We start from the raw sequence: 57,366 nt of genomic DNA, 5'->3' as shown, positions 1-57,366 counted from the left end.
AATTATAAGATATTATCAAGAAAGGTTGTAAGATATCAACTGGAGTAGTTCTCAAAACCTTTATTTCTGGGAAAGAAACATACCTCCTTTAGTAAATACAGTGAACATGCGTGTAACACACACACACACACAATGGGCAAGCATTTTGAGCATTAATAGGGACTGTCTTGAATTCTGATATAAAACATTTGGATCACATTAACATAAGTCGTTGACACAAACTCATCTTCTTTAGTATCTACTCATACTAAGTATAACGTTTTTTATATTTTTACTGAATATATATATATATATATATATATATATAAAGGAATATTACTTGGCTACAAAAAGAATGAAATCTTGCAACAACATGGATGGATCTAGACAGCATAATGTTAAGAGAAATAAGTCAGTCAGAGAAAGATAAATACTGTATGAATTCACTCCTATGTGGAATTTAAGAAATAAAACAAAGAAAAAAGAGATACACCAAAAAGCAGACTCTTAACTATAGAGAACAAACTGATGGTTACCAGAGGGGAGGTGGGTGGGGGGATGGGTAAAATAGGTGAAGGGGATTAAGAGTTCACTTGCTATGATAAGCACTGAGTAATGTCTAGAACTGTTGAATTGCTATATTATACACCTGAAACTAATATAGCACTGTATGTTAACTGTGTTAGAATTTTAAAAATAATAACAAAATAAAAAGATTAAAACTTACCAATCACACATATCTCCTGTTGGGTCTCTCCTTCGGCCACCTTGTTTTTACTCGGGCCCTCTACCCCATCCCCTCCAGTACATATACACACTCATGCACAAAGCTAACCTTGCAAACTGTGGTGACTTCTAAGCCTTTCTCAGAGCAGTTTGGCTCATTCTACTCTTCTAAACTTGCAAATTTAAACCCAGAGCACCGATCAGCCAACAAAACACCCTCCAAGGAAGTGGGGGTGGAGGGACTATAAATGACCCCAAATGCTTTTTAGTTATACTGAAACCTATTTAAAAACCACAGAGCACAAAAATCCAGCCTTGACTTGAACAGTTCTGATTTAATTCTGCACCAACGCACCCTTTTATTTCACATAGTCCTAGTCTCCCTCCTCTTATTTGAAATTTTCCCTAATGGCTCAGTGAATATTTATTGAATGATTACCATGGACCAAGCATTGAGGGATATAAGGTCCCTGTTCACAACAGGAACTCAGAATCTCCCAGGAACACAGGACAATGACAGTCCTGTAGGGAAGAAGTAGACTGTACCACAGGCTCTTGAGTCAGACTTTCTGGGCTGAAATACTGCCCAGCCACCTGAGTCCATATTGACATTACTGAGCTCCCAAACCAGCCTGAGGCTTCCTTCCCCTGGACATTCAGTTTAGTAAACAATAAATGCTTTGTGGTCTAAGTCACTACTAGTTAGGCTGTGTGTTCCTTGCAGCCCAAAGCATCCTGATAGTATTCTCATAAAGTAATCTGAGGGTATGATATTTCATTTTATTGGTACAAATGTACTCAAGTGTCACAAGTGGAAACAGTCAAGTGAGCAAAAAGTCAGTGAAAAATGAAGTATGGGAATTATTTACAAAGGACTGATTGAGTGGAATAATTAAATAAAGTAGCAAAAATATGGAACTTTCTGTCATTTGAATTATAATATATATCTAGGATATTAACATTTTTCTACATTATATTTTATTTCTTAATTAGGCCAGAAAAATTATAACATATTGATAAATATAACTTTTTACAAAATTTTTTGTTATTCTGAAAATTTTAGGCCACACTATGTTTTTTTTTTTTTTTTTCCTAGTACTTGCTTTATGTTACAGATATTTTCCAGGAAAAGTCGTATGTAAATAATGTATTTAGAAATCAAATTTTATTCTAAAGCTCCTAGTGAAACTAGGTGTTTCAAAGAAAATTATGATAAATCTTTTTGTATGGTAAATGACATCTTTGTAGAACAAATAATCTCTTTATCACTTATCCATTCTATAAGATAGTATTTTAAATATGCTGGATATCCTTAAAAGGGTTTTACCTATCATCATTTTAAACCCAGACTTTTATATAACTATTTTATTTATTTATTTATTTATTTATCCATTTATTTTAAATGTTTATTTATTTTGAGAGAGAGAATGATCAGGGGAGGGACAGAGAGAGGGAGAGAGAATCCCAGTCAGGCTCCACACTGTCAGTGCAGAGCCCAACTGAGGGCTCAATCTCACGGACAATGAGATAATGGCCTGAGCTGAAACCAAAAGGTGGATCCTTAACCAACTGAGGCACGAAGGCTCCCCTCTGTAACTATTTTAATGAAGAGTTTTCTCTAATATGAATCGGGTTACAGAAGGCTGAGGTGTTGAAATGAACAGTTCATATCCTTTTATTCTGCAACTAGCATTTCAATTTTACGTTACTTTTAAATTTCCTTTTGATTTCATTATTTATATTTTGCCAGACAAAGTTTCTTTTCCTGCATTGTTAGCGAGGAAGAAATCTGGAGGCTTGCCTCCTGATTTTATTTCTCGCTTTATAAACCTCTATCAATGATGTCATCACATAAGTGCTCAAGTTGAAATATAATGGAATAGAATCTTCTATATGCTGGGTACACTGCCCACATAAAATTTCAGATTTCAAAAACGTTGATATCGATTAAAGTATGGTATTGACTTAAAGTAACAGCTTAAGACTGAAAATCATATGTGAATCTGCCTGTCCCTTTAAAAAGAAAAGCAATTGCATTTTGGTTGCTGAGCTCTCTTGGATTTATTTTATCTTAACAGCTGTTCCTGAAGTCGATGTTATTCAAATGAGGGGTTTCAAGCTCTTTGTTATGTTTTGCAACTTATGGTGTATGCTATCAAACATAAAACCCAAATTTAGAATGGGGTGATGGGGGAGGCAATTAGCAATACTAGAGAAATAAAATAATATTGAAAAAAACCCTCTAATTTTTATTTAACAAAGATACAACTGATGAACATGATCTGCCTGAGGCCCCGGTAACAGTAGCAAGGCAAAACCCCCAAACCTCTAGGACCGAAAGTTGGATGATATATTTAGTAATAAGTATATGTGTAGTGGGGAGGGGTGGCGTTCTAGATGGAAATAATGGAAATTTTCTGTGGTTATAGAAGATGAGAAGAGAACATATCAAACACTTTTCAGTCCTGGAAATATATGCTGGAAATAAGCATATTATAAACTTTGCCTAACATAGGCCATTCTTTGATCTAGGAAGAATAACTTTACAACTCATACACTCTCTATTTCATTTATTTTTGGTGCACTTGTGTTTCAAAAGGCAGCATAGTCTGAATGTTAAGACTATGCAAACCTGAGCAAAAATATATGCTTTGCTCTGTCACATACTTGCTGTGGAAACTTCAGTTTTTGTTTAATTTACAAATTAAAGCAGTTCACTTCAGTCATAGCAAAGTATATATCAAGTTTTTAACTTACTTAGGAGTTATCATCTTTATGCGTATGTAAGATTTAATAATTTCCTAGTATTAATGTTAATGATTTATTGAATGATTAAGCATTGTTCTCAGAGCCTTAAATATGAATGTATTTCATCCTCACAACAACCCTATAAGGTAGATATCATTATTGCCTTTATTTCCAGATTAGGAATTAAGCAGGGAGAGGTTAAATAATTTGCCCAGGATCACACAGCAAGTAAATTTCAGAGCTAGGGTTCACAGGGCTCTTTTCTTAACCACCATGTCATTACCAACCTATTTAGGACTGCCCTTATCTCTGTTGCTCTCCAATCATTTTTGTTCAAAAGGCTGCTAATTAGTGAAGAGTAGTTTTTTTAATTAAAAAAAATTTTTTTAACGTTTATTTTTGAGAGAGAGAGAGAGAATGGGGAGAGCATGAATGGGGGAGGGGCAGAGAGAGAGGGAGACACAGAATCTGAAACAGGCTGCAGGCTCTGAGCTGTCAGCACAGAGCCTGACGCAGGGCTCGAACCCAGGGACTGTGAGATCATGACCTGAGCTGAAGTCAGATGCTTAACCGACTGAGCCACCCAGGCACCCCAGGGGTAATTTTTAAACTGAGGTAACCACCCTCTGCCTATAGGCACAAAGACTCTCCATGTGGTACAGAACATGGATAGTTTGAAAGGAATCAATTCCACACCCTCCATTTCCACACTTTTCTTCAAATGTATCTGCCTGAGAACTGGCTTGTAGTCTCTCTTCCACCCCCTTCCCACAATTAATTGCCATTTTTCCACTTAACAAAAGAAAATCATTCTCACACACCCCACTTCTTCCTATGGTGCACTAACCCCAGGTTCGCAAAACACAGGAAATCTGAAGACCGTGTTAGTGTTGAGAAAGAGGGAATGTGACGAACAGAACTGTTGCCTGATAGAGCATTACAAGTAATTCAAACGATAAATCATCACGTGACTCTTGGCATATAATTGAGAATTCGAAGAACTGAGTAACACTGCTACAGCAAATTCCTCCCATTTCCATCTACTCATTTCTGTGGATAAAGTACTTCAGCGTTTCTATCTATACAGTGTCAAATGCATTGAATAGAATTGAAGCAGAACCCAATCATACAAGCAGAATATAAATATATTCATCCACAAATCCACAGGATTTGAAATCCCTTTCATTAACACATGCATTTTCAATAAAATCTCATTTTGTAATGTTTCAAGGTAGTTATCAATTTGTAATATAGCCACTGTTTGATCAGTTGTGTACTACTAATAATTTTAATGATAACTCCATCCAGAGACATTTTTAACACCTAGAACCTAGAGAGTCACTGGAAGTAAAATTATGTCAATATATAGTTAAAATGTCTGTTATAAAGAATGATGTAATGGTCAAGAAAAATTTTTCATGCATGAAAATACACAATAAGATACCATTCTGTGGGGAAAATGGAGTGAAAATATGAATTCAAGGATAAAAAGCAAAAATTTAAATTTTCTAACTGTTAAAGGAGTGCTAGTGTATATACATTGAAATAATAATGTTGGGTAACAAATTACTGTGGGCTTTAAATTCTTTGGGACACCTTCATTTATTTATTTATTTATTTTTATTTTTTATTTTTTGAAATTTATTGTCAAATTGGTTTCCATACAACACCCAGTGCTCATCCCAAAAGGTGCCCTCCTCAATATCCATCACCCACCCTCCCCTCCCTCCCACCCCCCATCAACCCTCAGTTTGTTCTCACTTTTTAAGAGTCTCTTATGCTTGGCTCTCTCCCACTCTAACCTCTTTTTTTTTTTTCCTTCCCCTCCTCCATGGGTTTCTGTTAAGTTTCTCTGAATCCACATAAGAGTGAAAACATATGGTATCTGTCTTTCTTTGTATGGCTTATTTCACTTAGCATCACACTCTCCAGTTCCATCCACGTTGCTACAAAGGGCCATATTTCATTCTTTCTCATTGCCACATAGTACTCCATTGTGTATATAAACCACAATTTCTTTATCTATTCATCAGTTGATGGACATTTAGGCTCTTTCCATAATTTGGCTATTGTTGAGAGTGCTGCTATAAACATTGGGGTACAAGTGCCCCCATGCATCAGCACTCCTGTATCCCTTGGGTAAATTCCTAGCAGTGCTATTGCTGGGTCATAGGGTAGGTCTATTTTTAATTTTTTGAGGAACCTCCACACTGTTTTCCAGAGTGGCTGCACCAATTTGCATTCCCACCAACAATGCAAGAGGCTTCCCGTTTCTCCACATCCTCGCCAGCATCTATAGTCTCCTGATTTGTTCATTTTGGCCACTCTGACTGGCGTGAGGTGATATCTGAGTGTGGTTTTGATTTGTATTTCCCTGATGAGGAGCGACGTTGAGCATCTTTTCATGTGCCTGTTGGCCATCCGGATGTCTTCGTTAGAGAAGTGTCTATTCATGTTTTCTGCCCATTTCTTCACTGGATTATTTGTTTTTCGGGTGTGGAGTTTGGTGAGCTCTTTACAGATTTTGGATACTAGCCCTTTGTCCGATATGTCATTTGCAAATATCTTTTCCCATTCCATTGGTTGCCTTTTAGTTTTGTTGGTTGTTTCCTTTGCTGTGCAGAAGCTTTTTATCTTCATGATGTCCCAGTAGTTCATTTTTGCTTTTAATTCCCTTGCCTTTGGGGATGTGTCAAGTAAGAAATTGCTACGGCTGAGGTCAGAGAGGTCTTTTCCTGCTTTCTCCTCTAGGGTTTTGATGGTTTTCTGTCTCACATTCAGGTCCTTTATCCATTTTGAGTTTATTTTTGTGAATGGTGTGAGAAAGTGGTCTAGTTTCAACCTTCTGCATGTTGCTGTTTGGGACACCTTTAAAAACACCTCACAACTTTATGTTAAAACATCATGAATTGCATTATGCTGGAAACCACACCCTTTACAAGTTTATGATAAAAAATTATAAGTGGCAACATAAAAATGTCGGAGGGAAGGTGCCTGGGTGGCTCAGTCAGTTAAGTGTCCAGCTCTTAATTTCAGCTCAGGTCATGCGGCAGTTGGTGAGTTCGATCCCTGCATCAGGCTCTACACTGATAGTGCAGAGCCTGCTTGGGATTCTCTCTCTCTCTCTCTCTCTCTCTCTCTCTCTCTCACACACACACACACACACACACACACACACACACACTCAAGATAAATAAACTTTATTCAAATATGTGGGAGGGATACAAGTTTTTCAAAATTCTTTCAGGGAAGTATATGAGCAAAAAGTTTGAAGACCACTGATCTGGAAGCCCGAGAAGATCTCCCTAGGGTACTTAATATCTGGTCCAGGTAGTCATTAACAATACCATTTTACACATAAAAACATGACTGCTATGTAAAATAAAATGCCCTTGGTCACTGCTCTTATGCCCTGGACATTCAGCAAATAAATGTTAACAAATGAGAACTGAATATACCATTTTGAGTTGACGCGGGCACTTTTTTCTATGCCCTTCTTTCGTCTTTAAGGACACTGTGTACAGCTCTGCCTACCACACTATGTGTTTGAAGAAAACATAACATAAAACACAACTTTTAAGAGCACATTTAAGATAAAGAAATGTACTACAAAATTCTCCTGTGAACTTTCTGTTAATATAAGCCAGGCCTATGAACTACTTGGATTATATGATTTCTTTTTTTTTTCTTTTTTTCTTTTTAAATGTTTATTTTTATTTATTAAACAAATTTTTTTAATGTTTATTTTTGAGAGAGAGAGAGTGCGAGCAGGGGAGGAGCTGAGAGAGAGGAAGACACAGAATCTGAAGCAGGTTCCAGGCTCTGAGCTGCCAGCACAGAGCCCAACGTGGGGCTCGAATCCACAAACCTAAAGATTATTACCTTAGCCAAAGTCGGAAGCCTAACCGACTGAGCCACCCAGGTGCCCAGGTTACATGATTTCTAAAACCAAATTTAAGACCAAAGTGTCCTTTGGAGATTAAACCGGTAGTTTACTGAAAATCAGAAATTTCCTGAAAATCCAGGGCCTCAGGTCAAATTAGATACAGTTCACACCATGTTCACTATCTTAAAGAGAAAATCTTATAATTTATTCTAGGGCCAAAATTAGACCCCAGAAAGCTTGGATTCTCATTTTATTCTGCTACCAATCCTTAATAAGTAACTTCTCTAGGCCTCATTTCATCATTTATAAAATGATCAGGATTATTTCCATATCTTTGGTTTCCCTTCTACACAGAAGAAGTTCTATGCACTCATAAATTTAACAAACATTTACTGAGCACCTGCTATGTACCAGAGCTGTGGAAGGTGCCAGAGATTCAAAAGAGAGTAAGACCAAGTCCCTTTCTTCCAGGAGCTTCTAGGTTCTGAGAGTATTATGACTGCTTAATTGTTTGCAGATAATTACAATACAGAATGATAAATGCTATGCTAGAGGATTATGGAAAGCACAGTGATAGCTCAATGCAGGAAGTGTGAAGTTAGGGAAGACTTCACAGAGGAGGAAACACTTACATGTATCTTTTATTTGGTCTATTGATGCTTTAACTGTTTGTTTGTTTTTTTAATTTGCGTTACTTTTAAAGATGAGGCAATGCATTCATATAGTATAAAATCCAAAATGTACAAAAGGGAATGCTAGGAAAGGTTTCCCTTCTACCCTCCTCCCCCACCCTACCAGGCTGCCCAGTTTCCCTTCTCAGAACAGCCAGGATTGCCATTTTTTCTTGTACATTCTTTCAAAGATTTGAATTCTCTCTGAGAAGAATGAATATAAGATAATCAAATGAAAATGGGGGACTGAGCATTGCAGACAAAGGGAACAGCCTGAGCCTGTGGGAGAATTGGGGCCCATGAGGCCACAGGACAGAATGAGGGTCAGCTCCTTGAGGGGCATCCCCATGCTAAGAAGTTTGGATCTTATCTTGAAGCATTTAGAAGAGCCCTCAGTGCATTTAGAGCAGAGAAGGTACCTGATTAAATGGGTGACTTAGAGGGGATCCTGGGTGGCTTGGTCAGTTAAGCGTCTGACTCTTGGTTTGGGCTCAGGTCATGATCTCACTGTTGGTAAGATCGAGCTGCCAGTGCAGAGCCTTCTTGGGATTCTCTCTCTCCCTCTCTCTCTCTGCCCACCCCCCACAATAAATAAACAAACTTAAAAAAAATAAATGAATGACTTAGAAATAAATGAGTGACTTCTGGCAGAAATATGGATAATGAATTAGAGAGAAGCAAGATCAGTGAGAGCAACCCATTAGGGGGCAACTGTAATAACCCAGGGAAGGAGTATTGAAGACCTAAGTCAGTACAGAATCAGTGAGGATTGGAAGAGGGCCAACTTGAGCTATTAAGGAAAAAGGATGAACAGCATTATAGAGTCAATTGGATTCCAATGAATTGAATTCTTATTCCCTCCTCATCTAAGAATTGGCTGAGTCAAGTTCCAAGAATAATTAGAATTAATTATCCCCTCCCTTTAAGCTGCCACCAGGGCACCCCGTCTTGTCTAGATGTTTATCTCAGTGAACTCAAGATGCCTAAGCTTCCCAGGTCAAATTCATCACTCAAATTCGAATCCCCATATGGCTCTGTCACCAGAAAGTCCCCTATACCCACATTCTTCTCTGACCAGTCTCTTCACCTTCTGGCTCTGGGGGAAACCCGGCTTTTCTCTGAGGACACTGAATTCCCTGCAGCACTCATGAGTGGCAGCCATTTTCTCTCACACTCCATGTACCACCAGGCCAGAAGGTGGTACAGGCAGACTTCTTGCTTCTCCCTGCCACTTCCAAACCATTGTCCCTTTCTTGCTGTCCCCCATCAACTGCTTTGAAACTGATGCCATCAGAATGCACCTCTCTCCAGACCCCCTTGCTCTATGGCCCTCTCCTGTCCTCCAGATCACTCCCACACAGTTCTTGGAGATTTCAATAGCGGGTTCACTGTCTTTCTCTCTGCCATTCTCCTACAGTGAATGGTCTATCTAATCTCATGGCCTCTTCCTTCCCCAATCTCTTTATTTGCAGTGATCTTTTCTTCTGCCACATCACTTCAGCCACCAAGCCAGTTATCTTTACACCTTGTCATTTATAACTGTCCCCCTCAGTCATCTCAGTTTCAAGCATATTACTTCTACACTTCAGTGCATGCCTCTTCATACCTCAGCTCAAAAAATTCTTCTACTCCACTAGGCACTTTGTTCATTTGACCCTACTGCTCTTTCACTCTGTTTATCTCCATTCCCCAGACCTTCTTTTCCTCCTTACCTAGCTTAGAGTCCACGGTCTTGCACTATAATTAATTCTTTAAATATATGCTCACCTCTCTTGACCCATTATTGTTTCCATTATATTGTCCTGAAAAGATATTTGTCTTCATTCCTTGTCTTCTTCTCTCACCTCTTCCTCCTTCAGTACCTTTGACTTCATTCTATCCTACTGCAGACAAAATTTCTCCATCAAGCAGGGAACATGGATGCATGTAGTTCTTGGGTGACATCTGATTGCTTCTCACCAAAGAGAGATGAGAATGGTATCTACTCGAGAAAGTGCTGGGAAGAGGTTTTGATTGTTTCAGCTTAGATGATGTGCCCACCTTGGACCAATTACTGTGTTCTAAGGAATGTGGTCAACTAGCCTAGCCTGGATCACCTACTAAAATCCTCAGCAAGGCAGCATTACCACAATCAGCAGTCCCACCAGATCCACGTGGAGTAGAGGAGGAGCAGTGAAAAAGCTGGTGTTTTACTAAAGAAAAAGAGATGAAGGATAAATGAAAACAACGGATACCTGTAATATAGTTCTTCAGGTGGTATTGGAACCTGGAAAAGTGGGTGGCAGGCAAATCATAGAAGACATGATTGCAGCATATTTAGATTACAAATGTATTTCATAACAAAAGTAGAGTCTGTGAAATAAATTTCAATGCCTCATCCAATAAGATATAAATAATGAAAAAGAAAATATGAAGAAATAATATTAAGCAAGGCCCTTAAAGTAAAATTTAGAAAATGATAAGAGGGATCTAATTTATATGTTGCAAATCAGCAGCACATGAAATGCATATCCAAATCAGAGCAATACCCAGAAAAAAGTACTTCAAAAATATACAATTAATAGCCTTCACTTTTCATTTGCATGAGAAATAACACTTTAAATTTAACTCACTTTCTGCAAAACTAGGGTAGGCAACCAAAAAACATGAATACATTCTGAAATATTCAAACGAACATAGTCTTAAGGAACAAAAATAAGCAAGGGTGTCTGGCTGGTTCAGTCAGTAGAGCGTGCAACTCTTGATCTTGGGGTTGTGAGTTGGAGACCCATGTTGGGTGTAGAGATTACTTTAAAAAAAAAAAAAAGAAACAAACAAAAATAAGCATTTGGAGTTTTATTTGTACAGAAAGTCTTGCTATATGGTTTGTTTAGTATAAGAGTAATTTTTTTTTAAATGAAACATCCTCTTTTTTAAACTATACAAAACAAACAAAATAAAACAGGAAAACCCATAAACCCTGCTGGAGGTTTTGAGATGCTAAAGTTCTCAGAACTGCTGTTTGCAATTATAAGAGATGATGAACTATTTATAATCCCAGCATTTTCAGAATTCAGCATATTTAAATGTTGCTACCTGATTTACAAGCCAAGGGATTTAAGCTAGAACTGCAAGCAATATGGATAGAATAGTCAAACCCAGACCAGATGGCTCTTTAATGCTTTTTAAGTAGGTTGGTGGTAGCATGGTGTTATCTGAGGACCCAAAAAAAGCACTTTAAAAATATCTCCCTTATTCAAGTCTTGGTGGCTGAAACTCCACCTTTAGCAATTGGGGAAGGTAGAGGACATATGTTGCTTTTGCCTGCCCAGCATTGATTTCTTTTTCTGGTAACAACATCCTGTTTTTCTTAGGAAAGCACTTCTCCTTAGGTCTCCTTGAAGCAGTTAAGGGGCATTGATTCTGACCCTAAATTTGGAGGTGAGCATGAGACCTGATCTTGACTAAGCAGAGTACCCCACCCTCTGGCCATAGCAGTTGGTTAAGGGACAGGTAGAGAACCCAATGATATCCATTCATGGGATTTCGTATGGAAGGACAGAGAAAGAGAAAGTACTCTTTCCCCTGGGAAGCTAGCAGTAGAGAGTGCTATATGCCTGGGGCCATTCCCCCTTCTTTTCTGCACTCCCCCCCACCCCCCACCTCTCACTTAGGTCAACCACTATGGTGCTGAGATTGGGGAATGCCTGTGTAGACTCCTGCCCAGACCTTCAGGGCCAAGCAACACTTCCACTTGTTAACATTTTCTAGCTTTGGGAGATATCCTAGGACAATTCATTGGCATCTATAAACCGCCGACTCCCATATTCCCCAGACAAATGCCAGAAGACATGTTCTAGAAGAGCCATGTTACCCTATGTAAACGCATGATATTAATATTTCTGTTAATACTCTCACAAGGGAGTTTGGAAAAAAGAGAAATCTCTATTTGTAAGGAATCACTTGATTTTTTTTTTTATTTGGCCTCTTGGAAAGGAGCTAAATGGACATTCAAGTTTTCTAATTATAAATGTAAAATATAAATACTGAATTTGCTCTGTATACAGTAAAGATGACCTATGTACTGTACAGATCTTAGAGTGTCGTAGTCAACGAGGACCTCTAAAATGAATCCTAGTCCTTTTCCCTTCTTGGAAGTCTTCCATGGCGACTAACAAAATGCCAACCATGAAGACAAAGGCATGGTGAGATTTTTTTTTCTGAATGTGTTTCACTTCTCCCTCATTTCCAAATTTGGCAAGTTTCAAGAAGAAATCATCTACAGTGAGAGGAGGTGGCTTAAAAATAGTTCCATCTTATAAATATTTAGAAGTGAACTGACCTGAGTTTATGTACATGCTCCATTACTTCTGTTGCTAACTCTCCTCCAAAATCACTTACTGTCTCCCTCTCGTAGGACAGAGGGACACTGTGTGACAATGTCCTAGACATCAGGGATATACCAACAAATAAAGCCAGATAAAGACACTTCTCTCATGGGGCTTATATCTGCTGTTGGGTGAGACAAAATGAAAACAAATTAGTTAAGACAATAACACCAAGTATGTGACAGAGAGTGCCATGCAGGCAGGATGCCTTAGGTGGGGTGGTCATTCTAAAATCTTAGGGCAGAGGACTCCAGGCAGAGGGAACAAATGCAAAAGCCCTAAAGCCAGAACAAGCTTGATGTGTATGTATGTATTAGTATATAAAGTATGTATTAGTTTCCTATTGCTGCTATAACAAATTACTAGAATCTTAGTGACTTAAAACAACAAACATTTATTATCTTATAGTTGTGGAGGTCAGAAATCCAACATGGGTTCAGGGGGCTGAAAGCAAAGTATCAGAAGGGCCACACTTCCTCCATAAGGTTTAGTGAGAACCTGTTTCCTTGCCTTTTCTAGCTTCTAGAAGTTGCCGGCATTTCTTAGCTTGTGACTCCCTCTTCTACATTCAAAGCCAGCAGCCTAGCATCTTCAAATCCCTCCATGACCTCTCCCTGTCTCCCACCCCATCCCTGCCACCTTCTTTTCCTCATAAGGACCCTTGTGACTACATTGGGCCCACTCAGATAATCCAGGGTAAGCCAAAAGGCCATTCTCCACCTCAAGTTCATTAACTTAATCCAACCTGTAAAGTCCCTTTTGCCATGTAACAATTTCACAGGCTCCAGGATTTAGAACATAGACATCTTTGGGGGGCCATTATTCTAAATACCAGAGAGTATAGAGGAGGAAAGTGGTTGAGAGTTTGAACTCTGGATGGCTAAGCAGGATGGGAAGCCATCAGGGCAGGAACCTGATCTGGTTAAAGTTTTAACAAGATTATTGTGAGTGTTGTGTGGAAAATGGAAGTAGTGATGCCAAAGTGGAAACCAGAAGACCAATTAAAAGGCTATCACAAAAGGGGTGCCTGGGTGGCTCAGTTGGTTAAGCATCCAACTCTTGATTTTAGCTCAGGTCATAATCTCACAGTTGGTGAGTTTGAGCCCCACAGTGGGCTCTGTGCTGACCGCATGGAGCCTGCTTGGGATTCTCTGTCTCCCTCTCTTTGCCCCTCCCTCCCCCAGTTCAAAATAAATAAATAAATAAGCATTAAAAAAAAAAAGAGGCTATTTCAATGGTACAGGAGAGAGATGATGGGGTGTTTAGACTTTGGGAGAGCTACTTAGCTTCTCTGTGGCTTAGAAGCCTACCATAAAATATAGTTAATATCGCAGAGCTGTCCTGGGTTAGCAACAATTCCTGTAAGAGATTAAGTGCAGTACCTAATTCCAAATAGTGCTCAAGAAATGGTAGCTATTATTTACATTTGCTTTAAGCTTTAAGTTTTAATTAAAAAAAAAAAAAATAGAGGAGAGCCTGTGTGGCTCAGTTGGTTAAGCATCCAACTTTGGCTCAGGTCCTGATTTCACAGTTTGTGAGTTTGAGCCCCATATCGGGCTCTGTGCTCACAGCACAGCTTCACAGCACAGCCTCTGTCCCCCTCTCTCTCAAGTAGACGAAATCTTAAGGATTAAGGAAGTGAGGCCCAGTGAGGAGAAACGACTTGGCCAAGCATGCCTTGCTAAATCAACAGATTGATAATAAGCTGTATTTCAAGAGAAAGTAAGGACAGAAGCCACTTCCTGTCATCTTTACAGAAACCAGGAAAGGCAGCTCACAGCTCACTGGGAAGCAATGGGAAGGGCACGGGGCAGAGCCCCATGAGGCAAAGGCCTTGGCTTTGTAGTGTAGGGACATGCAGATGGTATCTGAAGACCTACTTTCAAATGCTGCCACTTACTGACTTTGATTTTGAGCAGGTCATTTACTCTCCCTTTACCTCATTTACTTTTCTTAAAAGTGGGCACAGTATCACACTCCACAAGGTGGTCATGAAGTTCAAATACGAAAATGTAAGACAGAGCATTTTGTAAACCACCACGCCTGTAAAGTTAAGAATTCTTCCCCTCCTCCCAAGCAGCATCCTTCCCATTCCACTCCAATCTTTAAAGGCATTTTCACAATGGTTTTAGATGGACTAACAACCTTCTGATAGCCCTCCTAGCTGGTGGATCCAGCAATGTTTACCAGTTTCTGCTTCTGAGTGCACCAACATTTTCCTTCAAAAGTTAACATTCAATCACAAAATGTGCTTTCTCCAGGCACATGGTTCTGGGTCTTCATTTCTCTAAGCTTTTTTCTGCTTGCAAATTCGCTTGTTATAAACCAGAACTCAGATGCAATAAAAATTACTGTACTCTCCAAAAAGATAACATAGATTTGAAGCTATATGCAACTGGGGATTATTTATAACAAAGCCAGTTTAAGGACGTATTTAGCCAACTAGCACATATATGCCTTACATAACAGTTCATTTAGGCTTTGAAGAGCATTAGCGATAATAGAGCTTCGAGGCCAAATGAGTGGATAGAAGTCAATGCTGCTGTCACCCACAAGGTCAAAGCTAAAATAATAATAGTACCTTACAGCGTTCACACATGTGAACTACAATACATCAGCTTGTGGACAGCTTATCTGATTACTACACTGCAACTACCTGCTCTGAATCAAACACAACACCCTCCCTCCCTCTGGCTTTGTTCTCAAGAGTTCTCAGCTGTGAGTATATCAAATGCTGTCTAGAACCAGCCCCACCTTCTCCCAAGGGAGAGCCTGCTGTCTGTCTTCCCCACGGAGACCAGAATGGAAATAAATCAGCCATTCAATATGTCTAATCAGATGAAAGCCTGTTCCCTGAGGGATGACCTCAATCCCACGGTGAATGGGGAACAGATTAGCATATCGAAGATCCCAGGGCACCAGACATTGTCTGGTAAACAAAATGAAATTAGAAACACAGGAGTAGGACACAAAAGCCAAGACAAATTAATGCTTTGCGGGTGTGTTAATGGTTATCTGTGTTTAAATGTAGATTTTTGAGACAAGTGGTGAGTCATCTGCAAATAAATGTCTGGTTAGACAACAGTGTTGGGTGAAAGTGGGGAATTCTCATTCAGTAAAACACATGAGATTTAGACTTCACAGGTGAAAGCTCTAGAATCATTGAAAATAAAGATGACTTCCTCCCACCATCAAACCTTGATTACAGATTGGTTTTGGTTTTAGTCAGGGCTCTATTATATTGTAGGTATATGCAAAGCTGGAAGGAAGGAGTGAAGGGACAGAAGAATGAGACTGAAGATGAGCAATAACTCAGGAATCAACGGTGGTCATGGGAATATGCTAAATGAATAGGTGGAGATCCGCAAAACCCACAATGTGGAAAAATATGCAAGACGGGTAACATGGACTTTCCCCCACCCCCTGAAAAGAAAAAAAGAAAAAAGAAAAAAATACAATAGGAAAGGGAAACTTAAAGAATAAAAGAGACATAAGGGACCTATCAACCAAATGCCATGTGTGGGCTTTGTTTGGATCTTGACTTCAACAATGTTTAAAAAAAGTTTTGAGACAATTGAGGATATTTGAACACTGGATATTTCACGAAGTGAAGCCTCATGTTTTAGAGACACATACCGAATATAAACATAGATAAAATGATATGATTTCTAAGATTTGGTTCAAAATACAAAACGTGATTGGTCATGCTTAATAATTATTAAACTTGGGAGATGGGTACATGGGGTTTTGCATATTATCTTCTCTACTTTTGTATGTGTTAGAATTTATCTATAATAAAATTCTTTGTTTTAAATGAGCCAGCTCCAAATAATAAAATGGAAATTGTTCTTGTTAGAAATACAGTATAGTGGGGCCCCTGGCTGGCTCAATTGGTAGAGTATGTGACTCTTGATCTCAGGGTCATGACTTCCAGCTCCACATTGGGTGTGGAGCTTACAAAAAAATAAAAGTAGGGGCGCCTGGGTGGCGCAGTCGGTTAAGCGTCCGACTTCAGCCAGGTCACGATCTCGCGGTCCGTGAGTTCGAGCCCCGCGTCAGGCTCTGGGCTGATGGCTCGGAGCCTGGAGCCTGTTTCCGATTCTGTGTCTCCCTCTCTCTCTGCCCCTCCCCCGTTCATGCTCGGTCTCTCTCTGTCCCAAAAATAAGTTAAAAAAAAAAACAAAAAACAAAAAACGTTGAAAAAAAAAAATAAAAGTAAAAATAAAATAAAATAAAAAGAAATACACTATAGTATTTTAAAGTTTTCTTATATAAGAACATTATAAAAGTCAAATCAAAGTTCACAAAGAAGCTCTCTTGTAAACCAGTTAACCCACATACAGCCCTTAAAATGATGCCCAGTACACTACATGACAAGTGGTTCAATAAGTGTTAACCAATTCTTATTTTCTTAAATGTATTGGTTCTAAATCTTAGCCTACAAATACAAGTGTATAAGAAACAGAGCTTTATTTAAAAAAAAATTTTTGGTAACATTTATTCATTTTTGAGAGAGACAGAGAGACAGAGAGACAGAGCGTGAGATGGGGAGGGGCAGAGAGAGAGGGAGACACAGAATCCGAAGCAGGCTGCAGGCCCTGAGCTGTCAACATACAGCCTGACGTGGAGCTCGAACCCACGAACCGTGTGATCATGACCTGAGCCGAAATCGGATGCTTAACCAACTGAACCAGCCACGCACCCCCAGAGCTTTATTTTTGTACAACTGAACATGTCTCTTTTAATCCCACTTTCTATCAAGGCAATCAAGAAAAGAACCTCAGGCAGTCCTAAGATACTCTCAACATGTTCCCTGTAGTTGTATCTAAGTTGCAGAGTGTCTAGAGATCCAAGTGTTGGAGGCAGGCAGTGTGGGATGGGGGCAGCTATCTGACCCTCAGGTCTTCTGTTTGCACTTCCCATCTGCTGAGACATCCATCATCCCATTTAACCCATTCACCTTTGTGTCCTCTCTTTTCCCCATCTTCAGATTGGGTGGGTCACTAGCCTACTTCTAAGTCAATCTCAGGCCCTTGGAACTCATACTGCTTCTCCCACCACAGTGAGCCATCTGTGAGTTTCTCCAAGACCATTTCTTCCCTGGGATTTTCCTACTTTCTGAGGTTCTCCCTGGGAGAGGAGACACCAATCTCTTCTTCTGAACCTTAAAAACTTAGTTGGAGTTTTGTCCAGCTTCATCTCCCTCCACTGCCCCCCCAGTCCAGGCCGAGGCCAGGAGCTGATGCAGGGCCTCATTTCTTCAAGACCTAGGAAGACAGTTTCCCACAGATCTATCATTTTCGACACTGCCTCCTCTTGCAACCTCGGGAGCCCTTGCTCTTACTCAACCATATTCCCTCACATATTTTTCTGTGCCCTTTTAAAACTCAAATACTGAAAAAAGTTACCCTCTTCTCCGCTTCTTCCAGTCATATTCTTTCTCTGAGGCAATAGAGAAAGAGTAGCTAACTAAATGGGGGAAGGGAAATGATGGGGGAAGATGTCCATAAGTATTTCAATTATTTTTCCTTCCATTCCAACAATGTATGAATGGAAAAAAAAAAAACCACATAGCTGAGTTACTTAGCCTTTTCAAATTCTCATAATTAGTTAAGACAGCCTTGGCCGTGTTTCAGAACGTGCAGAACGAGGATCATATTGGGTGTCTGCCTTCAGCTCAGCCCTCAAAAGAATGATGAACTCGTCAGTGTGGGCTTGTAGGTACAAAGGAGATTCCTGCCTCAATATTTTCCAAAAAGACATAAAACCTGTTCCAACGAAACTAGTAAGAGCAGACCAGAGAAATGTAACCACATAGCATTCGCCAATTGCTACACTTCTAATTTTGGGTGGAGGTGCATGTTTTGAGGAAGGCCTTGTTTGGGAAGACAAAATAGAAGCTTAGTAAAAGTAAATTTTGTTCTTTTGGTTCTGAGCCATCTCACCTTGCTTTACATTTAGCAATCATGTCATGCTGGCGGTTGCATGGATTTACCCTTTCGTGCATGCGGTAAATAAATATTTGCGAGTGTCCGGGTGCCAGGCACTGTGCTATGAGCTCAGGCACAACCAAGAGTGAGGAATATATGGCTGTGCTTTGTCTTCTAATCCAACCTGACCCGTCTATGGGTATGAGTTTGGGAAACCATTAAACCAGGGTTCTGGCCAGAAACATTAGTTATCATGGGCTAAAGAATGTGTAGTTAGGAGATGTGTGACTAAGAAAAAAACGGTGGCTTTCAGCTAACAGGCAAAGAATAGAGTGAAAAGGCCCTTTATTGGTGTGTAACTGTGTGAACAGAGCACGGTGGGGAGAGTGCATTGTGCTATCTGAGTATCAGGTTAAATGCCAATGCGTTATTACTGGTCTAATGAATTTTAAAAGTATCATTCTAACGCAAATCCGGTGACCTACAAAGATAAAGAAATTCTGCTGCCATAGCTGAAAACATTGCCACTACCAAGGCACTGTCTAAACAGGCATACACTCAGGCTGGGTTACACGTTGGACCCATTAGAAACTCCCTCCTCACAACAAACATCTCCTTGAACTTATAGTTCTTAACCCAAGTTAAAGACCAAGAGAAAAAGAATTCATTGTATTCTAACAGTTAAGGGACCAAAAGGTCATGCATTTACCTTACTTCACAATCTCACGTATTCCCAGAATTTCTAGCTCACCGAAGGTAAAGAATATTATTTTTCCCTTTAAAGATCACTCATTTTCTCCATCAAAATGAAAAGCTGAAACGTTCTTTGTTACATTTCTGTTAATTAGTGATAATTACGGGGTTTATAGCCAGTTGAATCAGGTCGCTGGTTAAAAAGAAAGATTCTCTTACAGAAATTACTGGGAGTTTTTTCTTGCTATGGCATAATGTTTCAACAGTTAAGGGTCAAAACTATTTCCACGTGAAACTTAAACAAAGTGGGTATTCAGGTGAGCTTTCTTCTGGGGATTAGTGATCTTGAAAATTCAATATATGAAACAAAAACAAGAAGAAATACCTTTTCTCATATACTTAAAGTGTAGTATAAGGATTACCCCTTTTTACGGACACACTCTACTCAAACCTCTTAGGAGATGAAAACTATGTCCATGCAAATTTACGCAAGAAAAAGTATAAATGAGGGAAAAAGCAGCTGCTTTGACTAAGAGCCATAAAGCACCTCCCTATGGTGTTTGTAAGTAATTGGGGAACCATGTCCCAGTCTGCACAAGTGGAACCACAGAATGTCTGGTAGGGGGAGATGGTTTGCTGACTCAGGGTCTTCCTCTCTCCCCCAGATTAGGTACCTTGCCACAAAGTCAGGGCTCCCTTGCAGGTCAAACTGGGTCACTCTTAGGTGACTCTATACAGTGTCGGTAACACACATTATGATACCATCATAGCCTTTAATACAATGACTAAATTGCAATCGATTATTTTGTTTCCCATTTTCTCCACTAGGCCACTGCCCAGATTTATGGCTTTCCTCCATTTTTGGCAGTTGGTTCTTCCTTCCCTGAAAAGGCAACAAATCTGCCTCCAGTTTTACCCTCTTCATATTTTTGACTAGCAAATATGAAAATCTAATGAAAGCGATCTTACAGAGTGTTTTTTTCAATATATGAAGTTTATTGTCAAATTGGTTTCCATACAACACCCAGTGCTCATCCCAACAGGTGCCCTCCTCAATACCCATCACCCACCCTCCCCTCCCTCCCACCCCCCATCAACCCTCAGTTTGTTCTCACTTTTTAAGAGTCTCTTATGCTTTGGCTCTCTCCCAATCTAACCTCTTTTTTTTTTTTTTTCCTTCCCCTCCCCCATGGGTTTCTGTTAAGTTTCTCAGGATCCACATAAGAGTGAAACCATATGGTATCTGTCTTTCTCTGTGTGGCTTATTTCACTTAGCATAACACTCTCCAGTTCCCTCCATGTTGCTACAAAGGGCCATATTTCATTCTTTCTCATTGCCACGTAGTACTCCATTGTGTATATAAACCACAATTTCTTTATCCATTCATCAGTTGATGGACATTTAGGTTGTTTCCATAATTTGTCTATTGTTGAGAGTGCTGCTATAAGCATTGGGGTACAAGTGCCCCTATGCATCAGTACTCCTGTATCCCTTGGGTAAATTCCTAGCAGTGCTATTGCTGGGTCATAGGGTAGGTCTATTTTTAATTTTTTGAGGAACCTCCACACTGTTTTCCAGGGTGGCTGCACCAATTTGCATCCCCACCAACAGTGCAAGAAGCTTCCCGTTTCTCCACATCCTCGCCAGCATCTATAGTCTCCTGATTTGTTCATTTTGGCCACTCTGACTGGCGTGAGGTGATATCTGAGTGTGGTTTTGATTTGTATTTCCCTGATGAGGAGCGATATTGAGCATCTTTTCATGTGCCTGTTGGCCATCCGGATGTCTTCTTTAGAGAAATGTCTATTCATGTTTTCTTCCCATTTCTTCACTGGATTATTTGTTTTTTGGGTGTGGAGTTTGGTGAGCTCTTTATAGATTTTGGATACTACCCCTTTGTCCGATATGTCATTTGCAAATATCTTTTCCCATTCCATTGGTTGCCTTTTAGTTTTGTTGGTTGTTTCCTTTGCTGTGCAGAAGCTTTTTATCTTCATGATGTCCCAGTAGTTCATTTTTGCTTTTAATTCCCTTGCCTTTGGGGATGTGTCAAGTAAGAGATTGCTACGGCTAAGGCCAGAGAGGTCTTTTCCTGCTTTCTCCTCTAGGGTTTTGATGGTTTCCTGTCTCACAGTCAGGTCCTTTATCCATTTTGAGTTTATTTTTGTGAATGGTGTGAGAAAGTGGTCTAGTTTCAATCTTCTGCATGTTGCTGTCCAGTTCTCCCAGCACCATTTGTTAAAGAGAGTGTCTTTTTTCCATTGGATGTTCTTTCCTGCTTTGCCAAAGATTAGTTGGCCATACGTTTGTGGGTCTAGTTCTGGGGTTTCTATTCTATTCCATTGGTCTATGTGTTTGTTTTTGTGCCAATACCATGCTGTCTTAATGATTACAGCTTTGTAGTAGAGGCTAAAGTCTGGGATTGTGATGCCTCCCGCTTTGGTCTTCTTCTTCAAAATTACTTTGGCTCTTTGGGGCCTTTTGTGGTTCCATATGAATTTTAGGATTGCTTGTTCTAGTTTCGAGAAGAATGCTGGTGCAATTTTGACTGGGATTGCATTGAATGTGTAGATAGCTTTGGGTAGTATTGACATTTTAACAATATTTATTCTTCCAATCCATGAGCATGGAATGTTTTTCCATTTCTTTATATCTTCTTCAATTTCCTTCATAAGCTTTCTATAGTTTTCAGCATACAGATCTTTTACATCTTTGGTTAGATTTATTCCTAGGTATTTTATGCTTCTTGGTGCAACTGTGAATGGGATCAGTTTCTTTATTTGTCTTTCTGTTGCTTTGTTATTAGTGTATAAGAATGTAACTGATTTCTGTACATTGATTTTGTATCCTGCAACTTTGCTATATTCATGTATCAGTTCTAGCAGACTTCTGGTGGAGTCTATCGGGTTTTCCATGTATAATATCATGTCATCTGCAAAAAGTGAAAGCTTAACTTCATCTTTGCCAATTTTGATGCCTTTGAGTTCCTTTTGTTGTCTGATTGCTGATGCTAGCACTTCCAACACTATGTTAAACAACAGCGGTGAGAGTGGACATCCCTGTCGTGTTCCTGATCTCAGGGGAAAAGCTCTCAGTTTTTCCCTATTGAGGATGATGTTAGCTGTGGGCTTTTCATAAATGGCTTTTATGATCTTTAGGTATGTTCCTTCTATCCCGACTTTCTCGAGGGTTTTTATTAAGAAAGGTTGCTGAATTTTGTCAAAGGCCTTTTCTGCATCGATTGACAGGATCATATGGTTCTTATCTTTTCTTTTATTAATGTGATGCATCACATTGATTGATTTCTGACTGTTGAACCAGCCCTGCATCCCAGGAATGAACCCCACTTGATCATGGTGAATAATTCTTTTTATATGCCGTTGAATTCGATTTGCTAGTATCTTATTGAGAATTTTTGCATCCATATTCATCAGGGATATTGGCCTGTAGTTCTCTTTTTTTACTGGGTCTCTGTCTGGTTTAGGAATCAAAGTCATACTGGCTTCATAGAATGAGTCTGGAAGTTTTCCTTCCCTTTCTATTTTTTGGAATAGCTTGAGAAGGATAGGTATTATCTCTGCTTTAAACGTCTGGTAGAACTCTGCTGGGAAGCCATCTGGTCCCGGACTCTTATTTGTTGGGAGATTTTTGATGACTGATTCAATTTCTTCGCTGGTTATGGGTCTGTTCAAGCTTTCTATTTCCTCCTGATTGAGTTTTGGAAGTGTGTGGGTGTTTAGGAATTTGTCCATTTCTTCCAGGTTGTCCAGTTTGTTGGCATATAATTTTTCATAGTATTCCCTGATAATTGCTTGTATCTCTGAGGGATTGGTTGTAATAGCTCCATTTTCTTTCATGATTTTATCTATTTGGGTCATCTCCCTTTTCTTTTTGAGAAGCCTGGCTAGAGGTTTATCAATTTTGTTTATTTTTTCAAAAAACCAACTCTTGGTTTCGTTGATCTGCTCTACAGTTTTTTTAGATTCTGTATTGTTTATTTCTGCTCTGATCTTTATTATTTCTCTTCTGCTGGATTTAGGCTGTCTTTGCTGTTCTGCTTCTATTTCCTTTAGGTGTGCTATTAGATTTTGTATCTGGGATTTTTCTTGTTTCTTGAGATAGGCCTGGATTGCAATGTATTTTCCTCTCAGGACTGCCTTCACTGCATCCCAAAGCATTTGGATTGTTGTATTTTCATTTTCATTTGTTTCCATATATTTTTAAATTTCTTCTCTAATTGCCTGGTTGACCCCTTCACTCTTTAGTAGGGTGTTCTTTAACCTCCATGCTTTTGGAGGTTTTCCAGACTTTTTCCTGTGGTTGATTTCAAGCTTCATAGCATTGTGGTCTGAAAGTATGCATGGTATGATTTCAATTCTTGTATACTTATGAAGGGCTGTTTTGTGACCCAGTATGTGATCTATCTTGGAGAATGTTCCATGTGCACTTGAGAATTGGGTTGCAGATTCTGTTGCTTTGGGATGCAGAGTTCTAAATAGATCTGTAAAGTCCATCTGATCCAATGTATCATTCAGGGCCCTTGTTTCTTTATTGACTGTGTGTCTAGATGATCTATCCATTTCTGTAAGTGGGGTGTTAAAGTCCCCTGCAATTACCACATTCTTATCAATAAGGTTGCTTATGTTTGTGAGTAATTGTTTTATATATTTGGAGGCTCCCGTATTCGGCGCATAGACATGTATAATTGTTAGCTCTTCCTGATGGATAGACCCTGTGATTATTATATAATGCCCTTCTTCATCTCTTGTTACAGCCTTTAATTTAAAGTCTAATTTGTCTGATATAAGTATGGCTACTCCAGCTTTCTTTTGACTTCCAGTGGCATGATAAATAGTTCTCCATCCCCTCACTCTCAATCTGAAGGTGTCCTCGGGTCTAAAATGAGTCTCTTGTAGACAGCAAATAGATGGGTCTTGTTTTTTTATCCATTCTGATACCCTATGTCTTTTGGTTGGCGCATTTAGTCCATTTACATTCAGTGTTATTATAGAAAGATATGGGTTTAGAGTCATTGTGATGTCCGTAGGTTTCATGCTTGTAGCGATGAGTCTGGTATTTTGTCTCACAGGATCCCCCTTAGGATCTCTTGTAGGGCTGGTTTAGTGGTGACGAATTCCTTCAGTTTTTGTTTGGGAAGTCCTTTATCTCTCCTTCTATTCTAAATGACAGACTTGCTGGATAAAGGATTCTCGGCTGCATATTTTTCTGTTCATCACATTGAAGATCTCCTGCCATTCCTTTCTGGCCTGCCAAGTTTCAGTAGAGAGATTGGTCACGAGTCCTATAGGTGTCCCTTTATATGTTAGAGCACATTTATCTTTAGCTGCTTTCAGAATTTTCTCTTTATCCTTGTGTTTTGCCAGTTTCACTATGATATGTCGTGCAGAAGATCGATTCAAGTTACGTCTGAAGGGAGTTCTCTGTGCCTCTTGGATTTCAATGCCTTTTTCCTTCCCCAGATCTGGGAAGTTCTCAGCTATTATTTCTTCAAGTACACTTTCAGCACCTTTCCCTCTCTCTTCCTCCTCTGGAATACCAATCACGCGTAGATTATTTCTCTTTAGTGCATCACTTAGTTCTCTAATTTTCCCCTCATACTCCTGGATTTTTTTAATCTCTCTTTTTCTCAGCTTCTTCTTTTTCCATAATTTTATCTTCTAGTTCACCTATTCTCTCCTCTGCCTCTTCAATCCGAGCCGTAGTTATCTCCGTTTTATTTTGCAGTTCATTGATAGCATTTTTTAGCTCCTCCTGGCTGTTCCTTAGTCCCTTGATCTCTGTAGCAAGAGATTCTCTGCTGTCCCTTATACTGTTTTCAAGCCCAGCGATTAATTTTATGACTATTATCCTAAACTCACTTTCTGTTACATTGTTTAAATCATTTTTGATCAGTTCGTTAGCTGTTGTTATTTCCTGGACGTTTTTTTGAGGGGTATTCTTCCGTTTGGTCATTTTGGATAGTCCCTGGAGTGGTGCGGACCTGCAGGGCACTTCCCCTGTGCTGTGGTGTATAACTGGAGTTGGTGGGCGGGGCCGCAGTCAGACCTGATATCTGCCCCCAGCCCACCGCTGGGGCCACAGTCAGACTGGTGTGTGCCTTCTCCTCCCCTCTCCTAGGGGCGGGATTCACTGTGGGGTGGCATGGCCCTTCTGGGCTACTTGCACACTGCCAGGCTTGTGGTGCTGGGGATCTGGCGTATTAGCTGGGGTGGATCAGCAAGGTGCACAGGGGCAGGAGGGGCAGGCTCAGCTAGCTTTTCCTTTGGAGATCCGCTTCGGGAGGGGCCCTGCAGCACCGGGAGGGAGTCAGACCTGCTGGAGGGATGGATCCACAGAAGCACAACGCTGGGTGTTTGCCGCTGCAAGCAAGTTCCCTGGCAGGAGCTGGTTCCCTTTGGGATTTTGGCTGGGGGATGGGCGAGGGAGATGGCGCTGGCGAGTGCCTTTTTTCCCCGCCAAACTGAGCTCTGTCGTCAGGGGCTCAACTCTCCCTCCCATTGTCCTCCAGCCCTCCTGTTCTCTGAGCAGAGCTGTTAGCTTATAACCTTCCAGATGTCAAGTCCCGCTTGCTGTCAGAACACACTCTGTCCAGCCCCTCCGCTTTTGCCAGCCAGACTTGGGGGCTCTGCTTGGCCGGCGGGCCGCCCCTCCGCCCCGGCTCCCTCCTGCCAGTCCTGGAGCGTGCACCGCCTCACCGCCCTTCCTACCCTCTTCCGTGTGCCTCTCATCTGCCCTTGGCTCCGGAGACTCCGTTCTGCTAGTCTTCTGGTGGTTTTCTGGGTTATATAGGCAGGTGTAGGTGGAATCTAAGTGATCACCAGGACGCGCAGTGAGACCAGCGTCCTCCTACGCCGCCATCTTCCCAGGATTCTGATCTTGCAGAGTTTAAATTCATAGTTGGGAATTTCTCTTTTGATTTTTCCAGCTTAATTGGAGAAGGATTAGACTTCATGTCTTTCTTCTTTCTACTGAATCTATTTATAGGGCCAGAAAAGACTTAGCATTCTGGTTTCCTACATATGCACTGTGGACATCTTTCCCTGTCTTTTCAAATCTCTGTAAACTGATAGACCACCAAAAGCCATGTTTATATTATATCTGATGATGAGTATGGCCTTAAATAGTTGTCTTCATCACCTGCAGTTCATGGATCTTCTCAGTGCAGTTGGTTGGGATTTTTCTCATTCTGCTTTAGTTCTGATGATACACAGGAAGCCATGTTCTGTGACTGGAATTAGAAATTCTGGCCACTGGAAGGTTAACATTAGACTCCTTTCTCATCATCTGTGAGGAAGTAATCAGATATCCCCATCTTTCAGGAACTCTGGCATGCCACACTACGCCACCTGGTCTCTTCTTTATTAGTCAGTATGAACAGCATGGGTTAAGAGATATTATGTCAGTCAAGTTGATCCATTGCTGTGAGTGGTATAACTATTGTTCCTCCCTTCCCCACATCTGTCATTGTATTAGGTCCTGCCAAAGTTCAAATGAATTATGAAATAAGATACAGGAGACACAAAAATGGCTTCAGATTTGTGGCAACGTGGACTTGCCCAAATCCTTCCTTTTCTAAAAGTTTATCTATCAAGTCACTGGCTCATACATGCAATCTTGGGTTTTTGAGACAGGAACAAGCCCTGTAACTTACAATAACTGACAGGGCAACTGAAAGACATAGCCTTTGGTGGCTGGCAGCTCAGAAGGAAAAAGAGAGAGAGAGGGAATCAGGTATACTCAGTTCCATCACCAAATTCACTGATTTGGTAAGTCCTCCTCCTTCCTGGAGGAGGAGGCAGTGAAGGCGCAGAAGGAAGTTGATTTTGTTCTCTTCTTCCGGATAGTGGAGTGGAAATTCTTTTCCCTCTGTGGGCACATGAGCAGTGGGGACTGAGTGTTCACCTCTATCACAATTGTAAATGCTAGAAGAGTTGAAGGAAGGCCAAAGGCATGTTTGGTTCTGTTGTCCAGGCTGCCCTTGCCAAGATAGGCTTGGCTGGGTCCTGTGGGTAAGATGGGTGTCAGAGCCACAAATGGACCCTCTCTAGCCTTCCTCCTGGCCAACAGTGTCTTAGCAACGACTTTCCTTCTTTCCTTCTCCCTCTTTCTTTCATGATAGTCTTGTGCAACTCATGACTGCATGGCCAAGATGACTCTCTCTCAGTGAAAAATCACTAGATTTAGGGGGCAGTTTTAACCATCTCAGTTCTCACTTTCTCACCCACATCCTATCCCAACTCAAAAGTCTAGCTGAGGATGTCTGAAACAGGCCTTGTAGCCCTGACCCAAAACTGATGGATGGGCCATGGCCAAGATGTCAGGTGTGAACAGGAGGTATAAACCACTGCCTCAGCCATGTCCCTTCTTGATGTGCTAGAATTAACTTAAAGGTAAAAAAAAAAAAAAAAAAAAAAAAAAAAAAAAAAAAAAAAAAAAAAATCCACTTCTTTAGTTTATAAAGTTCAGTGCTTCATCTTCTTATCCAAACATCATTCAAGTTTTCTTGATATTTATAGAAGCCAACTATCTTAAGAAAAGAAGTTCTCTTTCCAAAAGAAAGGAAAATTGACAACTGAGAGGAACCTATTTTCAGATAAGTAAATCATGTTTGTTATAACTAAAGCTTCCTTTTTAACCTATCTAGGTATAAAGATGTCTATATGTGTATTTGTGGATACATATGTAGTCTCTGTCTATCTATTATCCTGAATTAAATCGCAATCTTAGTAAAAGCAATAGAATACATTCTGGCTAGTTTAAGCAGAAATACTCTTTTAGAAAGGATATTAAAAGATACAAGGTAGCTCGGAGGGTCAGTATTAGAGATGATGCAGTCAGGAGTAAGATGGAAACCACACTATAGTGGCTTCCCTAGTGAAAACACCACAGCTCACACCAATAGGGATGGACATATGATGCCAGGAACCTTACGATGGCTGCCCTTTAAATGTGGAATGTTTCCACACTCACCTCACCAGTGGCTCACCAATGACTCCATTCTATGCTGTACCTGAACTTCATTTTCCTCACTTATAAATAAGAGTTTTGCCTAGATAGAACTGAGGCAAGGTTATCTGAGCTGCAAGGAAGGCTGCAAGGGTGACTTGAGGAAGAGGGGATTACAATGCAGAAATTCTCTGAACAGGAAGAGTGATTCAGAGGCTGTGTGACTGCAATAGGACTAATGTTGACTTCAGTCTACCCCTTGACTGTGATACACAAACCACTCCCTTCCATACTTACATTTCCCAACACTTAATTTGAAGAGCCATATCCATCCCTTAACAAGAATCATGATTTGATTACAACTCCTTCCCCTAAATCTACACTTGTTCACCCTTTCCCCTTTCTTTTCTACCATTAAATGACCACATGGCTCTATCCTTTTGTAAGTTTGCCAACTCCTCATCCAAAAGGCTGTTATTGTTCCTATTGCTATTATACTGAGCTCTGGGAGGGATGGAGGAAGGAAAGTTGAAGGAGATAATTAATATTAATCAGGAAATTCTCTGAAGGCAGGGAATTGTCAAGACAGAACTGAAAACAAATATTATGTCCTGTTGTGTTCTTTTCACAATAGCTATTCCATTGTTGGAGGTTTCCTTTCAATGTTTGACCTCATTATACATCTCTTTCCCCAGGTACATCCTTCCTTGGAAAAAAGGTCCCAGTTGTAACTTGAGATTGCTGCACCTGTCTTGAATCTCTCCCAGAGCTTCGTTGGGCTCCAGGCTTTCCCTGATCTCAGTGACCTGGTAGAAAATCATCTTCCCTCCATAGGAGGAAGCTAACGATCTCTATTTTTCTCCTTACGTCAAGGATGACTCACACTAGAATGTAAGACAATGAGAAACATTATCACTCCTCATTCATTCCTATTATTTCTTCATTTATTTACTCTGAAATCCTTAAACCCAGAGATTAATATGGTTTACTATCATAGCAGTCTTGACATTCAAGAAGCAGAGCCAAAGAGAATGCTATTGGTTTTTAGGGAGGGGGGTAGATAGAGAGCATCTCTCAAAGAACATTAAATGGGATCCTAACATATGCTGACACTTGTTCAAATCGCCATCTTTTCTAGCTACTTCCTACATCCTGTCACAACTCTCATGGCTCTCTCCCCAAGTTGACCCTCAAACTCCTCTACCCACCAGCACTACACTATTTAGATTATTTTAGCTCTTGGTCCACTATCTCTTATTTATTACCATTCGGATACATATTTTGGGGATAGAGGACAACTCAAAAGAAATCAGAGTTTGGCCGCAGAACTCTGTGAGCATCCCCGAGGGTTCTGATGGAGGAAGGAGGATCCACAAAGAGCAGAGGGAATTGCACTTAGAGGGTGCACTGGGTAAGCCAAATTCCTTCCCCTTTCCCCCCTCTCTGCCTATTTTTCATCATAGAAGCCCAAAGAACAAGTTTGTCAAAGACAAAAATCTCCTCAGAGGGTGGAAGGGGAGGAGAAGAAGCTAAGCAGGCAGAAAACGAATCCTCAGGAAAGGGGATGGTGAATAACTGTGAATCCGAATATTGGTCATTTTTGTCTGGTCACAGTTCATTCATTTGTTCATTCTGTGTGCTTCCATTCTCCAAAATACCCAGTCAATAACGTATACCAAGACAGGAGCCCAATATTGGGAATTAAGCAATAAATCAGACAGAGCATAGTCCACTGCCTCAGTAACCTCGTTGTGGGTTCCCCTCCCATCCAGCCTGACTACCTGCTGCTCTCAGGGTTGGTTTGTTCTTGTTAGCAAGGTTGCGCCCCCTGGTGGCTCCCTTCCGCAACAGCGGACACCAGGAGCAGAAGATGTCCTAGGCAGCTCCCTGCTAATAACAGCAGCTCCCCACATGCCTGGTACAGGACCTGCTCCCATCAGCAGTGCTCTTAAAGTGCCTGTTGACTCACCATTTTGTGAAGCATTGACCGTTAGCACCAGAGCTGAGTGTCTCAGCATCACCTCCAAGGAAACTGCTTGCACTAAGCTGCCAATAGACAATACCAATGCCAGGTCCCTCTTCAAAGGCCCTTGCTCCAAGCGACTGGAACAGGTTTCTCAAACTTTAGTACGATACAGAATCTCAAAGGAAAACAGCGCTTCAGCCCCTAAGAATGTGTCTGCAAACTGCAAGCTGAGAAATACTTCCTTAAGTAATGTCTGATTCTATTTAAATGTTCTTCAACTATATACTATCATAAGAGAAGTTTTATTGATATAATATATAATATCCAAAATAATTTCTTCTTAGATCATAACAATGGAGATAGAAAATAATTAGAAAGTTTAGAAATTATCCAGATTATATCCATTAGCTCCCCAAGCTGGATCCCACAACTGGCTCAGGAAGTGAATCTCACCCTACCCCACATCATCTCCCTCCTAGCCATCTCCTTCTGGGCACTCTGAAGCAAGACACAGAACATTGATTCTCTGATGACATTTCACTTCCCCTAAAGAGTGCTCTCAGGACTGATATGTCCAAAGGAAGGTAACCAGGGAATTGACAAAAGCTGAACTTAATTTCCTCTCTGCCCTCAGAGGGTACAGGGACACCCAAACAATTCAAATCCCAGAAACGACTTCATAGTTCCTGAGCATATTACGAGTAGCAGATACTGCTGCCTGCCTACCTAGTATCTATTCTCTCCTTCTTTATTACCAAGAGATTTCCAATTTTGTTCAAGGTGACAGTGAACCCAATTTCATTTTCTGTGTAGCCAAGGGTGATGAACAGATATGGTTTTAGCCTTAGGCTAGAGTTGTAAGCAGAATTGTTGGGCAGGGCTTTTAGAAAGCTCATAAAAGGAAGTGAGTTTAGGCAATTTTAGCCCTTTACTCTACCCCTCCTCTAGTATGTGGAGGCCATAGTTGATGTGAAACTATCATCTTCCAGCAGATGGCCATGAGCATGACAGTCATACTGAAGGTGGCAGGGCACTGGGGCTGGGAGGAGCCTGGGTCCCTGGTGCCCTTTACATCCTTTACATCCTGTCCCAGCCACTGTTTTTAGAGGTTTCAATTACTTATAACCAAACACAATCTCTAACTGATATGCTATTTAAACAAAACTTGCATGTTACCCTTGCAATGGTATTTCAAGTAATGTGCCTGCAAGGTTATTCTGGAAGCATGTTGAGTCTTGCAAGTATGTTGAAAGAATGTGTTATTTTTCTCCTCTATCAAAATGAAAAATACATCTGTATATGCTATTTCTCACTGTTTTATTGACATAAAGTAGAATTCACAGCTCAATATTTCTGAAGTAGCTCACACTACTTTGGTTTGTTTGTTTGTAGCTTTGTCTTATTCAAGATTCTCCAGGGAAATAGAACAAATAAGGTATGTGTATATATAGAAAAGGAATTTATTATAAGGAATTGGCTCATGTAATTATGGAGGCCAGTGAGCCTGAAATCTGCGGGCTGGCAGGTTGAGACCCAGGAGAGCTGATGTGCAGTTCCGGTCCAAAGGCTGGCAGCCTAGAGAATTCCCTCATGTCTCCAGGTGGCTGGTCTTTTGTTGTATTCAGGCCTTCAACTGATTGGATGAGGTCTACCACATTAAGGAGGGTGATCTGCTTTAAAACGTTCACCAATTTAAATTTTAATCCCATTCGAAAATATCCTCCAAGTTGACATATAATATTAACCATCACAGGGTTTGTATTTTTGTTTACTCTTTTAACGCAGACTGACTCTAGGATAAAGGGAATGTACATGGCTTTGCCAAAATCCCTGGAGTGATTTTTTTCTCTTTAAAAATGTAAACAAGGTACAAAACTCGTAGCTACCTCTTAACAATAATCATATCACTCCTGGCTTTAAGGAAAAGTTAACAGAGATACATGAAAGTTCCAGTAAAACTGTATTTATTGAAATTACCACCCCTCTTAAAAAAAAATTAAAAAAAAAAAAAAAAAAAATTGGCACCCCTGTTAAAATTTGCTCACATTCCAGAGGGACTAGAGTTTGCCATTAATTTGTTACTAACCAAGAGAAAGAGTACCCTTTCTATAGCAGGGAGCTCCAGGATTTAATTCTGTGCTGTGAGCCTGACATTCTAATTCTGGAATTCAATAACATCACACATCTTTTTTTCCCTTCAAAATAGTCACTTAAAATATCATATAGTTTTCTGCATCTGAGCTGTCAAGTATCCTGGAAGTTGCTGTCATTAATACACCCCTAAAAGAAACCCTGGCTGAATCATGTGTTCGACAAGAGATCTGGGACATCTTACATACATATGTTATACATTATATATTTTGGAAAAGAATTTAAGAGGAGACTCTTAAGGTTAAGAGGACAACAAAGTCAAAGGCAAGATGAGCACACAAAATGTTAAACATATATTTTTATGTTTTTTAGAGATGAGCCACAGATCTGGCTCTAGTATTTCTAGTGGCAAAGAAGGTGAGAAATCCAATCTATTATAGGATTTAGAATGTTCCACAAGATAAAGTAAAAGAAAAACTTAATGTTCCAGAGAAAAATATAGTTTTCCTTGGTTTTGAGTCTCCTACAAACACTAAATGTCATGGATAAGACCCTTCACAATATTCCTACTAAAATAGGTACACCCTACGTACATTTATCATTTCCACACCACTGTTTATGATAGGGTATCTTAAAATACTGCTTCTGAAAAAAAAATTCTACAAAGGAGCAAAATAATCTAGTTTCAGTATGTCACTCTCTATAGCTTGATCTAAGGGTAGAATTTGAACCCTAGAGCAGTGATTTTTGAACCATGCATCCTGGACCCTCTTGAATTCCAGAGAGGTGCTTTCAGGGTTACCCCAGTGGGGGAAATATGGCTGAGACTGAGGAACCCAAGGTCTTGTTATCATCTACCATCCTTTTAATGTATGTTTGGATTTAATTCGCTAATACGTTTGTTGAGGAATTTTGCATCTATGCTTATGAGGGACATTGGCCCATAGTTTTCTTTGCTTGCAATGTCTTTGTCTGAATGATGCTGGCCTTAGAAAATGAGTTAAGACGTGTTCCCCCTCTTCTATTTTCTGAAAGATATTGCATAGAATTAGTATTATTTTTTTCTTAAATATTTGATAGAATTCACTATTAGCATTGCCTCGTATTTCTCACTTCTTTATCCAAAGCTCCCTGCGGTAAGGTAAACAGATAAGATACAGAATTCCAGGTTAGATTTAAATTTTAGATGAATAGAAAATAGTTTTAAAATACAAGTTTGCCCCATGCAATATTTGAGCCATATTTATATTAAAATATTCATTATTTATCTGAAATTCAAATTTAACTTAAGAGAGTTAAAATCACATGAACACACAACTTGTCCATGAAGGTTCACAGTAGCACTATTCTTAACAGCCAAAGAGTAAAGACAAGCTGAATGTCTATCAACTGATGAATGGATAAACAAGATGTGGCATATCCATACAATAGAATATCATCGGCCATAAAAAGGAATGAAGTACTGATTACGTATTGTATAATTAACATGAAATATCCAAACTGGCAAATCCATGAGGACAGAAAGGAGATTAGTGCTGCCGGAGGGCTGGAGGAAGGGGAGAATGGAGAATGATTGCTAGTGGGCAAGGGGTTTCTTTTGGGGGTGATGAAAATATTCTAAAATCAGACAGCGGTGGTGGCCACATACATTGTGAATGTACTGAAAACCACTGCATTGTATACTTAAAGGGGTGAATTTTATGGTATATGAATTAGAGCTCAATAAAAATAACTAATGAGGCATACCAGGGTGGCTTAGTCAGTTAAACTTCTGACTCTTGATTTTGGCTCAGGTGGTGACATCACGGTCGTGAGATCTAGCCCTACATCGCGCTCCATGCTGAGTGTGGAACCTGCTTGGGATTCTCACTCTCCCCCCCCCCCCCCCCCCCCCCCGTGCAAATGCTCATGCTCTCGCTCTCTCTCTCTCTCAAAATAAATAAATGAGCTAAAAAAAAAAAATAACTGGTGAAAAATTTAACTAGTCACCATCCTATATTATTTGTTAAATCTGGGTGCATCTGATCAGTGAAACCCAAGTTACATACATCAGCACTGTAGCCACAGGGGCATCTGGGAAATGCTGGTTTGGGACTTACAACGTGGAAAGCCATCAAAATGTATACAGGGGTTTTGAGACATGTTGAACAGCCTCAAATGGCAGATGTTTACTACAGATTTTGAAGTGAAAATGCCTGGGTTTGAATGTCATGTCTGCCACTTACCAGCTGTGAGATGAGGGAAAGTTACATGGCATCCCCTGCTTCTTGAAAGTTCATATTACACCACTATGCTCTTACAAAAGACCTCCATTAGCACCTGTTTTTGCTAACTGAAAGAAATTTGAAGAGCACTTTTGCTTTTACATTAGAAAGTGAAAAACGAAAGCAGCGCTAAGCTTCTATTTTGCAGCGAGCTGTTCTAGAGGCAGCACGCACCCAGAGAGGCAGAGTGGCCTGCCAAGCTCCTTCCCCAGGAACTAAACTCAGCATCTCAGCATCAAGCTGCACAGTTTTGAACTGTATCTGTGAGCATCTGTGCTTTATCTCAATTTATTTTGTGCATCTGTTAGCAAGATGTGTCCTGAAGCATCAGAAAAGCCTAAGAGAGGTTATTTTTGGGGTCTGGGAATGCTCAAAAAATTTTCCATATAAATGAATGGTAATTGCTTCTTCATTTTATGGCGTTTTGGCTTATGGAAGTTCTCATAGGAATGCTCTATTTTGGGATAGCAAAGGAAACCTTGTAACCATCTGTGTCTCAGTTTCCTTACATGTAAAATTTGTCAGTACTGGTATTGTGATTGCTTCCTAACTGGTCTCCCTGTTTCCTTCCGCATTCTCCCTGCACTCTCCATTTACAGAACAGCCAGAGGGATCCTTTTAAAACCTAAGTTAGATTGTGTCACTTAAACTCTTTGGTGGTTTTCTAGACTACGCAGAGTAAGAGAATAGGGGCTTATACTGAAGAGACACTTTCAGAAGGGGAATCACAGTTGAGCAGGATGCAAACAAGAGAGATCAAGGAAAGAGGTATAGGAGGTACAGTACTGGAAGGAAACAGCCAGGAGATCTTAGAAAACAAACCTTCATATTTTCTAAACCCCACATGAAAAAAGTAAACAGAAGAGGGAGCTCCGTGGTGTTAGAAAAGCTATCTTGAATGAATATTAAATAAAAATGAGCCACAGAAAGGAATCAAGATTAAATCCCAAAGAAAGTTGTCACAATTACAAAGAGAATAAGGAACAGAATTATACCCTGCAGTCATTAAAGAAAGATAGTGCCTTCAAAATAAATTAAAACTATAGCTTATTATTTCAAAGCAGGCTAAAATACATACAGAAAAGAATATACATGAGAAAACATACACAGAAACAAGATGACAGAACGCAAGAAGTTGGTATAAAGAATAAAAGAAAAAATCATTTTAGATATGAAGTCTGAACTATGAAGAACACAGAAGAAAATAAACACAAAAATATGCCTTAAGAGAAGTTGAAGATGAGAAAAAGAAAAATGTTAAAAATCAAAAAGATATGGAGAGAAAGTACAAATACTTAAAACAGGTAAAAAAAAAATCTATACAGATAATAAGAGTCACTGAAGCAAAACACAGTGTAAGAGAAGAAATACTAAAAACTATAATTTGAGAAGAAAAATCCTGAGGAAACAAAGATGTGAAAGAGGTTACCATTTAACTGAGACTATCAACCCAAGATGACCAACATGGCATGTAAAATTACTAGATTTTAAAGGAAAAGAAAAAATGTTTGGACATCTAGGTAAAAAAGAGCAAGTGCCTTATAAAGAAATGAAAATAGATTGTCTTCAGACTTTTCAACAATAGCACTTCCTGCCATAGAAATTTGAGTAATGACATATTTTATTTTATTTTATTTTATTTTATTTTATTTTATTTTTTTAAAAATTTTTAACGTTTATTTATTATTGAGAGATAGAGAGACACAGAGTGTGAGCAGGGGAGGGGGCAGAGAGAGGCGGAGACACAGAATCCGAAGCAGGCTCCAGGCTCTGAGCTGTCAGCACAGAGCTCAATGTGGGGCTCGAACTCACAAACTGCGAGATCATGACCTGAGCTGAAGTCAGTCGCCTACCCAACTGAGCCACCCCGGCGCCCCGAGTAATGACATATTTTAGATACTCAGAGAAAGAAAATGAGAGTCAAGAATTTTATATCTGGCAAAATGACTTTTCGAGTATGAAAAGCACAACCTGTTATCAACATGCAAGAACCCAGGGAATATTGTTTCCCTGAGCCCTTCCTGAGCTAGCCAAAATGATTCCAGGGATTTCCAAGTATGCACTGGCGGCAAGTACTGAAGATGTCATTCCCTGTTGAACTGAGACTAAATGAGGGCTGATATGGAGAGAACATCATATGTCATGGTCGTAGGCTGTGACAGTGTGGATATAAAGCAACTATTCTTAAAAAAAAATAATAAAGGAGAATAGGGATAAAATTACAAAAAATGTGTGACTATTTTCAGTAATCATAATTGGTAGTGAGAGTGTCAGTATTGTTATTCTGAGATTCTAATGTGAGATAGAGCAAGTGAATACTGATGAGCTATTCTAATCCTATCATTCACTGTCTTCTTGAGAACCAGAATTCTTTTTTTTAATTTTTAATTTTTATTTTAGAGAGAGAGAGTGGGGAGAGGGGAAGAAGGAGAGAGAGGGAGAGAGAGACAGAGAATCTTAAGTAGGCTCCACACTCAGCACAGAGCCCAACGCAGGGCTTGATCCCGCGAACCCTGGGACCTGACCTGAGCCAAAGTCAAGAGTTGGATGCGCAACCCACTGAGCCAACCAGACACCCCTCTTTTTTTATTTTTGAGAAAGAGAGAGAGAGAGAGAGAGAGAGAGAGAGAGAATGAACGTGTGCAGGGAAGGGGCATAGAGGCATAGAGAAAGAGAGAGATCTTAAGCAGGCTCCATGCTGGGCATTCTTGGTCTGACATAGGGCGTGGTCTTGGGGCTTGGTCTGACAACTATGAGATCATGACCTGAGCCGAAATCAGAAGTCAAGTGCTTAACTGACTGTGCAACCCAGGTATCCTGAGAACCTGATTTCTTATATGAAAGAAAGGAGTCTTGAAATTTATAGTCTTGATATGTGAATAGAAAATGTTAGTATGAACGTGTGTGTGTGTGTGTGTGTGTGTACCTACTGAAAGCCCTAGAAACATAGACCAATCCAGGTACCTATGAATACCCCTAATGTTTAGACTGTTGTTTTGAAATACTATTTCAAGAAATCAAGGCTTCTTGTTCTTGGAGAACTGGCTGATTTTAGGTACAGGGCAAGAAATATACAAATTGAGCCTGGAACATCTTATATGCCAGATAGCAAGGAGTCTGCCAAAGACTACAAGGTTGTGTCAAAAAGACTCTGAACCAACTTGAAGAGGTTTCCATTGGCCAAAGAGGGAGTAATTTGAGCTTCAGTATGATAATAGTTACCGTGTATTGCAACACATAAAATATATTTGAATTGATGAGTTCATAATGATATTTTTAAAATATAAAAATAAATGGTCATCTTTGGAGGATAATAGGGAAACAATTTATTACTATCTTGAAATCTGGTAAATAAATGGAAAGAATCAAACATTTATCCTGCCTTTCCTGTATGAACTTTACCATTGTGTAACCAAATAGTAGAAAAGGAAAGCATTGCTTTATAAAATTATTCCAGCTGATAGATGAAAACTAAATTATATCATTTGAATGTCACTAATTTGCAACTACCAGCAAATTAATGAATCTAGGAAATGAACATCAGTGGTTGCTAATATCATAAAAAAGAGCCAGCCAGACATTATGTGCCTCCCGATAAAAGAGCACAGGATTTTTATTCTCACCAAAGGAAGAGAACTTGAATCTGCTCAAGGTCTGAATCCAGCACCCAATCCGCAAGAAACGGAGGACAGTGGAACATACTGAATGCATCATAAGGATGCAATCAGCAAAATTATAACTGTGGAAAATTCCATAGGCCAGTGATTCTCAATGTGTGGTCCCAGACCAGCCGCACCCACATCACCTGGGAACTTGCTAGAAAAGCAAATTCTCAAGCCCCATTCTGACCTACTGAATCAGAAATTCATGAAGGGAGGTCCAACAATCTGTATTGTAATGAGCTGATGCAGGCTTATGTTTGAGAGCCACTGCTATAGGCCTATTGTCCAGGGTTCTTGAATAGAAGCGAAAGGAAAAGAAAGGGTTAGAAGAGAAGCTATAGACTAAATGAGATACATCGATTTTTTTTTAAATGAGTGAGACAAAATTACAGTGTTTAAGGACCTGCATTTGGGTGAAAAACCATACAGAACCATAAGGACCTTATTCGGACAAAGTTAACAGCACGGTCGCTTTGGGAGAAATGTAGGAAGTTATAACTTTACTGAAGTCAGAGCACATGAGAGGATGCCTGGAGTGCTGGAAAAGTTCTGTTTCTTCACCTGGGTGATAACTACAAGGGTGTTTGGTAGATAATACTTCACTAAAGCTATACATTTCTTTTGCATGGTTTTCTGTATTTTTGTTTTGTTTCACAATAAAAAAATTATTGAGAAATTATTGTTGATTGAATGACATTATTTAAACCTCTTGGGCCTTAGCTTCTTTGTCTGAGCTATGAAGATGTAGCTTCATGCTCACTCTGGAATTTTATTTTACAAGCCAAATAATGCTGACCTTATGGTAGTTATTTGTCATGGTTACGGGAAATGACTGCATACATTATAGTCCTCTAAGCCAGTACTTAAATCATGTGTGGGGAGTGGAGAGAGCAGAAAGGATTGGCTTAATTCTTAACAATAATTGCCTCTACACTCCCATTTTCTCTTTGCAACTGCCTGAGAAATACACTCTGTCACCAGAAGCCCGTCAAAGAAGAGGAAAAAACTGTAAACGTGGGATCCTTTGAGGTAGTAGCATCTCATTTCCCTCTGGAGGGAGGATGTGTACTTATAATCACTCTTCTGCTTAAGACGGGGGTCATCGCACAGGCAAAATCTGCGGAGAACTGGCACGGGATTCAAAGTTGGACAATTTCTTTCGGCTCAAATAAAGGCGAGCCTCAGCGAGGAGGTATGAGTGATGCTACAGGGCAAGGTCCCATCCCACCAATGACTGAGGTAAAGACTGAGCTGTTGGTGTGGAGAACTCAGCAGTAGGACTACACCAGAGCAGAATGTGGCAAAAGCCTTCACGGACCACTCCCCCTGACTGGTAGCGATCGGGCCAGAACTCTGTGGCTGCCAGGCCAGGGAAGTGTGTGCCCATGGGTCTTAGGGTTGTGTGTAGACAAAGGTAATTGTGAAGGAGCTTGAAACCACTCACTCGGTTTGGGAACTTTTACACCCCTTAATTCTTTTTCTCCCTCTTTTATATAAATATTAATTCCTTTTATAAATATGTTAATGTCTGTGTTTTCTATTTAACTTTTATATTTGTCAATTTTTATTGTATTTCATAGGAATATCAGTCTGTGATTGATTGGAAATTAAAGCCCCCCCCCCCCCCCGTCCCCCGCCGGCCTTCTAAAAGTGTGTCTGCCATAGATAGTTTGAGAAGCACTGAAATATAGACCACATTAAAATTTTAAAATTCTGTTCATTAAAAGGCATCATAAAGAGTGAAAACACAAGTCACTGAATGGGAGAAAATGTTTGCAATACATAAAACACATAAAGGACTAGTATCTAAAATACATAAAGATTCATACAAACTAATTAGAAAAATGGGCAAAAGAGTTGAAAAGTCCCTTCACGTAAGAGGAAGGCCTGATGGCCAATAAGCACATGGAAAGGGATCCGTTCATTTGGGAAATGAAAATGAAAACCACAGTGAAAACCACATGGTCACCAGATGGGCAAAAATTTAAGTCTCCCAATTATGAATGTTGGTTGAGAGTATGGAAGCTCTCATATATTGCTCATGAAAATGTAGAATTGGTGACATCACTGTAGAAAAATCTCTGACGGTATGAATCTACCAAAGCTTAATATGCACATGACCCATGAGCCAGCAAATTCCACTCCCAGACACACTACAGATATTTGACTCAAGTAAGTCAAATGGCGGGTGCAAAATTTTGCAGAGCAGCATTATTTGTAATAACCCCAAATGGAAACACTCAACCATACATCTGTCACCTGAAGAAGGGTAAATTCTGGTTTATATACACTGTGGAACACTAAACAGGAATGAAAAAGAACAATCCACAGCTTTACACAACACCATGGATGAATCTGTCAGACATACCCCGTTGCCATAGGGCTTCATCATGGTTCCCTCAATGAGGCACAGGATGCTTCAGCAGATGAATTGGTCTATAAATTCAGATCTATCCTGGTGATGGAATATTTTCCTCTGAAACAGAAGATTGATGGAGTCTGGGACCAGAAGAAGTTTCAGAATCTGACTTATAGTCTATGACTCTAAGAAAGTCAGAGGCTGGAACCAGACTCAGGCCACCAGACCCCCTTGCTGGAGTCCTTGTGCTGGGGACTCACCAGGTTGGGGGTGGCTTCCCTATCTCCATATCTCAGCTGGACAGCATTTGGCCCAGTGGTTCTTGAACCAATCCCATATTTTGTGCTTGAATTTGTTAGCTTAGTCATCCCCTTCTTTATAGGGTGGGTGCCTGGTTCTCTCAAATTGTTCCTTCAACCCTTGCTGTTACTCCCTGCTGTAGGTGAAGCATCCCTGGATTGCCTCCTTGTGGGGCCCAGGAGTTCCTTCCATCCTTCCACTCAGTTCCATCTCTGAGTTTTTACTGACAACTTTTGTTTATTGTACTGCTTGTTGGCATCTTTACTATGGTCAAAGGATTAGGCAAAAATACTTCTTCCATTCGTTGTTAATCTTCCGTTGTTAATCAACGGTCCTAAGTCCTTGAACCCAAACTTTCCTCACCTTCTCCTGATCTAATTATATCTGTCATTTCTCTTTCTCCCCTGCAACTTCTACCTCTCCCTTTCTGCTGGCTCCTGCTCCTGCTGTGTGGAATGGTACCCACCCCCCCACCCCCGCCCCCGCCCCGCCACTTTCCAACCCTTTCTCTACTCATCTCTGAGACCCGGGTTTTAGGTAATGTGTACCTCATCGCTGCCCCCTGTCCTGGATTTAATACTCATCACCAAGTGTGTCTCTCTCTGTCACTGCACCAACTACGATGCCAGCAGGGACACTAAGAGTATTTGCTGGATGGATGAATGAATAAATAGCTAATTATTGAGGAATGAAGGCGGTATTCAAAATTGGTCCATTTTGCTTGGGTGGGCACAAGTGATAAAGTATGAAACTAATCTACCTCATGAGGTTGGGAGATGTAACCGTGCTTTACCCTTTCTCTATCTGCACAAATAATGAGGAGTTAGCTGCATTCTCTTAGAACTGAAAGCTTTTGTTGTTCTCCATGCTTCTCCATGATTTCCTGACCACGCAAGGGCCCTCCTAATCACTGCATATGTTACTGGAAAAGGCATGCAGTGCCCTCACATTCCCACTGAAGACCTCTCCTGATGGTCCCCACTATATAAAGAAAAGTTTCAAATTTTGTTTACAAACTGTATGTAGGAAAAGGGTATTATTTGCCAACCATATGAAGCAAAAGGTAAAATATTATGCAGACAATCCCCAACTTATGATGGTTAGACTTACAATTTTTCAACTTTGCAATGGTGTGCAAGTGGTTTGTATTCCGGTGGAAACTGTGCTTAGAATTTTTAATTTTGAGTTTTGATCTTTTCCCTAGGGATATGTGTACAACAGTCTCTCGTGATGCAGCCCCGGCTGCCAGGCAGCCACACGATCATGTGAGTAAACAACGAATAGACTGACAACCATTCTGTACCCACACAACCATCCCGCTTTCACTTTCAGTACAGTGAGATTAAAGTACAATGAATTACATGAGATAGTCAACACTTACTATAAAATAGATGTTGTGACAAAGCAGGAAAGAACATCCAATGGAAAAAAGACAGTCTCTTTAACAAATGGTGCTGGGAGAACTGGACAGCAACATGCAGAAGGTTGAAACTAGACCACTTTCTCACACCATTCACAAAAATAAACTCAAAATGGATAAAGGACCTGAATGTGAGACAGGAAACCATCAAAACCCTAGAGGAGAAAGCAGGAAAAGACCTCTCTGACCTCAGCCATAGCAATTTCTTACTCGACACATCCCCAAAGGCAAGGGAATTAAAAGCAAAAATGAACTACTGGCACCTTATGAAGATAAAAAGCTTCTGCACAGCAAAGGAAACAACCAACAAAACTAAAAGGCAACCAATGGAATGGGAAAAGATATTTGCAAATGACATATCAGACAAAGGGGTAGTATCCAAAATCTATAAAGAGCTCACCAAACTCCACACCCGAAAAACAAATAACCCAGTGAAGAAATGGGAAGAAAACATGAATAGACACTTCTCTAAAGAAGACATCCGGATGGCCAACGGGCACATGAAAAGATGTTCAACGTCGCTCCTTATCAAGGAAATACAAATCAAAACCACACTCAGATATCACCTCACGCCAGTCAGAGTGGCCAAAATGAACAAATCAGGAGACTATAGATGCTGGCGAGGATGTGGAGAAATGGGAACCCTCTTGCACTGTTGGTGGGAATGCAAATTGGTGCAGCCGCCCTGGAAAGCAGTGTGGAGGTTCCTCAGAAAATTAAAAATAGACCTACCCTATGACCCAGCAATAGCACTGCTAGGAATTTACCCAAGGGATACAGGAGTACTGATGCATAGGGGCACTTGTACCCCAATGTTTATAGCAGCACTCTCAACAATAGCCAAATTATGGAAAGAGCCTAATGTCTATCAACTGATGAATGGATAAAGAAATTGTGGTTTATATACACAATGGAATACTACGTGGCAATGAGAAAGAATGAAATATGGCCTTTTGTAGCAACGTGGATGGAACTGGAGAGTGTGATGCTAAGTGAAATAAGCCATACAGAGAAAGACAGATACCATATGGTTTCATTCTTATGTGGATCCTGAGAAACTTAAAAAAAAAAAAAAATGAATGAATAAATAAATAAATAAATACATAAAATAAAATAGATGTTGTTGGTTAGCCGTAGGCCAATGTAAGTCTTCTGAGTACATTTAAGGTAGGTTAGGCTAAGCTATGATGTTTGGTTGGTTAAGTGTATTAAATGCATTTTCTTTAAAAAAAAATTGTTTTTAGTGCTTATTTACCTTTGAGAGAGAGAGAGAGAGAGAGAGAGAGGCAGAACATGAGTGGGGAGGGGAAGAGACAGAGACACAGAATCCAAAGCAGTCTCCAGGCTCCAAGCTGTCAGCACAGAGCTTGATGCGGGACTCGAACCCACAAGCTGCGAGACCGTGACCTGAACTAAAGTCAGACGCTCAACTTGACTGAGCACCCACGCGCCCCTGAATGAATTTTCAACTTACGATATTTTCAACTTACAATGGGTTTATTGGTAACCCCATTGTACATGGAGGAAAATCTGTACTTAATTACAAGAGTGAGAATTAATTTTTAGTTGTCTCCCCTGTGTTAATTGGGATGCTGCAGACTGCTGTTGCTTGGAGCTCATGTCTGTGAGTGACTCACTGTTGAGAATAAACATCTCTCTAACTCAGGAACAGAATGAGCATTAATAGTCTGCCATAAATCCTGTTGGTTCACAGTTTGAAAGCTTGTTTTTGCACAGATGTTAATACTAATGTGTGGCTTTAAAACACTCCTTCCATTATGCCAATGTTGTGTTCCAACATTCCCTGTGAAGGGTTTTATCTATTGTTTTACTCACCTGCCTTTGCAAAATTCTCAACTGATGGTGAGAAACACAACCCACCCTCTAATATCCCAGAGCACAAAGAGAGGGCAACCTCTCCTCTGAGTGAGAAAAACAGGGCTACATTTGTGTGGGAGGAAACTTATATATACCCATGTTTATAAATAATAGATTTTATACTATATCTATTAATTATATCAATCAAAATGCATTAAGCATCAGTTATGTGCACACTATACCGGGGCGCTGGGGACACTACATTGAATAAAATATGATTTCCAACCTCAAGTTCTAACAATCTAGTGAGGGTTAATACTTTAGCACCAAAGAGGGATGTGACTTACAGTTTTTAACCACTCTTTAAAAATTCCCCATTTTCATTTAGAGTCATCACTCACGTGAACAGTCTCTCCTTTTATGAGAAGGGAAAGCATCAACTCCAGTTTCTGTTCTTTTGCCCCAGCCAGCCATAATTCCTGAGACATTTTCCTGAGATCTTTTCATCAAAAAAAGAGAAAATGTACAAACATGACACCGACAAGGGTAGTGGCACCATGCCTGTGGGCAGGTCAACATGTTATCATGTGATAACACGGACCACATGTGGTATCATGTGACCACGAGGAACAAACTGGGATTTACAACCACACTCATATTCTAAGGAGGTAGCTCTCATTAGATGGAGGCCTTGTTTTTCAGCTGAGCCCTTTCAAGGGTGCTGAAGTTGGAAGCTGGCCGTGGAGAAAGTTTGCGTCACAGAGTGAGAAGAATCAGGAGTTCTCAGTGTCAATCCTTGGGGGAGGAAAAGAGGAAGAAAGAGAAGCAAAGCGGGGAGGTGTCAGAGTGTGGAGGAGAGACAGAATGAGGCAAATGCTCTGTGCATGAAATGGTCAAAGAACCACCCTCAGTGGTGGGACAGGCCACAGGATGATGCCCGGGAGTCAATTTGAAGGAGTTTGCATGGCTGTAGCGAAGCATCTGTTGACCTCTGTGGTCTTCCCCCTTCCTCAGTAAAGTCTGCTACTCACATACAGGACGTGCACGGATGGGCACGGATGGGCTGTGTGGTGGGCAGAACCATGGCCCTCAAAATTGTTCTAAATGCTGGGACCTGTGATTACGTTAGATGACTGTGATGTGATTAAGGATCTTGAGGTGGGGTGATTATTCTGGATTATCTGGGTGGCCCAGTGTAATCACAAAGATCCTTAAAAGTGGGAGAGGAAGGCAGAAGAGGAGAGGTAGGAGATGTGAGTACAGAAGAAAGGCCTAGAGAGATGTGACATTGTTGGCTTTTAGGATGGAGAAAAGGGCCACCACCGGGGGTTAGAAAAGGCCAGGAGACAGGTTCTCTGTTAGAGCCTCAGAAAGGAAAGTAGCCCTCACCAACGCCTACATTTTAGCCCTGAGAGACTCACGTTGGATTTTAGACTTCAAACTATAAGATAATAAATGTACATTTTTAAGGCACTAAGTTTATGGTAACTTGTTACAGCAGCAACAGAAAACTAATACAGGGTGTAAGTCAGGGAGAGGAATTGAGTACAAAGAACGATGTAAGTGAGATTTAGGGACAGTCGTGAGACCAGAGGGTTGCTGTGGCAGGCGTAATAGAATTTAAAGTCAGAAGGGTGAGTCTGACTCGGGCTGTGGGAGCCTTACATGAAAAATTAATGAGTTTAGACATGATCTTTGGGTTATTGGAAAGCTTCTGATCAGTTTCAGTAAGGAGGGGCAATGAGCAGAATTTCGGAAGCGGAGGCCATGAAAGCATACTAAGGGACCTCCTGCAGTGCCTTCTGTAAAGATGCCCAGGGCCTGCCTTGGGGGCTCGGCTGTGTTGGGGCAAATGAACGCCCTGGGACTGCCATCCCCACTTCTCTAGGGCACTTTGCCTTGTTCCCTGCTTTCTATTTTTGGCTTCTATTTCAGATTTCATTTGAACAAGGGATTTGTATCTGAAATAAAATTTTCAGGTTATGGAATGAGCACATCTTGCTACAGAGAGGTTAAGTGTCTTGTTCCAGGTCACCCAACTGGAAGGTAGGGAGGCAGGCACTTTTCCCTAGGAATCGTGACTCCCAGTTCTGAACTCTTCTGGTGGCGGGTCACAGGGATGGGAAGGAGAAGTAGATGAGGCTATCTGCTAGGTGATTTTCAACATGGACTACGGAAGCTTTGAGCATGAAAAGAAGGGTCTGGATGGGTGATGGGGATTAAGGAGGGCACTTGTGATGAACACTGGATGTTGGTTTTAAGGGATGAACCACTGAATTCTACTTCCGAAACCAGTATGCACTGTATATTAACTAAAATTTTTAAAAAGACCAAAAACAAAGAAGAAGAAGGGTATGGATATGAAATGCAACTCTCAAGGATCAATGTGTCTTAGGGACTCAGTGGACCCAGAAACAGCAGTGTTTCACCCTCAGATCAGCAGCTGCCAGTGAGAAACAGTACACTGACCCCTTCCCAAGTACACAGACGGAAGGTGTGGACGTTGTGAAGCTCTTGCAGGAAGGAGAGTCACATCGGCAGACCCCAAGGTGGGCACAATAATGATGCAGACAGTCCTTTCGCAAGGAGGGTCCAGTGTTGGGTTAACAAAGCAAGAAAATGAATGGGGTGCCAGAGCAGGAAGCAGAAACCCACACTTGGGCTTCGGCTGCGATCCCGCAGGAATTACAGCTCAGTCTATTAACCTCCGCATGACCCCGCTTCCAGCCAGCTTGTAAAATCATAAACCAAACAGCTCTGTGAGGGCTCGGAATGAATGTTTAGGGCCTTGTGGCTGTCTAAGCACGCCTTTCAATTGTCAGGGTATTATTACTTTAACGGGAACATTGTAATTACTTTTGCATTATTACAATACACAAAGTGATTTAAGCAGTAAAAAGGCTTTGATGAATTAGTAGTTCTTTTGATTCCTACAGTTTTGTGGCTCATGTTCAAAGACACCTTTTACAAGTTTCAGGTCCATGGAAAAACCACCATAGCTTTTACCCAGATTTTCTTTTTTTTTTCTGATTCAGAATCTGTATATCTTACTACTTCCGGGACATTCCACCCAAAATCTCACCCTCATCTCCAACTCAACGTGTTCAAAACTGAAACCCATCACCTTGCGCTCCCAGCTTGCTTCTCCTCCTATATTTCTATGTGGGTGGATGGCCCTGCCACTCATCTGGCCATCCGAGCCCTGCATTCCATGAGTTATCTTTATTCTTCTCTGTCAGCCACCACCACTATTTACATCCGTAGAACACTATCAATCACCACCATAACAATAATAGTGGTGGCCACCTGGGTGGCTCAGTCGGTTAAGCGTCAGACTTCGGCTGAGGTCATGATCTCACAGTTGTGGGTTCGAGCCCCACGTCGGGCTCTGTGCTGACAGCTCAGAGCCTGGAGCCTGCTTCCGATTCTGTGTGTCCCTCTCTCTCTGCTCCTCCCCTGCTCGCACTCTGTCTCTCTCTCAAAAATAAATAAACATTAAAAAAAAAATTTTTTAAAGAGTGGTGGCCATTTCTGAGCCCCTTAGATACATTATTGCTAATCCTTAACAGTTCGGTAAATTTTATATTATCATCCTTATTTAATAGTCAAGGCCTTAAGATTCAGAGACATTCTTTCAGCAAAGTCCACCTGCTTGTAGGTGGCAGCCAGGGCCAGGATTTGAACTCACATTTGTCTGACTCTAAAATATGCATTTTCGATTAACCAGAGCACATCCAGTAGATTACCAATAGTTCTGTCCAAATTCCCCATTAAATATTACTGAAATCCACCCACTTGTTTCCATCCGCAGGGCTGTCCGCTGTGTTAGTTTATGTTTGTTAGTTCTCCCCAGGACCGATGGCAGGGCCTCCTTACTGGTCTCTCACCTCCAGTCTTATATTCTCAACTAACTCTCTAGTCATGTGTTGGTAACCCGACTGGTCATAAACACGTTCCTGCATGCTCACCCTGGGCCTACTAAATCTGAATCCCCAAGCCTGCATACCAGTCTTAGTAACAAGCATCCCCCCATTGGTTCTTAGGATTGGTCAGTATAGCCAAAGAGACCTCTAAGAGGGAAACCCCCTTCTTAAAACCTAAAGGGGCTCTTGGTCCCCAAAGGATAAACTGAAAACTCCTTAACCTGACATATAAGGGCCTTTCACGATTTAGCTCCTACTTATCCTATCTATCAAAGTCACTTGGTTAATTGATGCACGGTATGGTAGACAGAATTACGGACCCCTAAAGTTGTGCCTGCCCTAATCTCCAGAACTCGTGAATAGGTTGCCTTAAGTGTCACAGAGAACTTTGCAAATGTGATTGAAGTTATGGACCGTGAGATGAGAAGCAGGTGGGCCCAACCTAATCTAATGAGTCATTAAAACGAGAGAACCTTTTCCGGCTGTGGTCAGAGAGGGCCATGATGATGAGAAAAGGGTCAAACAGATGACATAAGAAGGACTTGAACTGTCATTGCTGGCTTTGCAGATGGAGTAAGGGGCCATGAGTTAAGGCCAAGAAACAGATCGTCTCCTAGAGCTTCCAGAAAGGAATGCAACACCTTGATTTTAGCTCACGTTGGACTTCTGACCTCCAGAACACCCAATAATAAATAGGTGTTGTTCTATGCTGCTAAGTTTATGGTAATTTTTAAAAGCAGGAATAGAAACAAATGCACATAGTTTTCCAAAGGTGACCTGCTCATCTACACTTCTTTTTTTAAGTTTATTTTTTTATCTAGAGAGAGAGAGAGAGAGAGCACGCGTGCGAGCACACGCGCATAAGTGGGGGAGGGGCAGGGAGCGAGGGAGAGAGAGAGAATCCCAACAGCCTCCACACCGTCAGAGCAGAATTTGACTCAAGGCCGAACCCACAACCATGAGATCGTGACCTGAGCCAAAGTCAATGCTCAACTGACTGAGCCACCCAGGTGCCCCTCGTCTATACTTCTTGAACCTCTCATTCCTCTGCTTGGAGTGCCCTGTCGGGTCCACTTGGAAAACTCCTCTTCACCCTTCAAAACTGAGCTCAAACTGGCCAATGCAGACTGGCATTTATGAATAGCTCCTTCAACTCTATAGCACCCAATATTATCAGCAGTAGTAACATCACCTTGCTTTTTTTTTTTTTTAATGTGGAATTTTTTTTTCTTTTCTTTTCTTTTTTTTTTAATATATGAAATTTATTGTCAAATTGGTTTCCATACAACACCCAGTGCTCATCCCAAAAGGTGCCCTCCTCAATACCCATCACCCACCCTCCCCTCCCTCCCACCCCCCATCAACCCTCAGTTTGTTCTGTTTTTAACAGTCTCTTAACATCACCTTGCTTTTTATTTATTTTTTTGTTTACTAATCTACATTCCCCATTCTCCTTAGGGCTGAGATCTGTCTTGCTAATTTTGTACTCCTAGCCTGGCATAGTGCCTGGTATTTAGTCAAAATTGGCTCAAAAAAATATTTTCTGGGTAGTAACTATGGAGATATTGAAGAAATTGTATTATATAAGCACCTCATGTAAGCCATTTGCTGTTGGATTCTGTGAATCCTTAATAGAACTTCAGGGTTTTAAATGTTAAAAGTCAGAATGATTCCAAAAGTGAGTCTCTTTAAGACTGGTAGTTTTTGTTTACCACTTATATTTCTTTCTTTAGAAATCAATTTTTAAAATTTTCCTTATATGGAAAACATTTATTTCTGATATTTTACTCTGGACAGAAAACACCCAAAAGAAAAAAAATTACCTTGATCAAATGCAAATTCTGCATCCCAATGTTGTTATTAAGATTAAGCGTGCACATCTTCTCAGGAACTTGATTCTCACTGGTCCTCTTGCTCTGTAGCCGTGTGAAGAATTTAAGAGCCTTGCCATAGTTCCTCCATAATTTGAGAAAGCCTTTGGTAGCTAAGAGAGCACCATACAGATTCTAGGGAAGAAACTATCTGCTCCCAGAAGTAATCCTGTGGTTTTGTCCTGCCATCCCTGACATGACCCCGCTTTGTGTCAAAAGGAACCAAGCGGGGCATGACTGAGTGGCTCAGTCAGTTGAACTCCCGACTTCTGCTCACGTCATGATCTCACGGTTTGTGAGTTCGAGCCCCCTCATCAGGCTCTGTGCTGACAGTTCAGAGCCTGCCTGGGGTTCTCTCTCTCTCTCCCTCTCTCTCTGCCCCTCCCCAACTTGTATGTGCTTAGGAGCCCCCCGCCCCTCTCTTCTCAAAATAAATACATAAACTTAAAAAAAAAAAAAACAAAAAAAACAACCCAAGGCCTCATCCCACACTTGCCTCAGGGCACAGGAGAGGACCAGGACAGGAACTTACTCTCCTAAGGTACCTGGAGAACTGTTATAATTTGTTTTCAGGAGTTGCTTTGTTCTCAGCCCTGTCTGCAAATTAGAACCACCTGGAGTGCTATTAGCAAATTCTTGTGGAATTCTTATCAGTTGGTATGTGGTAGGACCTGGGAACCGGTGTTTTTCAAAGATCCCCTGAATGATTCTGATGTGCAACCAGGCAAGATTCCCCGCAGGCTATAGTTTTCAAATTTCAGTTGGAATAAGAATGACAGGTGGTGTGTGCTTGGCATGCGGCATGGGCTCCCGGGGCCCCATCTGGGACCGTCCTGCTCCCAGAGTCCCCGCCAGCAGGTCTCAGGTGGAGTCTGGGAATCTGTTAGTTTAACCTGCAGCTCCAGCAAGTCTGAGGCAGCCCTGCAGGCCCCTGCCACCCACTCTGGGGGTGCAGACATTGTCAGTACCGCCATCTGGAAGCATCCGGCCCCACCCATTGCCCAGCTGCTAAAGTCAGGACACTGTCCTAAGAAGCAGAAACCCTGGCAAGGGACTCTTGGCGAGGGCCCCTGAAACAAAGGCTGCAGCTGTTTGCAAGCACCAGTTTGTCTATAATATGTTGACAGTGTGAAAGGGTGAGGAGAAAGCAGGACTGTATGCTGATGGCCATATACAGAACACAACCCTCCTTTCCCACCATGAGATAAAAGGGAATCAGGTCCTTAGGAATTCCACCTTTCCCAGTCAAGCATCCTGCTATGACATATTAACATCTTAAATTTCTTTTTTTCTTTTAATTTTTTTTAATGTTTATTCATTTTTGAGAGACAGAGCGCAAGTTGAGGAGGGGCAGAGAGAGAGGGAGACATAGAGTCCGAAGCAGGCTCCAGGCTCTGAGCTGTCAGCACAGAGCCTGACATGGGGCTCGAACCCACAAACCATGAGATCATAACCTGAGCTGAAGTTGGAGGCTTAACCGACACCACCCAGGTGCCCCACATCTTAAATTTCAATGGTAAATTTGAAAGAAGAGTTACATGAGAATTCACAAGTGAACTCCCACCACAGGCTGCAAACAACCGATTGTTTAAGATTCATTCAGCTTGGGGCGCCTGGGTGGCTCAGTCGGTTGAGTGTCTGACTTCGGCTCAGGTCATGATCTCGCAGTCCGTGAGTTCGAGCCCCGCGTCGGGCTCTGGGCTGACAGCTCAGAGCCTGGAGCCTGTTTCAGATTCTGTGTCTCCCTCTCTCTGACCCTCCCCTGCTCGTGCTCTGTCTCTCTCTGTCTCAGGAATAAATAGTTAAAAAAAAATTTTAAAAATAAAAAAAAAAGATTCATTCAGCTTCAGTTCATCCAGTTTTTATTCACTCAGCTTAAATTTTGTGACAGAAATGTTTTGACTGGGGGGCGGGGGGCGCCTGGCTGGCTCAGTCAGTGGAGCATATGACTCTTGATCTTGGGGGTTGTGGGTTTGAGCTCCACATTGGATGTAGAGATTACTTAAAAATAAAATCTTAAAAAAATGTTTTGCCTTGACTGACATAATATACGGGAAATTTATGAGTTTGTCACAGTCAGGTCAGCACTGCTCAGTTACCTGTGGTTTCATTTCAGGATATTTACATCAACAATCCTACTCATGAAGGACAAGCAAATATTTCCTTACATCAAGCGGGAGAGAGAACTCGGACTTCCCCACCCCTCACATTCACTTTCTCAAGGCTCTTGGATGAAAGATGGTCTAGAATGAGTCAGGCTGTTGCCTTATCTGCTGGGACCAGAGGGCTTCCAAAACCCCCCATGGATGGATCCAGATGGAGACTTGAGGCCATGGCATAAGAGTGGGTTATCTAGGTCAACTGAGAACTCTGGTGATGGTGAGCAGTAAGCAGGTGAGCCAGGGGTCCTCTATGATGAAGCCAAGTGGTGCCTGAGTTTGCTAAGATCCAAAGGTTTGCATTAAACTGTTCCCTGAACCTCCTACAGAAAGTCTCAGGATTCTTGGCACAGAGGTGGCCTTGGCTGCTGGTGGAGAACATAGTCTTCGAGATCGGTTGACCTGGCCTGGCAGCTATGGCTTTTTCCAGGCCTCCAGCCCTGACCTGACCCGCCTTGAGGGGTTCTAACCTAATCTTTGCGGTCACTGTACCTACAGTTACATTACCTCACACGCTTCCTAAACAGGGGCTGAAATATCAAAAAGTAAGTGCTGGTATATCTGGAATGAATAACATTTCTAGGAAATCTGAGCATGTGAAGAAGCGACTACATGTTCATTTGAATCCATTTCCCCAGCTTGTTGGTTGCTTACTGACAGCCAGCCCTGACAGAAGAAAGACAAATTTCCGCTTTCCTTTTAGAAACTTACCGGCTGCAAGTTGTCTGCAATTTGTGGAAACAATGTAAGAACTATAGGGAGAGCCAGGACTTGCCGTGTCTGCACACGCTTGGGGGGGCTCACCTCCAGTCCAAACTTTACCATGTTTCACACAGCATATGATAAATTTCACTTAATTCTTGAGGTTGGTTCGGATCTTATATAAAGGAGGGGCAACCATTTTCAAATGGCCATGTGATGTTACCTGCATTGCTAGACCGTGTTATAATCACTAACATGCCTTCCTTTGGTTGGGAAAGGATGAGTTTCATTCTTTGTTCTAAATGTGTTATTCTCCACAATCCCATCCTAGAGGGGAAAACTGTCTGGCTGAATTCTCAGTGTGACCCGAGCTCTAAATGACAAGCTATACATTATTTGGGTCTATCCACATTTAATTGTACTTCCACAGTTTCATGACCTGCACTGGAAGGCTTTTATGAGCCACTAATAACGTAGAAATCGGAATCTGACTAAAACCTATTATTGGCAGTAATCACATATTTGTAAACAATTCTAACAAAATGGAGGTACTTAAATTTTTTTTTTTTTTTTTAGTGTTTATTTTTGAGATAGAGCGTGAGTTGGGGAGGGCAGAGAGAGAGGTAGACACAGAATCCAAAGCAGGCTCCAGGCTCCAAGCTGTCTGCACAGAGCCCAACATGGGGCTCAAACCATGAGGTCATGACCTGAGCCAAAGATGGACGCTTAACCAACTGAGCCACCCAGGCGCCCCTGAAATGGAGGTACTTTAAAAGGCTCTGTGACTTTGTGAAGCTCTGGCTGACTCTCTGCCTCAGAGCTTTTGTGGTACGTTGACTCGTATTTTCCTGCCTGATGAGGGATATTGCTCAGAGTGTTGACATAAAGCTTCTTTTGCCAGTCATGGGGGGGCATGTGTGCACACATGCAGGATGGAGGACTGAGAATATTTTAGTGGTACCCCAAAAAAAGCATCTGTTTTCAAAAAATGTTCACGTTTAGCACAAGAGTATTCTGATTCCACTAAATTATGGCATTAAGGTACGCATACATCCATGGGCCCTAGAGGAGATCCACATTTAAATTGGGAGCTCTCTCCTCAGTTCTGCGAAAGGTTGAAAGCACCATGTGAGTGGGTTACCATAAACTTTATACCCAACATGGGGCTTAAACTCACAACCCCAAGATCAAGAGTCACATGTTCTACTGACTGAGCCAGCCAGGCGCCCCTCTATCCCATTTTTTAAAATGCTGCTCGCATTGTATGTTGAGGACCGCCATATCGATTACCTGACCCATGAATGCATGTGATCTGCAGTTGGAAAAATGTGACAGTAGAAACATAAGAGTGTCCTCAGCTGAAGACTCTAACAGTAAGCCACAAAGACTGCTTGGGAGGTTTGGGAGTTGTAGTCTAGAACATTTTTTCCAGAACCTTCTCCTCAATGGTGGCCTGCAGCTTGTGCTCTGGGCAGCTGGGCTGGCAGCACCCTGGGAAGGCAGCACCCTGAGCTCACAAAATGGGGAGTGGGATAGGAGAAGGTTTGCATTCTTTTTTCCTTTAGCGGGGCCTGTTCAGGAAAAAGCCACCAATTCCAGCTCTTAGTGGAGGCTAAGAGCTTTGTCATCCCTGGAGGAAACCCCCCATCCTTTGAGATGAAACTCAAGTGTCACTTTCATGAAGCTTTTCTGTAACTCTGACCCTTGAGAATCCTCTTTTCCTCTTCTCAACACCTACCATTAACCCACTCCTCATTTTGTGTATATAACAGTGTCTAAACTGTGGATCAGTTATGTTTTGGTCTTATGTCCTTTATTGACTGTAAGTAGCTTGGGGACTGTCACGATGTCCTACTCATGTTTGTGTCCCTGATCTAGCACAGTGTCTTGCACATAGTAGGTGTTCAATTGATATTTAGTACATACACAAGGAAGCCAGAGAAATGCTTTGTCTTGTACCTGGAAGTTGAAATTGATTTATCTTTGAGAAAGTGTTGCTAAAATTCTAAAGTCTCACTTATCCAGAATTGGGATCTCTTACCTTCTGCTTGTTCATCCATCCCTCCATCAGTCCCTCCATCCATCCAATGCTTGAGTCTACTGTGTTCCCATGCTAATCACTGGTTAGTAAGATGCGCAAGGGAACCCCTGTCTCTAGTGTGTGTCTATTGCCTAGAAGCCCAGAGTCTAAAGGGGCAGAAGATAAGGCAGAGAGTAATGACAACATACTATGAGAAGTGCTGTGAGGAGGGGTGGCAAACTCAGCTTTCTGACTCATCAAAACCCAGTGCTCTCTCACCATAGATTTTGTCTGCTGCTGTCCAGCTTCTTAAACTCTGCCCCACCAGCAAAACTTTTAAGCTTTATATTCTATAGGTTATATTATTTTAAAAACATTGCTGTGTAAAAATGTGAAATGTTCTACTACTGAATATGTTTTTTCCCAAGTGTTTACATATATCTAAAGCAAAGGTGATCAAATGGGAATTACAACACAATGTGAAAAGCAAACTATTTAGGTTGAATAACCTCACTCTACCGTTGAAACTTTTCAAAGGCTTCCGTTTGCCCTAAGAATAAAACCTGCAATGAGGTCTTGCCAGGACTAAAACTTTCCACATGATCTGGCCCTATCTGCTTATCCTTCCCCACCGTCCTCTTTTCTCGGCTATGCTCCAACCAGGGTGGTCCCTCTGCTTGGTTCTCTTCCTCCATCCCATAGCGTGTGGGAGGCGGTGGGGTGCAGCCTACAAACTCATCAGAAAAGTCTTCCTGACCAGTTTATATAAAGGCATCTGCCCACCATTATTTTCTATCTTAGGAGCCTGATCTGACCACAACGTGCAATTATTTCATTTCATCACTTGTCTCTCTTGTTCTCTGAGCTCCACAAACTGTTCTGTTCACCAAGTTACCCGAGAAACCCACATAGTCTCTGGCACCTGGCAGACCTACTTTATAGATATGTCGTGAATACATGAATGTTAGGGCAGCTCACAGAATGTTAGGGCACCTGTTTGGGAAGGGAGGCCTAGCTAGGGACAAGCCGCTGCAAAACCCAGGAGTGGAACAACAGCGCCACCAAGTGATCAGTCGCCATATTACCTAAGGCATCTGTTTTCCTGAAATCTGCATTAGAGGGCTGGCTGTTTCTGGCATTTAAAGGTGAATTGTAATCTACCAACCTTGCTTCTTTATTTCCTTTACTTAAAAAGAAAAAAAAAAACTGTTCTTACTGTCCTCAAACATCTCCCACTTCTCCCCCTGCACAGGGCGGGGCATTTGAAGGCTTTGAGGCTAGCTAGCTAGGCAGACTTTGGGAGTTGCTATGGTAACTTTTCCCTTTTTTGCTAATGGTTTGGAAACCTTACATTTTCAAATCTGTGTGCTTTGAAAAGATCTGCTTGCATCTACTTTGTTTGTCAAGCTTTGCTTTGATTTACTGTATTTAATTTGCTTCACCTTCTAATTTGTTAAATGACATGTTATTAAAATTCCCCAAGGAGTCAGCAGAAATCTGCACTGCTGAGAGACATAACTGCATTCTGGAAGCATCGGTGATTCACATCTGAGCACCCCTCGCAAGGTCTGGAAAACCCATTAGGTTGTTACTGCTGAGCTGTCGCGGACAGAATCAGCGCTGGCCTGGAGTCTGCAGCCGGCAACTCCAGTTTTTGGGTGATGCTGGACAAGCCTGCGTCACCTCTTCATTCCCTATGCCCATCACCACCTCTGCTGCTCTGCCCTCTGCGGCCAACGGTCCTCCATACGAGGAGAGCGACCCTGATTGCTCATCGCACCTGCTTGTTTTGTCTCATTAGTCACCCCGACAAGGCAGGAAAACAGAATGTTCCGTGCTCAATTAGAATGACGTGAAAATGCATCCCCGAGGTCTGTCCATCACAGATATGAGACAAACATAAGCAACAGAACATGCCATTAGGCGGTAATGGCCAGAGCAGCACCTCCATCTCAGGACTGAGGAAACAAGGCTGATTTAGAGAGGCCGTGCGGTGCAGGAGGGCATCCCTGCAGTGGGCAAGGGAAGTGCTAAGTAGAGGAAATGCTGGCAAGCAATGATTACAAAAAGGCTCCTAATAGAGATGGAGCTGTGAGAGCCTCCAGGAGAAAGGCAAAAGTAAACATTTTTTTGCATTGTGAGAAAAATAAATCTCAGAACCCTCTTAAACATTAGGAAGCAGCTGTAGGGTCCGTCTTGTGCTTCGAGTAAAAAGGGAGGCGATTTCTCTGAGCAAAGACCAAAGTCCCAGTGCCCTTTCTGTTAAGTGGCGTGTGTTTCCACTACCTCCCCATTTTATTTTTCAACAGAGTATGTGGTAGTTGCGTTACCTGAAGGTGTGTTCCTTGGAAAAAGGAAGAAATCAAATAACACAGAACTGTGTGTGGGAAAAACGAAGGCTCACTCTTCGTATCCCCTTTCTACGCACCTCTATGTAGGAGGTCCTCTTACTAGTTGGAGAGTTTTCCAGATATATAGACTTACCTATACATACGTAAATATATGTGCGTATATGTGTACATACACAATCTAGGCTTAAGGACTCAGTGAGACCGTGTGCTATTTCTGGAGTGCAGTTTTAACTTGGGGTCCAGTTTGAGTGTCAGGCACAGACCTCCTTCTTTGGGTGCTCCTTTTGTCTGCCCCCCTGAACCTGGCTCTCCCACCCCCTGCCACTTCATGCTGATCTCCCTACACACCATGCTGGGTCTGTATATCCTGGACATGCTGTCTGGATTTTGTGCTCGCCTTTCTGCCACCTTCCAGGTTGTTTTTTGTTCTGTTTTGTTCTGTTTTGTTTTGTTTTGTTTTGTTTTGAAATCCCAGCTCTGTTACTGACCACG

The 57,366-nt window shown here is 41.3% G+C and overlaps 1 long non-coding RNA gene across 1 annotated transcript; it reads left to right on the top strand.

Moving 5' to 3' along the window:
* The first annotated feature begins 27,542 nt into the window (after positions 1-27,542).
* Positions 27,543-52,404, top strand: LOC125912448 (uncharacterized). The gene is made up of 4 exons (XR_007454745.1): positions 27,543-28,859; positions 31,327-31,369; positions 41,815-41,875; positions 51,759-52,404. It is a non-coding gene; the product is annotated as an uncharacterized LOC125912448 (long non-coding RNA).
* The last annotated feature ends 4,962 nt before the right edge of the window (positions 52,405-57,366 follow it).

The sequence above is a fragment of the Panthera uncia genome (genome assembly GCF_023721935.1).
Source record: "Panthera uncia isolate 11264 chromosome C1 unlocalized genomic scaffold, Puncia_PCG_1.0 HiC_scaffold_4, whole genome shotgun sequence".
NCBI classification, from domain to species: domain Eukaryota; kingdom Metazoa; phylum Chordata; class Mammalia; order Carnivora; family Felidae; genus Panthera; species Panthera uncia.
This window is presented reverse-complemented; position numbering and strand designations above follow the sequence as displayed.